This window comes from Vigna angularis, chromosome 1 (genome assembly GCF_016808095.1).
Source record: "Vigna angularis cultivar LongXiaoDou No.4 chromosome 1, ASM1680809v1, whole genome shotgun sequence".
Lineage (NCBI taxonomy): Eukaryota > Viridiplantae > Streptophyta > Magnoliopsida > Fabales > Fabaceae > Vigna > Vigna angularis.
Window position 1 is genome coordinate 37822796 of NC_068970.1, and position 72089 is coordinate 37894884.

General features: G+C 34.9%; 3 protein-coding genes across 7 annotated transcripts; 2 read left to right on the plus strand and 1 right to left on the minus strand.

Annotated features, from left to right (window-relative positions):
• Nucleotides 1-6031: 6031 nt before the first annotated feature.
• On the plus strand, nt 6032-6681 carry LOC108340488 (protein RALF-like 32). The gene has a single exon (XM_017577911.2). The coding sequence runs from the start codon at nt 6075-6077 to the stop codon at nt 6429-6431; it is 357 nt and encodes a 118-aa protein (XP_017433400.1). The 5' UTR covers nt 6032-6074; the 3' UTR covers nt 6432-6681.
• A 1372-nt stretch (nt 6682-8053) lies between these two features.
• On the minus strand, nt 8054-16291 carry LOC108322300 (uncharacterized). The gene is made up of 3 exons (XM_017554340.2): nt 16142-16291; nt 14629-15893; nt 8054-8393 (listed from the first exon to the last, which is right to left on the minus strand). The coding sequence occupies exons 2-3, from the start codon at nt 15822-15824 to the stop codon at nt 8279-8281; spliced, it is 1311 nt and encodes a 436-aa protein (XP_017409829.1). The 5' UTR covers nt 15825-15893; nt 16142-16291; the 3' UTR covers nt 8054-8278.
• Nucleotides 16292-19075: 2784 nt separating this feature from the next.
• On the plus strand, nt 19076-38800 carry LOC108347847 (uncharacterized). Of its 5 annotated transcripts, none has more exons than XM_052877670.1 (3): nt 19076-19391; nt 21834-21961; nt 35298-38170. In XM_052877670.1, the coding sequence occupies exon 3, from the start codon at nt 36583-36585 to the stop codon at nt 38155-38157; it is 1575 nt and encodes a 524-aa protein (XP_052733630.1). In that variant the 5' UTR covers nt 19076-19391; nt 21834-21961; nt 35298-36582; the 3' UTR covers nt 38158-38170. The 5 variants fall into 5 exon arrangements, with proteins under 5 accessions (XP_052733630.1, XP_052733638.1, XP_052733632.1 ...); XM_052877668.1 differs by lacking the exons at nt 19076-19391; nt 21834-21961 and adding exons at nt 28508-29945; nt 30041-31378; XM_052877678.1 differs by lacking the exons at nt 19076-19391; nt 21834-21961; nt 35298-38170 and adding exons at nt 28485-31378; nt 38191-38800.
• Nucleotides 38801-72089: the final 33289 nt, after the last annotated feature.

Here is a 72089-nt window from a genome sequence, read left to right on the forward strand (position 1 = left end):
TTGATTTTATTTGTATGGACACATATAGATATATCTAGACATGAAGAAATTCTCCCAATAGTAGTATAACCGTAGACATAGGAATATGATGGTTGGTTACCTTTAAGCTTCTATGCGAATGTAATGCATGAATAATTGCTAGGGAGACAAGACATTGTAAACTAGTTATTAGGAGTAGGCTTTCTTCACCAAGACATTGGGTTTAAGGTAATTTAGAAAGTGGCATTAACATTAATGAAGAAAGATGAATTCTTGAATATATGAGAGTGGATAGGATGAATTGGTAAACTCCAACAACATAATTATTCATATTATCCATAAATTGTTTTTGCATTGTTCAAGTCCATTGATCAAAACCTTGCATTCATGTTTATTTTTGCATAGTTCAACAATAATATTTTCGATTACAAGTCTAAGATAATCAACAAATCACATAACTGTTTAGGCCGTGAGTCCTTTGGAAAATGATACTTGGTCTTACCATTTATTATTACTTGATACGATTCGGTTACACTTGCCGAGGGTTAACAGTACTTACTTGGGTGGAGATGCTAGATGAGTGAAAAAGGCTCTAGAAATGTGAAGAAGTCAGCCCCCAACAACAATGCTCTCACCAAACCCCAAACTTGGAGTAAAACTTGGTGCAAAAGTGAGTGGAAGAGAGGTTTTGTGAAGGGGGAAGAAGGGAAAAGTGAGGAGAACTCTTTAGAGAGTGGTTGAGAGTGTGTGGGAAGAGGGGATATGAAAATAGAAGCAAAGCCACGCCCTAGGGTATAAAAATACCCAAATGGGCCTAATCCCGCTGAGCCCAATTGAACCAAACCAGTCCACCCAACTCTGCAGTGTTTGCGCTCAGCGGAAATTTCTGCTGAGCGACATTTGCGGCACCTACTCTCCTTCTTCCTAGCTTGCCCTAGGTGTCTTATAATCATGCCTTTCACTCACCTCATGCATTTATGTTCTCACATCACTCATACATTCCATCCCTATCATGCATCTAAAGCAGAATCAAAACAAACAAACACAAGTTAATCAACTGGGTTGCCTCCTAGGTAGCGCTTGTTTAACGTCATGAGCCTGACCCAAAATCCTCCAGCACCCTTCAGTAAGTGTAAATCTTTCTTACCAACACCCATCAGTAGGTGTAAACAAATCTAGTATCCTTCAGTAGATACTCAACCACCTAGCATCCATCAGTAGATGTTATACCATGAAATCTCAAACAACATAAATCAATGTCCCAAAGTTTATAAAAGTCAACCAGAATGCAGAAAAGTCAACAAGAGTGCAGAAAAGTCATGCCCGGGAGCCCTTTTAAGGGCGCTGAGCACCAGTTTTGATCCGTACCACGCTGGGTGCCCCACTTAGGGCGTTGAGCACCAGTTTCATGGGCTTGGACCTGTTTTCTATTATTTCTATGTTCTATTTAAGGACTTGGACGTCCTAGGGATTGTATCTTTTGATGGCTTGAGCACAGAAACACACTTTTCACCCCTTGAGGGTAGATTTTGGGGATGTGGCAGCTCTCCTTTTCCTTGAGGGTAGATTTGGGGATGTGACAACTCTCCTCTTCTCTTTCTAGGGTTTTTCTATCTCTTTCCTTCTTTCATTGTTCATCTAGTTTATCCATGATGATGGGGAACTAAACCTTTTTTGTTTTTGGGGAAAAGATGTAGCCTCTTGAACTCTCATGTATTTTGAATTGATTCTTAATTATATATGCTTCTTTCATTAATTGTTAGAGTAATTCTTCTTTGCATAATGCTTGCTCTATTTAACTCATTCGGTAGCATGATGTATTATTTGCATGATTACCGGAAGGTATCTTACAATTCATGACCTAGAGAATTATTCCGAGAAGCAGTATTACTCGGGAATGGTGGTATGAGTTCTGGTTGTCTTAAGGTTTTGTTCTTCAGAATTAATTATTAAGCTTTCTTCGCCGAGGAATCGGGTTTTAAGTATTTTAGAGAGTGACATTGACATTAATGAAGAAGTAGAATTCATATATACATGAGAGTAAACTTGGTGAAATCTAAACTCCAACAACATATTCATCTCATATTTTCAACTTCATCCATCCATTCAAGTGTTTAGCCTTAATTGATCAAATTGCATTCATGTTTATTTTTATTGCATTTGCATTCAAAACCCCCAAAAATTGTTCTTAAGTCTTAATTAGTTAAGCAATTACATAATTGTTTAGTGTCGTGAGTCGTTTGGGATACGATACTTGGTCTTACCATTTTATATTACTTGATACGATTCGGTATACTTGTCAGAGTCTTAATAGTAAGTTCATAAATAAGATCAGTAGTGATGTAGTGGAAAATGTGAGATGAAATCCACTCATAACCTCTACTTCACTCAATCTATTAATATATATTAATATCAATATTTTCAAAATACGAGTTTTCTATCAAAAACTACCAATATACTTGTTAAATCCCTGTGATACGATAACCCACATTCGATTGTACTATAAATGACTTGGTGCACTTGCCACAGTTGAATAAATCTTTTAAAACTTAATATTGTGTGATGTTGGGAATTTTGGGGCTTAAGCCTAATGAACATAAAAATCACAACCTAAGTCCAACCCCATCAGCCACTTGAGAGATAGCTCAAGGCTAGTGAAGTTCCACTTCTAAAGAGAGCTTCTCACACAAGGTGGTTGAAAAACAAGTCAAGTAGAGCTGATTAAATAGGTGAGCATGAGGGGTCTCTAAGCAAAGAAAATATAACCTAAGGGTGTCTCTATAAATAAATAAAAACTAGCTTCTAAAAACTAGGTTAACAAGAAGACAACTTTGTTGTAGAAAAATGGTGGCTCCGTGTTGATTTTATCCAAGCATATGGTGGGCGGCCAAAAGTACATGTACCATAGTGGTACAAAAGTATACTTTCTTCACTCCTCCACCTCATATGTGGCTCACCTTTGTTATGCCATGTAGATATACCTTAAACCACTCCAAATAAGTGTTCATCTTCTCCTAAATAAGCTTAACCTTGCTTGTCGCACTATAGAGTCGAGTTGTTGAGCTTCTATGCTTTCGGGCTGCTAGGTTGCCAATCTTTTATGTTGTGGGGCTGTCGAGTGGACCTGACGTTGTTGAATAATGTCAAGCTACTAGATTGTTAGACTACTAGGCTGTTGGGCTGCTGGGTTGACCTAAAGTCATTGAAGAAGTCCTACAAAACAAATAAAGAAGGATTAGAAATGGTAAACAAGTCAACCATAGTCAAGTCAACTTAGGAAAACTCAACATAATGAAATGGTAAGCAAAAAAATAGTAGAAGGATTAGAAACCTCCCTTCTTGTCACTCTTATAGGGAGGGCCTCTATATAATAGTTTATTTTGCAAATGATTTATAAACACTCCTTAGACAGGGAATACCTCACGAAGTGAAGGTTTTGTCTAGAAAAAGTCTTTCTATGTTCCCAAGTAGATGATCTATTGAACTTTCACTAGGAACCTTTACAAGCACTTTGCATTCGGAATAATAAATTCATCTAGAATGGCTTATATTCAACCATTATTTCTACATGGGAAAACTTCTATTTACATATTTTTTATAAAACGCCATTGAAACTTACATACAAATCTTTTATCCTTGAGTCAATTCTTCATCAAGGCATATCAAGGTATGGTTGTCCTTTGGATGAAATCCTTTTATGTAGCACTCGACTTGCAGTGCGTTGGATAGTTTTTTTTTTTTCCTATAAATCTCTTCATAGTAGTGATAGCACCAAATTGAGCATACAATCATAGAAAGGGTTAGTTCACTTTGTCAAATTTACCTGGGAATCCTTGGTTTAATAAGATTAATGAAGAGTAGATGGACTAATAATGTACATGTGTACATCATTTACTTGTTGACATCATCTAGTTACTTTGTGCTTCTTATGTTATCACTAATTCTTCGTTGTCTAGACTTCATATATCTTCTTTTCACACCATCTAGTCTTAGTCCTATGTTTAGTTTTTATCTCAAGTTTAGTCGTTTTGCACTTTTGGATATACTTATAATCTATGCTTGTCTTGTTTTTTTGTCATAAAGACTTGTTTTTCTTTATTCACACTTCAAAGAGACATAATCAAATAGATCAAAACTTAATTATTTGTTGTCACTAACATCATTGGTGAATTGATAAGGATTAAACTATTGTCTGTTCATGTTTCAAACAGTCTATACCTTAACAAACTTGATTAATAAAACTTTGTTGTTGCTGTTATTAAAGTTATGCTTTGCATTCTCGTCAAACGATTTTGCTAGTTTATGTCAACAAGGTCCTTAAACACAAGGAAAAATGAATGAGATGAACAACACTATTTTAAAAACATCTATTATAAAATCAACTTTCTAGTTTCAAGAGAGAAAATAAGTAGTTGAAGGTGAACCCATTCTTATGCCCTATTCTGTGTCCTCCTCCAATGGTTCCCATTTCTCATTTTATGTATTGGCACAAAAAGTAACAAGCTAACCCCACAAAATCAGTACGAGAAAAGGAAATGAATTGCGAGAACTGAGGAAAAATTGGGTCTCAAAAATCAAAAGAGCATGTTAAAGCAATCAAGTATATTACTATGGAAGATACCAAGCACATGGCACCTGGCAAAATCTTGCTGCCACCAGCATCAAACGCTTATAACGGAGGATCTTACATATGGAAATACAGAAAATGAAGTTGATATTATCCTGAAAATAAGAGTTACAATGATCCTTCCACATACCTTCGTAGAGAGAGAGAGAAGCCTTCTTATTCTTGAGTACTTTAGTTCATACTACGATGAAAATGGAAATATCTATACTGTTATAATTTGATGAGTTGATTAGTGTTTTTCTGTCATGTGTTCTTTTTGCAGGAACAAATAACAAACTCTATAATGACATGGGATTCAGTATTTTGCTTTGAAGCTAAGAAATTCTTACATCAAATAGCCACTTTTGTTGTCCCACAAATGTGTGCCATTAAATAATTTTTACATATATTCGAAGTATCTATTTTCAGATAGTATTTTGTTTATATTAGCCTCAACCGAGTCACACCAACACAGAGGTTAAGACGTTTCATATAATTGATGAGAAACACTTTCGAAGGTCCAAGAAATGCTATTCAAGATGTGAAGTTTCAAAGTGCCACCTTAACACTCTCAAATCATAGTTTTATTCTTGGCTTTGCTTGCCAATTCCACGAGTGAAATAATTTGAGGATGGTGTGAAAATAACTTAAGTTATGTCCATTTTGTTAGAGTGAAAGGAAATCCATATGGATCCCACCAACCAACTGTTGGTTTGAGGTGACAACATGAGGTTAGGAAAATTAGAGAAATATGAACCAAATATTTTAAATGTATGATTAAAGTCAACATTCACTCTCCTTTGTCTCTGTTCTGTCCTTTTGCTTTTGTCATGATAACTCCCTTCCTATAATCCTATTTACCTAACCCCACATTTGTTCATGTATGTATAAGGTCTTCAAGAAGAAACTTGGCTAAATAAGATAAGTAACATCATTTTCTGCTTCCTTTTGCACAATGTTTTTATAAACTTGAATTTTACAAACAATGGACAAAAATAAAATCCAACCTAACATCACAAAAACAATTGTAAGAAATTTTGTAAGGGATAAATTTAGTTTCAACAGTCATTAGTAAATCATATAAAGTAATCCTAAAATCTTAAAGTTGTAAATGTTTGTAAGTGTTTTTTTATACCACTCAACTTTTAATACTTGTATTCTTAACACCAATAAATTTTTTTGAATTAGTCTATATTTATAGTGCACTATTCACTTCAAACATTAGAATTTTCTCTTCAGACTTGATTTTGGAGAAAATAAATATTAGCAAAGGAAATCATAGTCTTCTGAGAAAAGAAAGCAAACCCATCTGTAGCACATGGAAAATAAGATAACTTATGTTGTCCAAAGAGTTTGGTGAAGTGCGCTCCATCAGCTTGTCACTAATGCAACTAGCATATTTTCAAAAAGGTGGTGCTGTCATATAATATATAATATTCTCTATATAGTGCTTCTTAGTGGAAGGTTGAAGGTGGAAGGAAAACAGAAAATGGCCTCAAAACCATCCACCATTGTTAGACTTTGTTTCATCTATTTGATATTCTTCAGCTTTATGCGTTTGAGCAGCTGCACTGTGCTCTCATTGACCAGTCATGTAAGCACATGCAATGGTTCCATAGCTGAATGCAATCAAGAAGATGAGCTGTTGATGGAGTCAGAAACAAGCCGAAGGTTTCTGGAGCAGAAGAAATACATTTCCAATGGAGCTTTACAGAGAGACAAACCAGTTTGTAATGGAGGTGGCTCTGGTGAAGCTTATAGTAACAGTGGAGGGTGTCTTCCTCCCCCCTCAAATCCTCATAATAGAGGCTGCTCTAAGTACTATCGTTGTAGGTCTGACTCTTGATTATGCAAAGAAACAATCTTTAAGGTTCATGAATCAACCCTTTTTACATAATCTTTATTTTGATAGGAACTTTCGAATTTGAAATTATAAAAAAATTCCAAATGGTTCTCTGGTAACTAATACTCTGAAGGAGGGTTCTTATCTACTGGCGGTAGGTATGAATACTGAATAACTGAGTATCACACTACTGCTTGCAGATTTAGTGTACTAAAACAAAGGTTAATTGCTATGGTTATACCAATTATCAGTATCTTTCTCTTCGTTCCATTATTCTAGCTCGAATTTAGTTTTTCTTTGTTTTTTAGTGGGATGGTTTTGTCAGCATATATATAAATGCAACCATAAGGTATAAATTGTAATTTGATAACAGACTTTGCAGTGTTATAAAGTAGGCATCAGTCATAATGGCAACATACACATCTTAAAACATGTGAAATACATAAATCTATGCTGTAAATGTCAAGAATTTAATAGGGAACAGAAAATTAAAGCATGTTACAGTATCCATTAAAATATGTTACAGCAACTCATCTTTTCAACCAAGTCTCGTGAACGAACTCGCAGCACACTATACTCTCTCTTCACAAAATGTTACGTACAAATGTATTTATATTTTTACCTTGACAATTACCAAATGTTTCTTACGCTCTTATTCTATTTTTCATTTATAAAAAGAACTAGCAAAAAAAAAAATTTTCTTTACTTTCGGTGCAGATATTTGAAAACAAATAAAAAAATCATGGCAGTTTTTAATTAAAAAACAAACAAAAATAATAAAAGCTGCATGTGAACCTTAATTTTCCCACATTCCACTCGGATACATTCTCGTTATCCTATCCTATACTTCCCTGAAACTTATTTCCGTTTAAATATGAAAGTACAAATGTTTAAGTTGATAGAAAAATATTTTTAAATACCTCCTGTTTTAAGAAGAATTGAATTCTTTTATCTAAACAATTTCTATTGGAAGTAGAGAGTCGCATTCATACGAGAATAAAGTAACTTTCTAAATCTGTTGTATCTTCCATTTTTTGATTATTTTAAAATTTAAAAAGTCTTTTATAGAACATAAAAAATTAACGTAACATATATTTTATCAAAGTTCTGCCCAGATAGGTTCGCTCCGAAAGAAAAAAAAAAACTTTTGAACAAAAGCCTGGAAACAAGTTACTTCCATTCATCCTCTATTTCTTTTATTTATTTATAATGGTATCGTCAAAATACGGCCTTCTCTATTGAAACTAATTATTGTAAAAACTTGCTTTGAATATAACTCGTTGTAAATGCCCAAAAAAGCTTTAGGATTTATTGATTAGGGAAATAACTCAAACAAACAAACAAGTACCAAGTTGGATACGAAATAACTTTCAATATACCCCTTTGTTTATCAAGACATGGAAGATTATGCTACATTTACTAGTGTTCTGGTACACCTATGGACACCGTCACGATAGTGCTATTTGTCGGAGTTCAAGTCAGTACGTTGTGCACATACAGTATGTTAACTTGAAAAACTGGCTCCTGAAGCATCAGCAAACTCAATAAAATCGTAATAGCCAGCCAGTAATAAAGTTAAAATTATGACAAAACAAAGAAAGGATGTCAAAGTCTTTAGTCTGGGCTGGCAGGATCTAAATCGGCTATGATTCATTAACTGAAGAAAATCAGCATAAACTAGTGTGAATTCCTGTCACATTCTGCATGAATGAACTACCTTCCATGATCTATGATAAACTAGTTTACGTTATGTTTAAGACAGCACAAGCTTACACGGGATAAGGACATCTTAAGTCTAGTAACGGAAACGACGAGATCTCCCACCAGCATAATTCTCTAAGTTCAAATTTTCATCGAGATTCCCAATCCTTCAATTTTCTGCTTCCTTTAGGTTTTGACATAGGCGCGTTCATTGCTGCCATTTTGTCATTATACTTTGCACGAAGAGGATCATTGTAAGTCCATCTGCATAACAAGTCAACAAGAATTTTAGAGAATAATATCTCAGAAGTGAATATTTGAGTATAAAATGCTGCTTGCAGTAGTAATAACTAACAAATAAACCTTTTTTTTTTCAGTGAAACAGAAAGTACGGAGGTTAGTATTCTCGGAAATGGAGATAGATCAGGCATAAGAAAAGTAAGACATCGGAAAGCTGATGCAGAAATTTCTTTGACAACCCAGAAATTTCTATGTAGGAAACCTATCTAAACTCTTCACTAACACACACCAAAAAACAAGAAAGATAGTAAAACAAAGTAATTCTATTATTAATTCCTTCAATCTATACAACCAAAACCTCCAAGGAAGCCAAGTTCCCCTACACAAGATAAATGTTTCCTGTCTATACAAAGAATCAAACTAAAACTGACTATTACAAAAATACACTAGCTCTTTATAAGAGCTCTTTTCCTGCCACTAACTGTTATTACAGTTATACCTCATTAACTCTCCTAACCTCATCATTCCCTCTTCTCTTTCTCACATAGACTCTCCATATCCTATCAGAATATATCTTTGTCTACACATTAATTTCAAAGCATAACTTTTAAATGTAATGCTATACTCTCTCAAAATCACAAAATTACAAAAAACCAAATGATAAAAGTGAAACTTAGGTACTATAAAAAACAAACACTTGTGTCAAGATCTTACTAAACAATATATGATAAGTAGGTATGTGTTAAAAAAATGAAGAAATGAAGTTTTGATGATGTCCAAATCAAATGTCAAGCAACTACTTGAAAGAAGAACAAATGAAGACTTGTATCATGTTAAAAAGCTTTTGTAATAAGTAATAAAAGTGTATCGGACTTAGGTTTTAAGTAGTTTTTAATTCCACGTAACTTTGATTTGTAAAAATGCATTTAGAGTAGAAAACGTAATGAAAGAATCGATTATTACAAAAGATAATCGATTAGTGATAATCTATTAGCACATGAAATAATCGATTATCACAGACTATTTTGGAAAACTCTTCGGTTCTTAAAATAATCGATTATCACTCCGAGCCATTGGAGCTTTTAGCTGTTTTTAACAGTTAGTGTTAGGTTCTTGAGTAGGAAACCTAATTAATCACGATCATAGTAGGCAGAAAAGATAATGATGAAAGAATGAATTTCTCTTATTAATAGTAATAGAATTTTGTAAACAAAGGATAGTTGGGAGCATAACCTCCCTCACAAGACTGTAGTCGCCTGTTAACAAACTCAATAATCAAAACATACCCCAAACAATAGACTCTAACCCTATTTCTTTTGAATATTTCCTGCCCATCTTCTACGGAATATTTTCCTAGAATATAGCCTTATTTACTATAATTATCTTATACTGAATATTTCCCTATAATATAGCTCTATTTACTATAATTATCTTATATTGAATATTTCTCTTAATATAGCTCTATTTACTATAATTATCTTATACTGAATATTTTCCCATGATATAACTCTGTTTACTATAATTATTTCCCGCCCAGCCTCACTGCTACAACAGTTAGGATTCTTCAATCGATCGGCTCCAGTTCTTCAGCCGTTTGGCTCGATTCTTCGTCGCCTTCCACCATTCGGTGCTCTTCTTCTTCTCCTCTACCGCCTTCCACCGTTCGGCTCAACCTCTCCCTGCTCTTCATCGTTCAGTGTCCTTCTTCTTCTCTCATATACTTTCTTCTTCTCTCGTATACCTTCCAACCCCTAACAGTTAGACTATCCGTTAAACTTGTCCTGTAGTTAATAATCAATTACCAAGTATGATAATCGATTATTACAGACAGAATGATTGAAATCGATTATTACACGCAATCATTCCATTACGCAGCCTCTGACAGAATGCACTTTGATCTCCCACACAGCTCCATTTCTTGGAACAGCACAAAGTAGTGGGTTCAATCATCCAAGTAGAACTTTCTCAATTTCTATTAACATTATCCTAAAAGTCCATTGAATCAACTCTAAGAACCAACATTACTATGATACTATGCATGACAATTTTCAGAAATTTTTTATAAACTAAAATGACTCTTGCCTACAAACTAAAATGACTCTTGCCTACAGATAAAGCAAAGAAATAGTAGGTTCCTTTCCAAGTGCACCCGCTTGAACATTTAGAACAAGGAACAGGCACAAAAATCTTCCTAGCCATTTCTTCATTCAGAAGCAAAAAGAGAGATCGACTTGAACATTCAAAGTAAGAGTGAACTAACCCAGTTACTGCCACTTTTGGCAGACACAATCTGCAATCATTGACCCTCTTTTAGCTACTCTGTTACTCCAGCAAGGTATACACTCAAAAGTTTGTAGGAAATCACTTAAAAGTGTGGGTGCAAGGACCAGAAGGAAAGTACTAACAACATACTCTAAAGGAAATATCATCGAGAGTCTATACATGATCTGAATTTTATTACATAATATTTAAATCCAAATGCATGTATGGTTCTGTTTTGCCATGTCTGTTTTTTTTGTGGACTTAGAATATTGCTAAATGCAGAACACAATTTTCTTCAGCAGAAAGGTGTTTGAAGGACAATATTATGTCATGGCCAACATGGCCAACAGAGGATACAAGGTCAAAGTCAACAAGTACAAGAGTATAGAGGAATTTTTCAACTTCACCAATGTGTCTAACTCTAAATTCCTAGTTTCAATGTGAAAATGGATGGCCAATCAAAATATAGGGAACTTCTAATAAATATATTAAATACTGAAAATTCAGTACATTATTATAGCATTTATCCAATTACAGCCTAGGAGTGTACGGGAGAAAGGAAAAAGAAAGTAGGTGTCTAGCTATAATAATAGATGCACATATCTTTCAAATAAAATGCACTATGAAGGGCTAAAGACATATAATAGCTATTATATCTTCAAATCAAATCCCCATTAATGTAAAATGTTCAGAACTATCATAGAAGAGAAATGGTGAGAATGATGTTACTAAACAATAGGGTAATCATCACCATCATCATCAATAACAACACTATTATCATAAATTAGGATATTCAGTTCATGGTATAAATCATAGATCTCACTGGGATAGAAACAATAGGTAACTGCAGTATATAAGTAGTAGCTATGTATGCTCCCAAATTACTGATTAAAAGGCTAGACCAAGGGACAAGTACAGCCCAAGACTTAAAATGCATTTTGACATTATTTTTACACCACTCATTGTTTGCAAAATTGGTCATCCAGGGTAGACCCAGCATAAGACCTGACATATTTGAAACAAACAAGCCTGACTCACTCCCAAAAACTAGCTCAAGGAGGAGGAATACTCAAGTCTTACACAGAGTATTACGGCTAAATTCTTAATTAATGTGAGACAAGGTTGTCAAAACCGGTCAAGTCACTAGACAAAGTAAAGTCAACCAAACCAATTTCAATAAAATACTATTATTTTAAAATTTTCAATATAATAATACAATATATTAACCAGTATTAATATAAAATAATACACACAAATTCATATGTAAGACCCTAAAAAATTTAATTAAGCAGAATAATGAAAATGATGAGTTAAGTTTAAGTTATACTTTTTGGGATGAGTAAAATAATCAAACGAGTTAAATAATTCATTTGTTTAGAGTACTTGGGTAACCTATCGAAGGTATTTGGTTCAACTCCTACCAACAATGTTTTTTTTGTTTAAGAAAATTTCTAAAATTTATTTTGGAATATTTGTGAAGTTCGGCTTGTTTCTTTGGTTTTGAGGAAAGTAATAAATGTGAAATAAGACCTAAAGTAGTGATTAGGGTTTTTTTAAGTAGAGGCTTTGGGATATTTTATATGTTTGGGACAATGTTGTTTGGGAGTTGGTAGGGTAAAAGGAAAACACAGAAGTATCAAGGGTTAGAAAACAATCCAAGTAATGGGAGCTAACTAGTTACGTGATTTGTTTTTCTTTCATAGTTATCTTGTACTCAATTGCAGTTCTGATTATTATGACTTGATATTATTATTATGAAAATCATTTTATGGGTATCTGGAAATATTTGGTACACTGTGTTTATGATATTATGTGGGATGAAAAATTATTATTTTGTGTGGATTAAAATTGGTGTGCAGTAGTGGCAAGATATAAAATATATAAATGTGATTTAAGATTTTGGGGGATTTTGGCATTTACCATGAATTGTTTGGAAGTAGGCAGCTGCGGAATTTTATTTATTTGACTAATATATTGGCACATTTGCTGTTTTTATTTTGTATAAAAGTACTCTTGGTTTTGGTATTAATTTAATTCATAAGGCATATAAAAATTAAAGTTTGATTGGTTTTGTTCATGCGTTTTATTATGTATTTTTGTATGTAGAGTGATGAGCTTTTTATATATTGGGAGCAGAATATATATACAGGTTTTTGTTGCATACTATTAAGAAGTGAACTTTAAGTAAAACTCAACCTCACAAAATCGGCTTATAAGATGAAGTTTGCACTCACATATATATTCTAAATTAGTCTTATCTCTAGTCAATGTGAGACTTTCAACACACACCTTACACGCCGAGGTATATATATCTCGTGTGTAGAACTAAACATTAATGATGGTCCAATAGCGGATAGAATGATATGTCTAAAAACACAAATTTCGTTAGGATAGACTCTACTCCATGGCTTTGATACCAGAAGCAAAACTAATACATCATGTTTAAGGTTGATAATAACAAATCAAATCTGTTTGCAACCACTGTCTTAGAAAACCAACCTTTCTACCAGCCAGTTTTATCCCAATTTGAATCAAATCCAACTTTCATGAAATTTTGGACTGGATATTCATCGGTTCCTGGTTAAACAAGTCAATCCGGTCCAATTCTAACAAATCTGATGCCAGACATCTTACCAATATTAAGGAAAAAAATAATAGAGTATAAATTAGGCCTTGTTCGACTAAATACAGATGTGAACATATTGTAGTGTAAAGCATGCAATGTAACAGAACATTGGTGATGTATTGAGTTAAACATTTTAGATAAAATGAAGCATGAGCTGCTAATGAACAACTCATTTAAGTTGTGGCATCCAATATGATCCCTTAATGTCTAGCTAAATTCACAAAAAGTATTAATCATGAAGTGGCAAACAGATAGAGAATACATGGGTGTCATTGGAAAGTTTCAAAAGGTACATTCTACAAAATGAATTCCAAAATAATAAAATAGGATTTGTAAGATGGCATAATTACGCTTAGTCTAACTGAAATATTCCAGTTAACTATTTTCCTTCCAATCAGCTCTCATTCATCAATCTCACTCTCATGCACAATCAAATTGCTTGATAAGCAAAACGATAGGTAGCAGCAAGTAAGAATGACTAAAATGTCATAATTAAGCGTAAAAATATTTGTATTTCAGGATCAGGTCTTAATCAAGGGAGCTCCGATCGTGGTATGTTCTGTGTATAATGGGAAAATAATGCAAGAGATTACCATGCAGTTTCGAAAGGGTATAGTCACTCCCAGCCCAAGCCTAATTTCAGTATATCTTCTACACAACCTTCTTGGGTATATATTTTCTCTCCAACAAACCAACAAGCACTCCTCCCAGGCTCTACTGTGAGGTTGAAAGTTAGTTATCTCTTCTAAAACTGCATTCGTACACCACACTTTTTGCCTATCCGTAAACAGCCATTACTAAGTGATCTTCGGCTTTGAGGCCACATCACAAAACCATTCTTTTTAAAATAATAATTCAACTCTTCTGATGAGTGATGACTTGTGAAGTTATAAGCAGTAAATATTACTAAATCATGAGAAAAAAATTATAAATTAACAATAGATGAACATTTCACTTTTGACCTAACCCTCTCAATATCATTCCAAGAATGCGAAAGTTATGTGAGAGAACATTTTGAAGTAAGGTGAAGTTCAGAAGTTCAGAAGATAAATACGAAGAGATATGCTATATATATATATACACACACACACACACGCACACAGGCACACAAACGTGAGCGCACGCGCGCGCGCACACACACACACACACACACACATATATATATATATATATATATATATATATATATATATATATATATATATATATATATATATATATATATATATATATATATATATATATATATATATATATATATAGCTTTCTTGGGATAAAACAACAAAAATATTATCAAGGAACAGAACAGGCAATTTTATCTACAATGTTTAACTCTTCTTGAAAGAAGAGAAGATTGGAAATTGAACTTACGGGTTGTTCCAATCAGTTGTATCCTCATTGACAAGATGGGTCCATTTAGTTCTTCCACTACGACCAAAGTGCTTGACTTGCATAACCTTGGGTAATATTGTCTTGTCCATTTTATCCTCCCCAGTTGGAGCAGAGAAATCACGTGTGAAAATACCATCAGATCCAACAGTGGAAGCCCTATCGTCAGATTCAGACTGGAAGAAAGCTCCTTTGTGATAGTATTTCTGCATAAATCTCCACTTCTGCTTTGGTGGTGGAGCAGGTTTCGGATTCTTCCTTTCCCACTCCCTCCTCTCTTCCTCTGTCATGTTTCTCACCCGCTCAATCTCTTCTTTTTCCTTCAACATTGCCTCCCGATCCTCCCTATCCCTCTTGATCCTACCAATCTCCCTAACTTTCCAAGCCTCATACTCCTCAGCCTCATTGACTTCATCATCAGTATCCACATCAGCAATGTTGGCCTCCATTTCCAAGTTTTTCTGGATTTCTTCATCCTTTCGGATCTCCTCAACAACAATCTGCTTTGTCTCAATCCTTCTTTCCTCCAACCTCCTCTTCCTTGCATCTTCAAGTGCCTGTTCCTCAGCCTCAAGCCGCTCGCGCTCAGCAATGGTATCTCTCTCAGACTTGGGAACAAAAACAGGCTTCACCATAGCCACTCCAGTATATTCCTCATCAGAGTCAGTCTCATACTCAGATTCCTCCTCCTCCTCCTCCTCTTCCTCCTCCTCCTCCTCTTCCTGAGGTAGCGCCTCTTCCTGCTCTCTATGAAGCAACTTCTCTTTGATCAGCCTCCTTCTTTCTGCCAAAGCATTTTCATCTTCTTCTTCCAATTCCAACCCTTCCTGCCTCCTGGCCTCCTCTTCAATGGTGGAAACAATCTCAGCTTGCCGAATGCGGCGATGATCAGCCCTCACCTCCTCCCGGTTATCTATCCGACTCTCAGCCAATCGCCGGAGCCGGCGATCATCTTTTCTAACTATAGCAGTATCTTCCTCGTGACGAGGAAATACTTTCTCCAAGGCAGCTTCCCTGGAGGGTCTAATATCGGCAGGGGCAATGTCTTCATTCTCATCATCAGCCCATTCAGGAACTTTACCAGGCCAATAACGCTGAACTTTTGTTTGCCCAATTTTACCTCTCAGCTTATCCCTAATGGCTATTACAGTATCACTAACACCCGCTGTCACCGACATATTTCTTCCTCAATTGAACGCCACTACAAATACCAACAATCTAGTTTCGATTCACTTCTCCACCAAACCCTATTTTGCACGTAAAATGGGTAAAACATGTATACAGCAACAGAATTTTCCAGATAAAGTACAATTCCAAGAAAGTGAATAAATGAATGAAGGAACGCAGAAAAAAAGGATATGGTGAATGATAAATTTTGATTTGCGAAGAATTTGAAAGCGTAACCCAGAGAGTTCGATTCAAAATACTAACATGAATTGATAGATAACAGAAGAAGATACAGAAAATAGGGGCGATAAAAGTTTCAAATACTTACAGTCACAGAAGCGGAAACCCTCTTCCTCGTTTGAAGCAGCCCCCAATTTGTTCTGTGAAACTCTTATGAAATTGATTTGAAAAATCTGTAAATATTATTATTGTTCGGAAATTCATCTCAAAGTAAATAAACATTAAATTCAATACCCGAATTCTCAAACTAAAAATTCTATCTCCATCTTTATTTTTATACTCTAAAATATAAGATTTCATGCATATCTCAAAATAATAAATATTTAAATAATATTATAATGATATAAATTTTAAATTAGAATATCAAATAACAATTTAATAAAACTGAAAAAATACTAAATAATAATGGAATAAAATTCAAAGAGTCCTTTATCAATTTTACAAACATTAAATAAAATCGATAAAATTAAAAGGTATCTTTTTTTTAAAAAAAAATGAATAACTAAATAAATATTCAAGTCACTAGAAGACAATTTACAAGAACTTTGAGTACTGCATTTTAATCAGTTTATTTTATTGGTATACCCTAATCTCGTAACTGTATTGTATTTATTGAATGTGGAAATTTCTGTCAAAACAAGTTCAAACAATTGCACATGGACGACTTCATGTATTATCTCCAAATTACAGGATTGACAAATTTGGTGAAATTAAAAGTAAATTAAAGTTATTATAGTAATTATGTATATACTGTATAAATTTAATATTTTGACAAAATACAGTCAAGTAAACTTCGTGTTTTTGTTTCATGGACTGATATTATGTAAGAGTGTTATTTTTTTTAGTGAAATTAATATTTTATCTTTTTGCATATTATTAATTCGTATTTTAATTTGTATTTGTACTATATAAAATATACCGATCGGAGTTTATGGTTATTTATCAACGGTTAACAGGTATTTATAGGTCAGATTGTCGTACACTTCCCAAATATCGTATTAATAATTGATTATTGAGTTTGACTGCCTAAACATGTATTGTGTTAATGGTTAATCAATGTGATTGGCTGTCACAAGCCCTATAAATATACGATTTAGGTTCAGGTAAAATAACATTGATTTATCCTAATAAAATAAATACATTTTGAAAAAATATATCTGACTTGAGTGTGGGAGTGTCTTCTACAAGTCAACAACACATTGGAGTGCATTACGTTCTCAGAGAGGATTGGACGATCGAAAGAGAGCAAAGCAAGGAAGGACGACCGGCCCTCGAACCAATTTAACTGAAACATTTGGCGTCCACCGTGGGACCAAGCGGCATCCCCATGAAACCATAAGAAACTAGATGAGCGCTTGGTCTCGACATTACTACTTTGGATCAATACTAGGTTAACTAGATGAGCGCTTGGTCTCGACATTACTACTTTGGATCAATACTAGGTTTTGCACAAGAGCAAAAAATTCCATAATAATTTCTAAAAACATGTCTTTTGTTTTGAGAACTTTCAGACGAGGCAAAAAATTAAATGCCTCTGCAAAATAGAAGATTATAAAATATTAAATATTTTGTTTTACCCATGTATATTTTTGTTTTTGTGAGTAAAAATATCCTGGAGAGGAAGGTTCAATCCTTTACCACTTGGTCAGTTGGACCACCAAAGTTCAACCTTGTCAGGTTCTAATGGTTTCTCATTATAAAAATAAAATATTCAATATTTTATTTAATGCATATTTTTGTGAGTAAAAATATCCTCCACAGGAAGGTTAAATCTCTTACAGCTTAGTCACTTGGACCACCAACTTTCAACCTTATCACGTTCTAATCGCTTCTCATAATAAAAATAAAATATTGAATATTTTGTTTAACACATATTTTTGTGAGTGAAATATCTTGCACAGAAAAAAGTTCCAAACTAAAAAAAGTTCTAAATCGAACTCCTAGCATCTACAACTCAACCTAGGAAAAAGTTCCAAAGAGAACTTGTAGTATGTACTATATGGAATATATCGATCAGAGCTAATGGTCATTTATGGGCTTTTAGCCGGTATTATTGGGTCAAATTGCCTTACGCTTTACAAATATACGGTAATAATAATTGATTATTAGGTTTGATTGCCTAGAAATATACTGCGTTAATGGTTAATCAATGTGTTTCGTTGCCACAAGCCCTATAAATTTACAATTGATGTGCAAGTAAAATAATTTTGATATATCATAATAAAAAAATGACCTCTTTGAAAAAAATATCTGACTTGAGCGTCGGAGTGTCTTCTGTCGTTCAAAAGTCCATAAGAGTGGATTGCGTTCTAGGAGAAGATTAGATGATCAAAAGAGAGCAGACAAGAAAGGACGACCGACCTTCGAACAAATTCAACCGAAACATTTTGACCATTAACTCTGATCGATATATTTTATATATTACAATATTGTTATATAATATTAATTTATCTTTAAATAGTTTATTTTTTATTTTAAATAAATATACTTTTATTTTAGCTTTACAAAGTGAAACCTTTTATTCGATATGGTATTATTAAGATACGAATAAAAATTTAAAATATCCAAACTACTCGGTTAAACAACATAAAGCTATAATAAATAATTTAAATAATAATATAAGATTAACTTTAATTATTGATTGTATTCTTAAAAATATATTGAGAAAGAGATAAAATCATTTAAATAATTATAGTAAACCATTTTGTCTCTTATCATAATAAAATAAATCTTTTTAAATTAAAAAAAATAAACTACTTTGAATACATATTTTTTTAATTATAATAAGTTTTCAAAGTTTTACGTTATCTCCACAAATAAATATTTTCGTCTTTGACAATGAAATTTCTAGTTTTTTCTCCTAAAACCTCGTTAAATTCTAAAAAACCAAAACTTTCCAAAATAAAATTTATCTATAATGCATAAAACTTTATCTGTACACCAAACTCTAACACTCACTTTTTAGAAGGGATTATTTTCTGGCGGTTTTGAAATCTCCGAAAAATTTCCGGCGGTTTATAAGAGAAACCACCCCTAAATTGTTTTTTTTAAATAATTTTCCAAAAAGATCACGTGTTCCCTTCCCCTAATACTTCACGACACTTACTATCTAACACTGAATAGGACTTCATTTCTACTCCTAATTTTCCCTAAACCCTAATTCTCTTTCTCAATTCATTTCTGCCTTCATACATTTTCCTCCAAAAAGTTCACCATAATCATTTTCCTCCAAGCCCCGCACCATCTTCTTGTTGGTCTTCCCCTGCGTTGTGTTCGTCGTCAAGGCATTGTCGCTGCGTAGGTCGTGTTTGCTCTCTGAATTCCTCGCATCTGCGTAGGTCACTTCATTTTCATTCCATTCGTTGATTCGTTTTTCTTTCCGTTCATTTTCACTCTATGCGTTTGAACTTATGATTACTCTCGGAATTGAAACGGTAGAAAAGCACGTTTTAGGTTTCTGATTAGTCTTGTGTTTTCTAAGAATATTAATGTATGAGAAGGGTGTGAAGTATGAGGAGGTGAGAGGCGAGGCAAGGCAAGGGGTGAGAATGATGAATCTCTTGAGCTCTGTTCCAACACAGACAAAGAGGAAGCCTTTTGGAACCATGTCTGCACTGTTGGAAGTAGAGGAAGATTTTCCTCACGGATCTTGTTACACTTCAAAAATTTTAAGAAAACCCAATTAATTTGTTTTGGTTCTAAGGGACTTTGTCATTTTGCTTAGTTTTGTTTTGTTTTTTGTTTTTCTTTATACCACCACAAAATTTACTGTAGTTTGAGGAAGTGAGGTGATATGATTGCCTACTTGAAAACGAGGAGCTAAAAACTCACTTATTCAAGCACTATCTCTGTTTTATCCAGTAAGGAGCTGCTGGTTTTGATTGATTCCAAGCTAGTGTTAATATGGGATGATAAAATATATTATCAACAAACCGAGCTTAGTTAGTTAGGCTTAAATCTGAGACATTGTTAAGATAGTATGCAATTGACTATGAAACGTATTCCTTGTTAACTTAATGCTCTCATAACTTGATCTGCTTTCGTGTGACAATGTTGAGGTTATACTGTATGGTTCAAAATTGTGTGTATTTTAATTTCTATCTTTTTTTATGTGTACTGGAGTTGTATCATTGTTGTTGGTATCTGTTTGAGATCAGATTCATGTTTTAATTATGAATGATTGTGAATTTGGCTTTAATCTTGTATTTAGCTAGAAGAATACTGGCTAATTTGCTTGAATTGTATGCTCCTTTAAACATGTATCTTGCTTCACTTAGTGCAGATACTAACTATGCTTTGTGTGGCTTGGATCTGCACAACCATGATTTGGAAGTCATCATTTCCAAATTTTAGTCATAGATTTTCTTGGTAGCATTATTATTTATATTTATTGCAGTACTGATTATCAAACTCATATTTGCATAAATGTTTTGCAGGAAAAATGATTTTTTTGTTTCTTATTGCAATTTTTAACATGATGCTCTGTCTTGATGTGCGAGTTGGTTTCCTAATTGATTTTCTCTAAGGAACAATATGAAAAGAAATATATTTCTTTTTCTTCTATAATGAAGCAAGTTCTTCCCGTTTGTTGTTTTCATGTACCTCGTTCTAGTGAATTGGTCTTGTAAATTAGAGAATCTATAACTTTGATAAGGTGAGTCATGCATTGTTCGCATTAAATTATTAATCTTCATATATTGCCTCTTGGCCTGAATTGTGTGGTCAATGTAAATTCCACTTAGTTCTGAAAATTAGTTTAATTATACATACTGAGATTTGCAAGGATATATTGGTCACTTCATCCTAGCCAGATTCTTTGATATCAAGTAAGAATCAACTGTCCAATTCAACCAAGTGCTTAACCTGTTGGATTGACGCCCAATTTTGGATTATATCTCTAACAATGGTATTTATTGAAACAAAGTAGCAATATGCAATCATGGATCTCTAACAAAGCTACAGTAGAGTAGAAAGTATATTGTTTGAAGTTACCATTGATTTAATCTTGTTTGAAGTTTTTCATGTTGTAAGTTGCCAAGTTTTCAGACACACACAAGAATAATGAAGGATTTTAAATTATATTAATTTGTTTTTAATCCTTGTGAATATGTCAATTTTTTCTTTTTAAATCCATGATGACATGACACTTTAAAAAACGTGATATTTCTTTTTAAATAATGACTTTGAACAAATGAACCTGTGAAATTTTTCATTTAAATTTAGGTTTTGGTAGGAATACAGTTACCATTAATATTGACTCTTTATTGGCTATGTTGTGGAATGAAAACGAGATGAAAAGAGCAAGAAGAACCTTGTAAGTTATTTCGATATTGACTACTATACATAAGGAAATGAATCACTGTGGTCAAATACCCTTAAAAGGATCAAACTCTGTCTTTGCAGTTGTTCAAATTAATGAGTTTTGTTTTTAATTTTTAATTCTTATAAATGTCTAAGCATCCAAGACTCTCCAATAATATGTAAATTTTGAGATTAATTATTTATATAATAAGCTTACAATTAGGTTTAAACTTATTTATTATTTGCCTGAAGAAAACAATTTAATTAATTATTTCATAAATTGAGTTCATAAGCTCGTTTACACTGTGAATAATTTTTTGTTTTGCATGTTTGAAAAGTGCTACAAAATAAATAAATTGAAAGGGAGCAACTGGACCAATTAAAAAAAATTGCTAAGTATGTTTTTCTTAAACAAAATACTAGGTTCTAGAATACCTGTTGCTATATATAATTAATGGATGATATATTATTGCTTGCAGGTATATGCTCAACCACACTGATATTCTACTTTTAGTGGACTCTCATCCCTCAAGTCTTTACATTTACTAAACAGTAAATTGAGTTGGAGATCAATTACAAGTTTCTTGATTTAAGCTAGACATAAAAGGTCAGTATTTTATAAATTTATTTTTATGACATTCAAAAAGTTTCTTGATTTAGTCCTCAAATGAATTTTTTTTTCAAGTTAATGTAAGTGTTTTGTTTCCTTAAATAACTAACCTATTTGTTTGTTTATGTTCTTCCAAAACCTTAGAAATTGGTCATAGTACATGAGATTATAATAGAAGAGGTCCTAAGATAATAAGAGGTCCTAAGATATCACATTATTTTTGGTTAAAGAGAGAAAGGAGTTAATAAGAGGTCCTAAGATATCAATAACAATTGATAAGATTTTGATTGAACAACATTAATATTGAGGGACCACTGGTATTTAAGTACTGGAGTCACATTTAACTATTTAACTTACATACAATTTTTCATTTTCTTTGTTGTGTTTTTGCTCCTCTTAACAAAGGAATCTCACTGATTTGTGTTTGACCTTGTTGTTTTGGAATTGTGCATTTGTTTTCTCTAATTTAGACAATTTCACTATTTTATTAAATGTTGAATGTAGGAAAAAAATTGAAGCATATGAATCCACAAGATCATCTCAATCATATAAAAACCTCCAAATTTTAGTGGAGGTTTATTTTTCATTTTGCGGAGGATTTTAATCTCAGCAAATTAATTTCTAGGGATTTTTCAAACACCCGCAATTAGAGTTAGAGCTATTAATTTGCAGAGGTTTTTAATGGCCCTTTGTATCCGATTTATATGGCAGAGGTCTTTTTATGGAGAATTTTAACCTCTTCTATTGCTGACTTATTTTGTAGAGTTTTGAAACCTCCTTTATTTATAATTACACACATAAATTTATAATTTCTTAATTTAATAAAATCTATTTTTTATAATAAGAATAAATAAAATATATAAAATTATAAAGTACACAAGAGATTAATAAAAATTAATTTTATTGATGATTTAAGATAAAATATATCATTTACAATTACAATATAAATATAAAAAAAATACATAATGTAAATATGAAAAAATACATAAGGTTGATGAACTAAGCAAAATTCTTAACAAAGATAAAAATTTAACATTAGTAACTTTGCCATTTGAAAGTTAAACTTCAATGAAACCTCCATATATACTTTAAACACTTGGATGTCTTTGTTAATCTTCTTTGAAGTGTTCTTTTCTCAATGATACCAACACTTGAAAACTTTTATTTTAGGCTTCCACATATCAAAGTGTGCTAGACTTGGAAATGGCAAACAAAGTAGAATGATGGTTTTCTTAATAATACAAATTCTAGGAACCATTGTCGTGATGCCTCACGTGGAAGACAAGTATTTGTCATCTTCTAGTAACGACAGTTTGCATATGCAAAGCAGAAAACAAAATGATATCAGTTGAAATTGTTAATGCATCAGGCATATTATGACTATTTAACCAAACTAAATTACTTAAAGCAATCCATGTCATGGAGTTCAATAAATAATATTTATTTTGTTAATTATTATTATTAAATCAATGACCAATGTCCGACAAAGTGAGGATGACAGTCGTGAAAATAAATTGCTCATTTTGAAAGCAACAATAGAGTTGGCCAATCAAAACTCAGCAAAACAAGGGCCTCATGCTCTATCTAAGCTTGCGATTCAAGCTCCAAGATCAGAGTATGATCAATTGTATCAGATCTTGGGCTAGAGAATAGAATTGGACCTACAAGGAAAATCATCATCATCATCATGAGCATTTAAACTGATCACGTTGCAGCGAGAATCAATCACTCTAGTTCAACATAGAAATTGATTTAAAATGACAACACTTTTCTAGTCACATAAACAGTGAAGCAAGCAGAAAAAATAGGTGAAACAATAGTCATATATAACATGACTGTTATGTCAAGCACATCACAGAATTCCAATAACCTCTCCTTATTACACTTGTCAAGTTTTTCTTTTACTTTAATCATTTGTTTTTCCTACAGTAACAACTTTTGGACTTCAGAACCTTTTACAGACTTGGATATTTTTATATAGTGATCATAGTCCAAAAATTCAAAGCTTTAAGTGTTGAATCAAGTTCTATTGATATTTAAGTCATCCAGCGTCACAAACAAGCTTAATATCAAACAGAAATTTAAAATTTCACATGATTTTTCCAAGAATTGGTAATTGACTTAATAAATAACATCCACATGATTACAAATTATTCAGACCCCACTTGAAAAAGAAAGATTAGTAATTGGACCTAAAATTGCACTTAAATCAGGTAAACTTCTATTATGCATTAATGGAAAAATAGAAATAGATCAAAATACAATTAAATACAACAATAGATGATGAAGATGAGAAAGGACCTCAAAGCACCAATGCAATTGATCCAACTTTCCTCGGACTATTCCTTGATGAGAGCAACAAAATTAGAAATCTTGTCTATCATTCATCAAATATCGTTTCAAGAAACCAATTTATTAACATAATTATATCAAACATTGTAGAAAAAGACAAGATAAAAAATAAAATAGTGGTAATAATGATTGTGTGAATAGCAGGAAAACGTTACATACTCTTTGGTAGGGAATGATGCCTACCGCATACATGCATTCAGTAATTAAAAAATCTTCAAGTTCACGAACATTTGTCACATCTAACTCCTGCATAAATTGGTCATAGGGTAATACCTGAAAAACAATTAATTTCGTAAGAGATGATTCCACAAGGACATTAGAAACAGAAAAAATGGAGAAAGAAACTTTTGGTGTTAATCAAGCACTTAGTTATATGAAAGTATAATCTATATTTAAATTGATAAATTAGATGACACTATCCTCTACATAAAATCCGAGGAGTTAAACCTTCAAACAACAGTGGGCAAAACACCATATAGAAACTACAAACAACATAATCACGCAATATATCTAGGGCAAAGTGGGCACCATAAACATGCAAGAGTTGCTAACTGTATCAAAGTAAATGAACAATGCTAACACAATTGATTAAGAAAGGGCTGGTTAGTAGTGAAACAAATAAAATATATGTGATGGATTCCAAAGCAAATTTATCACTGAGTAAAAAACACAAGATGTTGGTAAATAACATATACAATACATAAATTAAAATAAGATGGTGCCACAAGCAAATCTATGAAAAATTCAGGACACCTTTGATGGGGAAAGGGCAAAAAAATATAACAACTTAGCAAAGAGTAATAACGCAACAGAAGTTCAATCCTTCTTCTTGCGAGAATATGCGAGGAACACCAAACAAATAGAACAAAAAATAGAATCCAAAGCACAAAGAGACACCAACAATTTTTAACGTCGAAAACCCCTCAATGCAACGGTAAAAACCACGAGTCGTTCAGACCAAAGAAAAATCCACTATGATCAATAATAGGGTACAAAAGAGTCTCCAATAATAACACCAAATGGTGTTTTCAATAAGCCAATTTAAATAAGCACAAATGCTTACAAATGAGAATAAAGAAGATGAAAATTCTCCAAAACAAGGCTACTAGTGTGTGACTGATTGCTCCCAAGCTAGACTTCCTATTGGCGATCCAAACAGTTAGAATGAAGAACCATATGTTTGGAACCCATTTTCCAAAAGAATCAGCCTGATCCAACGGTGAACGACTTCACAATGACGAAAACACCAATGTAGGTTTAGGGTTATGTAGGAAAGGCTTTCTCTCTTCCTTTTTCTCTCACTTAGCTTTTGCCTCTCTTCCAATGACTCTAATGTGCCTTAATCTGACCCATCTTTATTTAACCTAGTGAGACATAATGGTCCAATTATTTGGGTCTATTCTACACAAAGGAACGAAGCCCAATAACCCAACAAATCTCCCCCTCATGACTCTGTGGAGATATCCGCCAAACTAGCGATCTCACAACAAACTTCAAACTTTCCTCTTGGCAATGCCTTGGTCATCATATCGACACCATTATCATCTATATGAACTTTAGCTAATTCCAATAGCTTAGCATCCAAAACAACACGTATCCAATGGTACCTCACATCAATGTGTTTGGATTTAGAATGAAAAGTTGGATTCTTACTAAGATGAATAACACTTTGACTGTCACAATACAACAAGTATTTACCTTTGATAACGGTTGAAATAATATTATTTTTATACTTAATTTTGATATTTAAAGCACCCTTTATGACTTAGAAACTAGCTTGAAATCATGCTTTTGCTTAAGTTGTGAGAATAAGAGAGTTGAAGGTGGTATTATTGGTTTTATGCTTGGTTTTTCTTATTTTGATAGGAGTTAAGATGAATTGGATGAAGAAGTTGAAGTAACAAGGAGTTAGAGTCAGGAAAGGAGGGAAAAGTAGCACATAGAAGAATCGCAAATAGCGCTGAGTGTCACTTTGGGGGCGTTGAGTGCCAATTTAGAGGTGTAATCACTGCTTCACGCTTGGGCGCCACCGTTGAGTGCCAATTTAGAGGTGTAATCATTGCTTCACGCTTGAGCGCCACCGCTGAGTGTCACTTGAGTTCTGCAACCAATCTTTCACACCTGAGCGCCATCGTTGAGCGTTAGTTGAGTGTTGCAGCTACCGCTGAGCGCCATAAGTAGGGCGCTGAACGCCAGTCTCGTGGGCTTGGACTTTTTCTGCACTCTATTTAAGGTTTTGGACGACTTAGGGTTCATATTTTTGGACAGAAGGAGGTGCATAAACACTCTTTTCACCCCTTGGAGGCAAATTTTGGAAGCGAAAGCTCCAATCTTCAACTTTTAGGGTTTTATCTTTCATTCTTTTCCATATTTTCATTTATTTTCACCATGTCTATGGTGAACTAAACCTCCATTGTTGTTGGGGAAATGATGTAATCCTTTGAAACTATCATGTATTGAATTGATTTATATTATAAAAGCTTTACTTCATTATTTGTTAGGGTTTTTCCTCTACTCTCCATGCATGATTTGTTTAATTCATTCAATTGCATGATTATTGACTTTGTCGATATGGACACATATGGGAAAATCTAGAACTAGAGAAATTCTCGAAAAACAATATTACCTAGACATATGGATAGGAGGGTTGGTTTCCTTTAAGCTTTTGTGCAAATGTAATGCATACTTAATTGCTGGGGATACAAGACATTGTGAACTAGTAATTAAGAGTAAGCTTTCTTCACCGAGACATCGGGTTTAAGGTAAATTAGAAAGTGACATTAGCATTAATGAAGAAGATGAATTCATAAATACATGAGAGTGGATAGGATAAGTCAGAAACTGCAACAACATAATCATTCCATATTTTATATTAATCACCTGTGCATTCTTCAAGTCAATTGATCAACACTTGCATTTATATTTATTTTCTACATTATAAACACCATGATTTTGTTTATAAGTCTTAATTAGTCAAGAAACCACATGAATGTCTAGGATGTGAGTGTCTAGGGAAACGATACTTGGTCTTACCATTTATTATTACTTGATACGATTCGGTATACTTGCCGAGGTCTTAACAAGTTTTTGGCGCCGTTGCCAAGGACTCGTGGTTTAACTATTCTATTCGTGTGATTATTGATTAGCTTTGATTTGATTTTTTTTTATGTTTTTTTATTTTAAAAGTGCTTTTTAGGGTTTTGTTTTCTTGTGTATGTAGGGTATAATTTGGACTAGAAGCAAGAAAACATCAGAACCTCTTCTTGAAGGATTGGACGAGAGTAGACGAAGAAGGAGAATCCGAACATCTAGAGAATTATTTCCTTCTCCGGAAACACTTTTACAACCCTCACCACAAAGATCTGACCAGAGTATTGAAGAGATGGCTGGAGAAAATAATGGCAGATGAACTCTAGTGGATTACACCAGTGTTGTTGGCCCTCATCACTTTAACAACATTACTAGGTCGATGGTCAATGCTACGAATATGGAGGTGAAATCGGTGTTGATACAATTGGTGAAGAGCAATCAATTTAATGGACTGTCACATGAAAGTCCATATGAGCATCTGACTACATTCAACGAGATTTGCAACAGTGTAAAGATCAATGGTGTGCCGGATGACGTTATAAAGCTTAGTTTGTTTCCCTTCTCATTGGGAGACAATGCTAACCTATGGTTGAATTCTTTTCCGGAGGATAGCTTTACTGAATGGGAAGTTGTGGTTTCAAAGTTTCTGAACAAGTACTTCCCACAGTCAAAAATCAACAAGGGGAAGCAAGAAATTTCTTCTTTCAGGCAAGGTACGGAGGAGACGTTGGGTCAAGCGTGTGATAGATACAAAAGCTTGTTCAGAAAGATGCCCATGCATGGCTTTAATGAAGCAACAAGAGTCATTCTCTTCCTTGGAGGTCTTGGTTGACAAACCAAATTGATGCTAGATGCCTCAACTGGAGGTAATATTAAGTGTAAGACTCCAGAGGAAGCGTTTGAATTGATTGACAACATGACTACTAATGATAATGAGATGCATAGTTAAAGAAGAGCTCCACCTCAACAGAAGGGAGTTCTACAATTACAATCTTAAGATGCCTTGCTTGCACAAAGTAAAATTATCACTCAACAGTTGAAAGAGGTGACAAAGAAACTTTCTCTATTACCACAAGAGATGCATAATGTTTCACTGGTTCAATGGCACTATGAACGATGGCAGCAACAACCTACTCCATTTGAGAAGACCACGAAGCTTGAGGAAACCTTCCATCAATTCATGAAAATGAGCTTATCTTATTGTACGAATGTGGAGGCTGCATTTAAAAGCATGAAGATGCACATTGGGCAATTGGTCAACAAGATGGAGGGTGGTGAGCGGAATGTAAAAAGTAATCTTAGGGAAGAGTGTAAGACCATTGTTACTAGAAGTGGCAAAGTGTTAGATGAGAGAAAAATAGAGAGAAAAGAGAAAGAAAATGTGAGTGAGAAAGAAGTAATTGAGCGAAAAGAGAGAATTGAGGGAGAAAAAAAGAAAGAAGAGGTAGATGAGAGAAAAAAAGAAAAAGATGTTGAAAAACCACTTCCTTCTCCAAAGACTTATTCAAGGAAGGAGAAAGAAAAACAGCTTAAGCAGTTCATGGAGATTTTTAAGAAACTGGAGATTACCATACCTTTCTTTGAAGCATTGCAACAAATGCCTTCGTATGCAAAGTTTTTGAAGGAGCTCCTCAGGAAGAAAAGAAAATACATTGAAAAGAAGACCATTGAAGTGCAAGGTAATTGCACTGCAATCATACAAAAATTATTACCTCCTAAGTTTAAAGATCAAGGAAGCTTCACCATTCCGTGTACCATAGGAGAATTGGAAGTTGGAAGAGCATTGATTGATTTGGGAGCTAGCATTAATTTAATGTCGCTCGCTATGTTCAAAAGAATTGAAGGTTTGGAACTCAAACCTACTAGAATGACCCTCCAATTGGCGGACAAGTTTCTTAAATACCCGTACGGGGTGGTTGAAGATGTGCTGGTGAAGGTAGACAAATTTGTATTTCCAGTGGATTTTGTCATAATGGAGATGGAACAGAATGGAGATGTGCTTCTCATTCTGGGGAGACCATTTATGAAGATTGCTAGAGTTTAATTGATGTGGAGAATGACAAGGTTAAAGTAAGAGTGCAAGATGAAGAAGTGAATTTTGATGTATTGAAAGCCATGACACACCCTAAGGATGATAAAGCATGTTTCCAATTTGATATGCTTGATGAAGTTTGTATGGTGCAAGAGAAGATGATACGTTGTTCTTCTACGTTAGAAAAAACTCTCATTGATGCATGCGAAGATTTGAATGAAGAGGAAGAGAAATTAATTGATGAGTGTATGATGAATTTGGAGACGTTAAAGGAAGTCCTAGTGGACGAGGCTAATTTTGAGACGATTGATACCAAAGAAGAAGTCAAAGAAAAGAAATTGGAATTAAAGATGTTACCATCACATTTGAAGTATGTTTTCTTAGAAGAAGATGGAACGAAACCAGTCATCATTAGTAATTCTTTGCTCCCTGAAGAATAAGAAAAGTTGGTAGAAATATTGAAAGCCAACAAAGAAGCTATTGGATGGTCAATCTCAGATCTCAAAGGTATAAGCCCAACTTATTGCATGCATAAAATTTTTATGGAGGATGATTATAGACCAAGTGCTCAACCACAAATAAGGTTAAATCCTATGATGCAGGAGTATTGAAGCTTCTAGAAGCTGGCATTATATATCCAATCTCTGACAGTGAATAAGTAAGTCCAGTACAGGTAGTGCCAAAGAAAGAAGGGATGATAGTAACTTAAAATGAGAAGAATGAGCTTATTCCTACTAGGACAGTCATTGGGTGGCAGATGTGCATTGATTATAGGAAGTTAAATAAGGCAACTAGGAAGGATCATTTTCCCCTTCCTTTTATGCATCAGATGCTGGAAAGATTGGCAGGTCAGGCTTTTTACTGCTTTCTAGATTGATATTCTGGATACAATTAAATTGTGGTAGATCCAAAGGACCAAGAGAAGACGACATTCACATGTCCATTTGGTGTATTCGCCTACAAGAAAGATGTCATTTGGGTTATGTAATGCTCCAGCTACGTTTCAAAGGTGTATGTAGTCAATTTTTGCGGACCTCATAGAAAAGTGTATTGAAGTCTTCATGGATAATTTTTCGGTGTTTAGAGATTCTTTCGAAAGGTGTTTGGCAAATCTGGATATTGTTCTTAAGAGATGTGTGAAAACAAATCTTGTGCTTAATTGGGAGAAATGCAATTTTATGGTAACAGAATGAATTGTGTTGGGTCACGAGATTTCTCTTAGGGGGATTGAAGTGGATAAAGCCAAAGTGGAGGTCATTGAGAAACTTCCACCGCCATTAAATGTAAAGGGCATTAGAAGTTTTGTAGGCCATGCTGGGTTTTATAGAAGATTTATTAAAAACTTATCAAAGATTGCTAAACCATTGAGTAATTTGCTTATTAAAGATGTAGCTTTTGTGATGAATGAAGAATGTTTAAAAGCCTTTGTCATCTTGAAAAGCAAATTGGTTTCAGCCCCAGTGATTGTAGCTCCAGATTGGAATTGAAATTTTGAATTAATGTGTGATGCCAGTGATTATGCAATAGGTGTTGTGTTGGGTCAGAGAAAAGAAAAAGTATTTCACACCATTTATTATGCAAGCAATGATTTGAATGAAGCTTAGTTGAATTATGCCACCACAGAAAAAGAATTTCTTGCTATTGTGTATGCTTTGAGAAATTTAGACCTTATTTCATTGGGTCTAAAGTAATCATCTACACAAATCATGCAACTATAAAGTATTTGCTAACCAAGCCGAATTCTAAGCCACGATTGATTAGATGGGTGCTGTTACTACAAGAGTTGGATGTGGAAATCCGTGACAAGAAGGGAAGTGAAAATGTAATTGCTGATCACTTATCTAGGTTGGTTAACAATGAAGTTACAAGCAAGGAAGCAGAAATCTGGGAATCTTTCTTAGATGAAACACTCTTTATTTGTCTGAAGCTTTTTACCACAGGTGAGAAAATCTGATTGAAGTCAACACCCTTTATTTGTCTAAAGCTTTTCACCACTAATATGACTTTATATCTAGTAGATGTTGAATTGCTCTCTTGCTTCCCCCTGAAAATCCACCTATTCTCTAAGGCTCTCTTACCCTTAGGCAACTTCACCAAGTCATAAGTGTGATTATCATGCAGAGATTTCATCTAATCCTACATTACATCCAACCACTTTTTTTTTCTTCGCTTTCAATGGCCTCCTCATAACATTTCGGTTCTCCCTCATGAGTCAACATCACATACTCATTGGTAGAGTACTTCTTAGAAGGTTGTTTTAGCTTGTCAGATCTTCTAGGTTGAGCTTCAGGTAGCTCAGGTACATCACCAAGACTCTCATCTTGTGACACATCATGTTCTTCTTCATCAACATTATCAATAAGAACATCCAAGCCATCTCCAATCTGCTGATTATCAATATCACCATGTTGTTCATCATCATGAACATCAATATCCAAATCATTAATAGACAACTGAATTGGATAAAAATCAGCCACATTACCATCTTCCTTAGGTGTAGACTTCTCCACCTTATCAATATCTTTAATGGTTTGATCTTCCATGAATTACACACCACGACTTCTAACAACTTTCTTTTGAAAGGGGTCATACAACTTGTAGCCAAATTCATCCTAACCAAAACCAATGAAGATGCATTGCCTTGTCTTCACATCCAACTTAGATCTTTCATCCTTTGGAACATGAACAAATGCTTTACAGCAGAAGACACACAAATGATCATAAATAACATTCTTGCCACACCAAATCTTGTTTGGCACCTCAAAGTTCAAAGCAACTGCAGGACTTAGATTAATAACATGCATTGCTATAAGCAATGCCTCACCCCAGAAATGCTTAGGCAATTTTGCTTCAGAAAGCATACACCTAACTCTTTCAATCAATTTCCTTTTCATCCTCTCCGCTAAACCATTCAGCTAAGGAGTTTTGGGAGGAGTCTTCTCATGTGCAATACCATATTGTCTACAATAAGCATCAAATGGTCCACAATATTCACCATCATTTTCAGTACGAATGTGCTTCAGCTTCGTGCCTGACTGCCTCTCAACCAAAGCATGGAATTCTTTATACTCTTCCAACACTTGGTCCTTTCTCTATAGTGCATAAACACAAAACTTCCTAGAACAATCATCAATAAAAGTAACAAAGTAAAATGTATCACAAAAAGAATTTACGTTTGTTAAGACTCCAACAAGTGTACCGAATCGTATCAAGTAATAAACATGGTAAGACCAAGTATCGTTTCCCTAGAGACTCACGGCCTAAACAGTTATGCAATTTCTTGATTAAATAAGACTTGAAAACAAAATCTTTTGGTTTAAAATGCAAATACTGAAAAGTAAATATGCATGCAACTTGATCAATTGGACAAAAGTGTAGAGATGAACGGATGAATTTGATATGATGAATATGATTTTGGGGTTAGATTTCACCTAGTTTGCTCTGATGTATTGTTAACCCTCGACAAGTGTACCAAATCGTATCAAGTAATAATAAAATGGTAACACCAAGTATCGTTTCCCAAAGGACTCACGGCCTAAACAGTCATGTGATTTGTTGATTATCTTAGACTTGTAACCGAAAATATTGGTGTTGAACTATGAAAAATAAACATGAATGCAAGGTTTGGATCAATGGACTTGAAAGATCCAAAAACGGCTGATGTATAATATGAATGATTATGTTGTTGGGGTTTTCGATTCATCCTATCCACTCTCATGTATTCAAGAATTCATCTTTCTTCATTAATGTTAATTCCACTTTCTAATTTACCTTAAACCCGATGTCTCGGTGAAGAAAGCCTACTCCTAATCACTAATTTACAATGTCTTGTCTCCCTAGCAATTATTCATGCATTACATTCGCATAGAAGCTTAAAGGCAACCAATCTTCCTATCCCTATGTCTAGGCAATATTACTCTTGGGAGAATTTCTTCAGTTGTAGATTTACATATATGTGTCCATACAAATAACATCAATGATCATGCAATTGAATGAGTTAAACAAAGCATGCATAGAGTATAGAAGAAAAACCCTAACATTTAATGAAAGAAAGCATATAGATTAAAGAACCAATTCAATGCATGAGAGTTTCAAAGGATTACATCGGTTCTCCAACAACAATGAAGGTTTAGTTCACCATAATCATAGTGAAGCTAGATGAAAAACAATGAAAGATAGAACCCTAGAAGGTGAAGAATAGAGCTTGAGCATCCAAAATCCTCCTCCAAGGGGTGAAGAAAGTGCGATTTTGCTTTGTTCTGTCCAAAGATATTAACCCTAATTCGGCCAAAACCTTATATAGCTTCCTAAAAATTACGGAAAATTGGCCTAAGGCCTAATAAAATGGCGCTCAGCGGTAATTACCGCTCAGCGGTAAGTGCGATTCTTCTATTTTGACGCTCAGCTGCAGTTTTGCCTCTCAGCGTTGACTGCAGGACTTCAGAGTGCCGCTCAGTGGTAAAAGTGGTGCTGAGCGGTACTTGTGGCTCTTCTTTTGTGCACTTTTTCTTCCTTTTCTAAGTCCAACTTCTGGCTACCTTACTTCTTTTATTCCATTCATCTTAAAACCTACAAAAACAAGGAAAACCATGCATAAAACCCATCCAACTCTCTTATTTCCAAAACATAAGCAAAAACATGATTCCAAGCTAGTTTCTAAGTCATAAAGGTTGTTTTTGATGTCAAAACTAAGTATAAAAACAACAGTTTTTCAACTGTTATCATGTATATACAAATTCTACTTCTTCATTAATGTCAATGTCACTATCTAAAGTACTTAAAACCCGATTCCTCGGCGAAGAAAGTCTATCCTTAATTACTAGGTCACAATTCCTTGCATCCCTAACAATTAATTCTGCATTACATATGCGCAGAAGATTAAGGCAACCAGAACTCATACCCCAATTCCTGAGCAATACTGCTTCTGGGAATAATTCTCCAGAACTTGAATTGCAAGATACCTTCCGGTACTCATGCAAATCATACATCATGCTAATGAATGAGTTAAAAAAAACAAGCAATGAGCGAAGAAGAATTATCCTAACAATTAATGAAAGAAACATAGACTATTAAGAAATCAATTCAATACATGAGAGTTTACAAAGGTTTACATCATTCCCCAACAAGAAATAGAGTTTAGTTCAGCATTGGCATGGTGAAAGTAGATGAATAATGGAAAAAGAATGAAAGATAAAACCCTAGAAGTTGAACATAAGAGCTTGCGAATCCAAATCCGCCTCCGAGACGTCAAAAGGTGTGTTTTGTGCCTCTTTCGTCCAAAGATACAATCCCTAGGATGTCCAAGTCCTTAAATAGAACATAAAAATAACAGAAAACTTGTCCAAGCCCACGAAATTGGCGCTCAACGCCCCACTTAGAGCGCCCTGGCGGCGTGCCGAATTATTTGACGCTCAAGGTCAGCTTAGAAGGCAAGCAGGCATGATGCAACTCGAGGAAGTGGCGCTCAGCGCCCCAAAAAGGGCGCCCAAGCGCGAGAAAGAGACTTCCTACGCTAAGGGCTTCAGAAAAAAGGCAGTCAAGCGTTAGACAGTGTAATCCAGCGCTGAGAGCCCCTAAAATGGCGCTCCGTGTTGCTGCGTTCCTTCTTTCTAATGCTTTTCCAACTCTTCCTGAGTTCCAACTCCTTACTACTTCAACTCTTCTTCAAATCATCTTAATTCCTGTTGAAAACAAAGAAATCTAGCTGATAAGAGTTGAAAAACTGTTATTTTTATACTTAAAATTGACTTCAATTACAACCTTTATGACTTAGAAATTAGCTTGAACTCATGATTTTGTTGAATTGTTGGAAATAACAGAGTTGGACAAGTTTTATGCTTGATTTCCTTGTTTTTGCAGGTTTTGAGATGAAATTGATGAAAGAAGTGAAAAGGGATAGAGATGGAATCAAAAAAGGACACAAAATGTGCAAAAGAAGAGAATCAGCAAGTACCGCTCAGCGCTAATTACTGTTGAGCGGCACTTGCAAAGAACCGTTGGCACCGCTAAGGGGAGAAAAGCCGTTGAGGAGAAGAATTGACACGCGCTACTACCGCTGAGCGACACTTTTCTGGGCTTGGGCCTACTTTTCTGTAATTTTTAGAATAGTATATAAGCTTTAGGATGTTATAAGGTTTGTATCTTTGGTTGGAACGAAGCAGAAACACACTTTTCACCCCTTGGGGGTAGAATTGGAGATGGTGACGACTCTCTTCTTTTCTTTCTTGGGTTTTTCTATCTCTTCCATTCTTTCATTCCATTGTTCATCTAGTTCTTTCATGACAATGGAGAACTAAACTTATTTTGTTGCTGGGAAATCAATGTAAATCCTTAGAAACTCTCTTGTATGGAATTTGTTCTTTAAGATCATTTTTATGATACATGCTTTCTTTCATTAATAGTTAGGGTTTTTACTCTTTGCTCAAAGCATGCATTGTTTAACTCATTTGATGTCATGATTATTGGTTTTGTCGATATGGACACATACGGGAAAATCTAGATCTGGGGAATCTCTCCCATCAGTATATTACAAACCTAGACATAGGAGTATGATAGTTGGTTGCCTTTAAGTTTCTGTTCACTATAATGCATGATTAATTGCTAGGGAGACAAGACATTGTAAACTAGTGATTATGATTAGGCTTTCTTTGACGAGACATCAGGTTTAAAGTAATTTAGAAAGTGACATTAACATTAATGAAAAGAATGATGAGTTCCTAAATACAAGAGAGTGGATAGGATGAAATTGATAAATCCCAACAACATATTCATCCATGTATTTCAATTCACGTGTTTTGTTTCTTCTTGCCCATTGATCATCATATGCATACATATTTACTTTTCAGTGTTTTGCATTTGAAACGTACAACAATTTGTTCACAAGTCTTAATTAATCAATAAATCACATAACTGTCTAGGCCGTGAGTCCTTTGGGAGAACGATACTTGGTCTTACCAGGTTTATTATTTGATATGATTCGGTTACACTTGTCGATGGTTAACAAGTTTTTGACTCCGTTTTTGGGGTTCGAAGATTTGTTCATTAGTGAACCTTGGCTGCTATTTGCGCCACTTTTGTTGCTGTTTTAATATTGTTCTAACTTGTTTTGTTTTGAAAGTGTTGCTGCTGTTTGCATTAGAACACCATGTTTGCAGGTTCAAGCAATTCCTCTTCCAATAGAGCTAGCCATCATGGAAGTGATTCTAGCAAGTTTGATTTGATGAAGGCATTTCAACAAATGCAACATCAACTTGATTTCATTAGCAAACGGTTGGACAAAGACGCGAAAGCAAAAGGGGAGCAACCTCATGGTCATGATCATGGTTCCTACAAGAAGAAGCAAGAAGCTAGAACTGTAAATGTATACCTTCCCTCACCAAAGAAGCATCAAGAAGATAAAGCTATTTACCAAGGCCTTACACTACCAAAGTTGAACTTGCCTACTTTCAAAGGGGAAGCCGAGCCATCTATTTTTCTAGATTGGATAGCTAAAGTAGACCAAATTTTTTATTTGTATAGTGTAAATGGACCTTTGTGTGTAAAGTTAGCTTGTTTAGCTTTAGAGGGATACGCTAAACAATGGCTAAATAGGAGATACTTAACCATGGCCTCAACTGTGAGTACATGGGAACATTGCAGCGACATTTTGTACCAACATTTTGTGCCTTCATACTACCATAGGGACCTCTTGATTAAGCTCCAACGTCTTACTCAAGGTAGACGAAGTGTGGAGGAGTATGCTCACGAGCTCGAAGTGCTCCTACATCGTACTAACCTTAAAGAAACTAATCATGCAAAAATAGTTAGATTTATTAGTGGACTTAATAGCAACATCCAAGATATAATTGAAATCCATAATGATGAGACTTTAGATGTAGTGGTTCATAGAGCCATGAAAGTAGAGAAGAAACTCTTGAAAAAAGAAGCTTGTCACAACAAATTTTCCAAATCTTCAACAAATGTTTTGTATAAATCCTCATCATCAAAGGATAAAACCAAGGATGTTTCTAAGGAGCCCACTAACAAATCTTGTCCTCATTCTTCTTCTAACCATTCCTCTTCCCTACCTAAATCTCCTTCTAGACCAAGTCACATTAAATGTTTTAAATGCTTAGGACATGGTCATATAGCCTCTGCCTGCCCCACCAAAAAGGCAACATGCATTGAGGGTGAAGTAATTATGACTAATGAGTCTACCTCTTCCTTACCTTCACCAACCTATAACTCTTCTTCCTCATCAAGTGATGCCAAAGAGAAGGTCATGCTTACTTGTTTAAATGAAGAAAGAAAAGAAAGAGAGGAGAGAGAAAAGAAAGAAAAAGAAGAACTTGTGAGAGAAATGGAGAAGGACAAAGTCTTAGTAAAAAAGGAAGTGTTACTGAAGGCACCATCCACTCCCATCATTCAAATAGATCCAAGCCATGACAGGGGAGCTTTTCAATCCTTCTACTTTTCCCCTTTTACTAAGTTTTCTTTATTTGTTCCAAAAGTATTTTTCACAACTCTTTCACCTTCCTCTTTCCTTCTTTCCAACTATTCTATAAACATTTTTGAAACACATCATGAGTTAGTGTTACCCCTTTGGTTACATTCAACTCAAGACAAAAATAATTTTTTCTCTAAAAATGGTCTCCTAGTTTTCACCACTAAATACAATAAAAATATAAGGAGACTTTCTTTTACTAATACCTTTTTTATATACATTGATTGGTCAACATAAATTCATTCACAAAATATTTGATGATTTTTGCAGGTTGACATTTGATCCAGGAGGAGTTGCTTTGGTTTATACACAAAATAAGTCACTAATCTCTCTTTGTTGCAGGTTTTTCAAGATTCGAGGTCGAATTCTCTCCAACCTGGGGGGATGATATGATCATAAATGGGGCAAAAATGAAGAGTTTTCAAAGTGACAACAAGCATAAAAAAGAGTATAATAGTTTTCATTGGCTTGTATTTGCCTCTTTTGTTCTTTCGTTATTTCTAGTTGTAGAGAAGCTTATAAACTCTTCTTTTCTTTATAGTACAAGCAATGTGGGACTTCACATAGCTTGGACTTAAAGAAAAACAAGAATAAATAGGCTTTCTCCTTTTGTTGTTTGTAGTGCAAGTAAACATGCATTGTTTGTAGTTTTTAGTTTCTAGACTTGCTAGGAAGCTTATAAACCCTTTAAGAATGGAAGAATTAAGAGATGTGGGACTAAGAGCACTTGAAAACGTGGTTGTTCAGACTTGGAAGCATTCCAAGTCCCACATCCCTTAAAAATCTCCAATTACTTCATCCTAAAGGTTATATAAGAAGCCTAGGGGTCTCCTTTTGTACACACCTTTGATTGAATAAATATAAGAGTGATTTGCATTCATTTGCTTATCTTCTTTGAGATAGAATTCTGTCTCTAAGTCATCTTTTGGGTCTTATCTTGTGAGAAGCAAGTGGCGATCCAACCTTGGCACTTATCTTGGATCATTTCAAGTGGCGTGTCCTCAAGTTCATAAGTTCTCTCTTCCTTATCTCTTCCATTTTAAATCTTTTTAATTGCCATTTCTTAATTGTCTTTAGAACATTTCTCTCTAAGCATGCACTTCCATATCAATTACCCATCTTCAATACTTCAAAATCACCAGGTGTATAAGATGTGAAGAACTCCTTCTTGGATGTAACATGTAATGTAGCACCACTATCAATTATTCACATGCTCTCATCATATACAAGATTAATAGTGTCATAATCACGAAGACAAACAAGGTTACCACATGTAGTAGTAGTAACACGATCACCATCATCAATATCTTTTTCTATTTGCTTACCCTTTTTGTCTTTACTATCTTTCTTCCACGAAAAATAGTTCTTCTTTATCTGTCTTGTTTACTAACAATAGTGACACTCCACATTCTTGTACCCAGACCTGAACTTGCTCCTGCTTTTATCTCTACAACTATTGTGTTCTTTCTATTGGATTCTCCCCATATTCTCTGTAATAAGCACTTCCGAATGAGATGAAGTACGCTGTGTCTTCCTTCTCATCTCCTCATTAAGTGCACCACTCTTTGCCATTTGCAAAGAAATATCACTATTAGGGATAGCATTTATCATGGAAACCCGAAATGTCTCCCACGAATCCGGTAAAGAGTTTAATAGGAATAAACCCAATATATTATCATCAAATTTTATACCCATTATTGCTAATTGATCATAGCGTCCTTGAAATTCACTCAAGTGATTTGAAACAGGAGTTCCTTCCTTGTACTTCAACTCCACAAAATTTTTCACTAAGTACAATTTATTAGTCCCTGACTTAGAAGCATACAAGGACTCAAGCTTATCGCATAGGTTTCTCGTATGTGTCTCATTAGCAAAAAAATTATAAACGTTATCATCAACAAACTGCCTGGTAAATCCAGATACTTGTTGATGTTCAGAATCCCATTCTGCATCTTACTTGGATTCCGGCTTATTGGAAGCAAAAACATAAAGATGCAAAATTTTCACAAATAGCAAGTCCTTCATGTTGCCTTTCACTAGGTGATAATTTTGTCCATTCAAATGAATCAATTTGGTATGTGCCTCTATCATTCACACAAACTAAACAGTCCCTTAACCAACGAGCTCTGATGCCACTCTGATGGGAAAAAGGCCAAAAAATATAACAACTTACAAAGAGAAATAACATAGCGGTAATTCAATCCCTCTTCTTACGAGAATCGGTGAGGAGCACCAAACAAATAGAACAAAAAATAGAATCAAAAGCACAAAGAGACACCAACAATTTTTAACGTGGAAAACCCCTCAATGCAAGGGTAAAAACCATGAGTCGTCCAGACTAAAGAAAACTCCACTACAGTCAATAATAGGATATAAGAGAGTCTCCAATAATAACATCAAATGGTGTTTTCAATAAGCCAATTTAAATAAGCACAAATGCTTACAAATGAGAACAAAAAGATGAAAATTCTCCAAAACAAGGCTGTTGGTGCGGGACTGATTGCTCCCAAGCTAGACCTTTGATTGATGATCCGAACGATTATAATGAAGAACCGTATGTCTGGAACCGTATGTCCTAATTAACACCTCGGCAAGTGTACCGAATCGTATCAAGTAATAATAATTGGTAAGACCAAGTATCGTTTCCGTAGAGACTCACGGCCTAAACATTCATATGGTTTCTTGATTAATTAGGACTTGTAAACGAAATCAATGTGTTTACATTGTGGAAAATAAATATGAATGCAAGTGTTGATCAATTAAATTGAAAGATGCAAATGTGATTGATATAAAATATGGAATGATTATGTTGTTTGGGTTTCCGACTGATCCTATCCACTCTCATGTATTTATGAATTCATCTTCTTCATTAATGTTAATGCCACTTTCTAATTTACCTTAAACCCGATGTCTCGGTGAAGAAAGCCTACTCCTAATTACTAGTTCACAATGTCATGTATCCCTAGCAATTAATCATGCATTACATTCGCACACAAGCTTAAAGGCAACTGATAACGGTTCAAAAAATGTTATTTTTATACTTAATTTTGACATAAAAAACACCCTTTATGACTTAGAAACTAGCTTTAAATCGTGCTTTTGCTTAAGTTATGAAAATAAGAGAGTTGGATTGGTTTTATGCTTGGTTTTCCTTGTTTTGGCAAGAATTTAGAGGAATTGGATGAAAGAAGTTTAAGTAGCAAGGAGTTGGACTTAGGAAAGGAAGGAAAAGTGCACAAAAGAAGAATCGCAGCCATCGTTCAGCGCCATTTCACCGTTGAGGGCTAATTCAAGTATCGCAGTCACCGCTGAGCGTCATTTCACCGCTGAGCGCCGGAGTCTGCTGTTGAGTACACTGTCTCACGCCTGGGTGCCATCGCTAAGCGTCGTTCTAAAGTGTCGTACTTACCGCTGAACGCAATTCCTACCGCTGAGCGCTGTTAACTTGGGCTTGGTCCAATTTTCTGTATTTTTTATAAACTATATAAGGGTTTAGTCGACCTAGAGTTGATATCTTTGGACAGAAAGAGGGGAAATTACACTCCTTTCACCTGATAAACAAGTTTTTAATCCCCGAAAATGGAGTTAAAAACTTGTTAAGACCTCGAAAAGTGTACCGAATCGTATAAAGTAATAATAAATGGTAAGACCAAGTATCATTTCCCAATAGACTCACGACACTAAACAGTTATGTGATTACTCAACTAATTAAGACTCTAAAGAACAAATTTTGGGGTTTTTGAATGCAAATGCAATAAAATAAACATGAATCCAATTTGATCAATTGAGACTAAACACAAGAATGAATGGATGAAGTTGATGATATTGTTGTTGGACTTAGATTTCACCTAATTTACTCTCATGCATATATGAATTAATCTTTTTCATTAATGTCAATGGCACTTTCTAATTTACCCTAAACATGTCTCGGTGAAGAAAACCTATTCCTAATTACTAGTTCACAATGTCTTGTCTCCCTAACAATTAATCATGCATTACATTCACACGGAAGCTTAAAGGCAACCGATCCTCCTATTCCTATGTGTAGGTAATATTTCTTCCGGGAGAATTTTCCCAGTTCTAGATTTCCATGTATGTGTCCATATCGACAAAATCAAAGATCATGCAATTGAATGAGGTAAACAAAGCATGCAAAGAGTAAAGAGGAAAAACTCTAACAATTAATGAAGTAAAACATATATAATCAAGAATAAATTCAATACATGAGAGTTTAAGAGGATACATCTTTCCCAACAACAAATAAGGTTTAGTTCTCCAACGTCATGGAAGAACTAGATGAACAATGGAATAAAAGAATGAAAGAGATAGAAAAACCTGCGAAAGAGAAGAGGAGAGCCGTCACCATCCCCAAATATACCCCCAAGGGGTGAAAAGTGTGGTTTTGTGCTTAAGCCTTCAAAAGATACAAACCCTAAGACATCTGGGTCTTTAAATAGGACATAAAAATAACAGAAAACAGGTCTAGGCCCAAAACATATCATAAAATAGCAAAAAACTGGCCCAAAACTCGCTCTGGTTGACTTTTTCAGCATTCTGGTTGACTGTTGACTTTTCTGGTCGAGTGGTTGACTTTTGTGCATTCTGGTTGACTTTTCTGCACTGCAACTCCTTGATACTTCAGCCCTTCTTTCAAATTATTCCAAAAACCTATAAAATTAAGGGAATTTAGTGATAAAATCATAAAACATATCCTCAACTCTTTTATTCACAAAACTAAAGCAAAATCGTGAGTCCAAGCAAGCTTCTAAGTCAAAATGGGTGCATTAAGTATCAAAATTAAGTATAAAAATAACGGTTTTTGAACCATTATCAAACTGCAGCCAAATTGAAATGCACCAAATGAACTTAAACACTCTAAACACAACAATAGAAGTATTAGTAAAAGCAAACCGAAATTGAAACAACACTTGAAAACAAGATGAACAGTAAAACGCAATAGATAATAAAAATAAAAACGCTTGGTTAAAAATGAAATGCAAATTGCGTGAACCACTTGGAAAACAATTTATAATTAAGAAAATGTATCCTGTTGCTGGAATAGAAATTCAAGGCAACGAGTAAGCTAAACATCAAAATCAATTTATCACAAAAATGGCAAAAAAAAAAACGTGTTAATAGTAAACTAACTTTAAAACATTAGATGCATTTAAAGCTAATTGTATTCCACATGTAAAATATAAAAATCAATGTTCCATGAATAAAGTGAAAATAAAGTAAGGAAATCTTGTAGCAAACCGTGTAGACCTGCTCGATGTAACTCACTGCACCTCCATCAATTAAACAATACCTAAAAGAAAAATAAATGCTTGAATAGTAGAATAAAAATGCAATAAGTTAGCGCTTTTCTAAAAGCCAAAATTCAATCCTTCTCCTACTAAAGTTGGACGTGACAGCTATATTCACTTCCGTGTATGCTTTAAAAATGAAATGAGCTATCCTATTGGACGTCACCGTCCATCGCTCCTGAAGTGTCCGTGTGCCCTTCCTCCCCAATGAAAAATAAAAATGTGATAAGGGATCTCCTCCTCCTGGCGGTTGTTCTCCTTATTCCATCAAACACCCTCTCTTTTCAAACCTGCTGGACCTGCTTGTTGGACCAAGGCCGTGACACCTTTCTTCATGCTGGACGTGAATCAGCCCACATTGTGTGCATCCAAGCCCGTTGCTGTTGTCCGTCATTGAAGAACGAATGAACTGCTTCATGTGCTGGACGGTCCCTCCAAGCTTGCTGGACTCTACTTCACGTTCTGCTGGCTGCTCCCATTTAATTGCTCATGGACCGTGCTGGACTCTCCATGGACGTGTGCTACTCTTCAAAGTTGCTGGATGCTCTTTACTCCAAGCACCTCCTTCACGTGGACCAGGCCGTGTGGTGTTAACAGCACCCTTTCCTCAAGCTGCTGGACTTTGTGGACGTGGCAGCAACACTCCTTCATGTGCTGGATGCCCCTACTCAAGACCGTGACAGCCTCTTCAGCCCAAGTGAATTAAGCAAACTTGGAGCTCTCCTCCTTGTTGGACCAGGCCGTGACCACTAAAAATGAATCACCGCATGTGCTTTTTCTCCTATGTGCCTTGCTGCTCCAGATTAATTCCCATGGGCCGTGACCTGCTGCTTTCTTTTCTTTTCCTCTCGGTGGCTGCTCCTTTATTCTCTGCTGGACCAGCTATTGCCTAAAGCCCAACATTAGCCCTATCCTCCACGTGTGCACCCCCAAAATTCAATTAAAAGTTCAGCACGTCATAGTTGTTGTCCGTGTGAAGGCTTACTGGATCCGTGTGCTTCTTTCTAGCCATAAAGAAATGTGCTTTTCAAAAGGAAATTGAATGAACAATGCTCCCAGGCCGTGATCATTTCCCCGTGAATCAGTCCTTTCTTCCTTTCTTAAATCCAAGATTGAATTCACCGTGTGAGCTTTTTTTCCAGCTGGCCCATTCCAGCTCCCTCTCCGTGTGCACCCCAAAAATGAAATTCGCACCTCCTCTCATTTTAGCTTAAAATATAATTGATGTGACATTTTTCTTTTAAGTTCCAAAATATTATTCAACAATTTCCCTACAATCAATAATGTAAATAATTAGCCTCAGATAATTCAAATTAATTAAAATAAGAATTTCTAGTCAAATTAAACACAATTAGCAAAAATTGGGAAATATTGGACATTTAAGCACAATTCCCTGATGAAATCTAGTACAATAAGCTAAGTGAAGTCAAGAAAATATTGACTCATCAAAACACATAATTAAACGGTTGGTCACTAATTCAATTACAATACTTCCAATCACATATAAACGACAAGTACACACTACTCTGATCCAAATCCAACACGAATCACCCAACTAAGCGAAGGCTAATCTAGTCTTCAAAATTACAAACTAAGCGAATGCAATGCACAAGTCCAACCAGTCATGCACCATACAACCTAATCCACTAAGCGAAGATTAGAAACTGATTAGGCAACTAAGCGTATACCCAATCGCAGGCACAAAACACATTGAATATTGAGCCAAATCAGAACAGCGACACGACAATTAAAGTGCAAGAGTCTCATGAGTAAACTACTCTAACCTGTAATCCAACATGAATGAATCAACTAAGCGAAGACCAATCATGCTATCATAAATTGTTAGGGTTTTTCCTCTTTGCTTTATGCATGCTTTGTTTAACTCATTCAATTGCATGATCATTGATTTTGTCGATATGAATACATATGGGGAAATCTAGATCTCGGGAAATTCTAGAACTGAAGACATCGACATACGAATGTAATCCATGATTAATTTCTAGGGAGACAAGACATTGTGAACTAGTGATTAGGATTAGGATTAGGCTTTCTTCACCGAGACATCGGGTTTAAGGTAAATTAGAAAGTGACATTAACATTAATGAAGAAAGACGAATTCATATATGCATGAGAGTAAATTAGGTGGAATCTAAACCCAACAACAATATCATTAACTTCATCTATTCATTCTTGTGTTTAGCTTCAATTGATCAAATTGCATTCATGTTTATTTTATTGCATTTGCATTCAAAAACCCCAAAATTTGCTCTTTAGAGTCTTAATTAGTTGAGTAATCACATAACTGTTTAGTGTCGTGACTCTCTTGGGAAACGATACTTGGTCTTACCATTTATTATTACTTGATACGATTCGGTACACCTGTCGAGGTCTTAACAAGTTTTTGACTCTGTTTTCGGGGATTAAAAATTTGTTTATCAAGTTTTTGGCGCCGTTGTTGGGGACTCGTGGTATAACTATTCTATTTATGTAATTCTTAAACGATTAGACTTTATCTTTATTTTTTATCTTTTTATTTCTTTATATCTTTCTATCTTTTCATCTTTCTATCTTTATATCTTTCTATCTTTTCATCTTTCTATCTTTTCATCTTTCTATCTTTTCATATTTCTATCTTCTTATCTTTTTATTTTTATCTTTAATTTTTTATCCTTTTATCTTTTTATCTTTTTATATTTCTATCTTTTCATCCTTTTATTTATTTTTATCTTTTTATCTTTTTCTCTTTTTATTTTTTCATCCTATTTCTTTTTATCTTTTTCTCTTTTATTTTTTTCTCCCTTTCTCTTTTTCTCTTTTTATCTTTTTAGTTTTTTTTTATCTTTTTCATTTTATCTATTTATCTTTTTATATTTTTTTTATTTTTCCATCTTTTTATCTTTTTATCTTTTGACCTTTTTATTTTTTTCTTTCTATCTTTCTATCTTTTTATGTTTTTATTTTTCTATCTCTTCATTTTTTTTTTCTTTTTAATTCTTTATCTGTTTGTGCTAATTGGGTGCTCTAGTGCAGTGTTCTTTAGTGTTCGCAAGATAAAATTAAAAAATATGTACTAGGAGCACAAGATCATCAAGAGAAGAAGCACAACATCTACTGATGGATGCTAGGTGATTGAGTATCTACTGAAGAATACTATGCTATCAGATACTTACTGATGAGTGTTGATGAAAAGGATTTGCATCTACTGATGGATGTTAGATGATTGAGTATCTACTGAAGGATACTATGTTATCACACACTTACTGATGATTATTGATGAAAAGGATTTGCATCTACTGATGGATGTTAGTGGAAGAGTATCTACTGAAGGATACTATGTTTCTATACACCTACTGATGGGTGTTGCTGATAAAGATATGCATCTACTGAAGGATGCTGAAGGATTTTGGGTTAGGCTCGTGACTTTAAACAAGCGCTACCTAGGAGGCACCCCAGTATTCTAAACTTGTCTTTTTATTTTTGTGAACTTTAATTTGCTTTTGTGTCTAGAATAGGTTATGATTTACTTGGCTTACAATTTAATCTGTGATGCAATGGTTTGATGATGATGTTATGTTTGTGATGAGTGTTTCTTTATGATGCTAATTATACTGATTGATGTTGAGATGATCCATGATGATGCTATGTTTGTATACACCTACTGATGGGTGTTGGTGATAAAGATATGCATCTACTGAAGGATGCTGAAGGATTTTGGGTCAGACTCGTGACGTTAAACAAGCGCTACTTGGGAGACACCCTAGTTTTCTAAACTTGTCTTTTTATTTGTGTGAACTTTAATTTGCTTCTGCTTCTAGAATAGGTTATGATGTACTTGGCTTAAAATTTAATCTGTGATGCAATGGTTTGATGATGATGTTATGTTTGTGATGAGTGTTTCTTTATGATGCTAATTATATTGATTGAGGTTAAGATGATGCATGATGCTAATAACACAGGTGGTTGCTCATAATATTGTGAAACAAATGCATGATGAATTGTGATTCTGATTATGATACTGAGCAGGATGTTTATCTAAATGTTGGAACTTGAGTTAACTTGTGAGAGATTGGGCTCCAGAATTTTTGATTGATTGAATAATATTGCTTTGGAAGCATGATTGATTTTGCCTAAATTTCTATGATTGAACCACTTGCTTGCTTGTTTCAAATGATCAAGGCCATGTTTTTCTTCTCCCTTAGAGCCAATGTTTATAGGTGAACCCAATAAGGATCAATGTTTTCTCTAACCTTTGCACCTTGAGCCTCAATTTGAAAAGTGGAAAAACCCTTTTTGAAATCCTTACCTTGAGTTAAGTAAAGTATGTTTTGTGGTAATGGAGAATGGTTCAAGTTTGGGGTGGTGAGAAACCGGAAAGCACTTTGTGAAATTCATTAAAAAGCATTGGGCAAAAGCAAAAAGCGAAAGCAGAAAGCAATGGAGAAGAAAAGAAAGAAAAGAAAAGGTTAAGCTCAATACAATTAAAGTTTAGGAATGAGTTGAATATTGGTTTCTCACATAAAAGAAGAAAGAGAGTTGAGATTTAATGAGAATAAATTAATTGTGCACTCTCTTAACTCAAGGATTTTGTTGTCTAGAAAAACCAATTTTCTTTTTAGCCCAGCTCAAATACAAGCCTTGAAAAGTCCTTGTGATGATAACTTGCTTGTGAGTGTGTTTGATATGTGGTTAAATGAAAGGAAAAGTTGATTCATGTGACATTAAATGAAAGGCAAAGTTGATTCATGTGACACAATGAAAGGCAAAGTTGATAACTTAGACGTAGTATTTGAAGCCAATAATTTCTACCTTTTTATTTTTTTTTAATTTTTTGTTTTAAACACAAGAGCATTAATAGAATGTCGAGTTCTGTTGGAAGTCGACGTTTTGTTCTTCCGCCAAAAAGTACCATACTTTTGGATCTTTTTTCTTTTCTGTCCTCCCATAGAATGTCGTAGGTTGCCGGGCTAGGACGTGAAGGGAATTAAAGTACTTGGGAGCATTAATTGTGTGCTTAATAGAACGTCATATTCGATGGGGCTTCGACGTTTTTTTCTTCCGCCAATAGCAAAATGTGGCACTCTTATGATTCTTTTTTCTTTAAAATCAGACATAAATTTTTTCTTTTTACTTCTTCCTTAATCGATTCAAGTTAGCAGTGTACTGAAATTTGCACTTTTAAACTAGTGATAAGTTTTTTTATCAATATTAGAACTGCAAAATCTTTTCTTCTCAACTAGATTAAGGGTTAGTCCACATACAATGCAATCAACATTCAAAATTCACATATCGTTTACTAAAATAAATCTTCATTTCATTTCAAAATAAAACCGAAGAAGTACATAAAACCAAAGGTGACTTAATGCTATGATTACAAAATATAAAAAACAATCCACATAGAAAAGTAGTCCCTATTCTTACGAAGAAGATTCCATTCAATCTTCTTCAGTTGATTCATCATCAGAATCTTCAGTTTCAAAGCCAATGCCATTCTTGTTTCCCTTCTTCTCCCATTTGAATAGAGTATCTTTAACTCTCTCATCCCTTTCATACTTTTTCGTAAATTGATCAATGATGAGTCAATATTTTCTTGATTTCACTTAGCTTATTGTGCTAAATTTAATCAGGGAATTGTGCTTGAATGTCCATTATTTTTCCATTTTTGTTAATTGTGCTTAATTTGATAAAAAAAATTCTTATTTTAATTAATTTGAATTATTTGAGACTAATTATTTGCATTATTAATTGTAGGTAAATTGTTGGATAATATTTTGGGACTTAAAGAAAAATGCCACATCAAATATATTTTAAGCTAAAATGAGAGAGGAGGTGTGGATATCATGTTTGGGGGTGCACACGGAATGGGCTGGAATGGATAACTCCATGTTTTTAATTAACGCTTGAAAAATGATGTGCTGATTTAGTTTTGAGAAGGAAGGCAGCGAGGTCCATGAGCATAAGGCTATTACGGTGCTTCATGGTAGCAAGGGGCGCTCATTCATTATTATGCTGGAGAGGTGCTGATCCACTTGGGCTCACGCGCACTACAGCTTGGGCAGCAGCAGCGTCCACGCAGGATTCAAAAGAAGAGAGGGCCCATGAGAAGGAACTTTAGACAGCAAGGCTACGAAAGGGTGTGACGGGCAGCAGCATGTGGTGGCAAAAGAAGAGGAGTCCAGCAAGCACAACAGAAGAAGCTTCAAGCGGACAACAGCTTGGAGTGGGAGCCCACGTATGAGGGGAGTGACGTCCAACACCTTAGTCTAGCATCCAGGAGGTGTCACGGTCTGGGCTTGGACCAACAACAGCTGGTCCAGCAGAGGTGACGTCCAGCAATATGGTGAGCACACGAAAAAGTCCAGGGTTTTTGAAAAGGAGACGGACATGAGGAAGAAGGAAGCTTTGATTTTTTTGGTTTTAGGGGCTCCAGCCGCCACCTATGAAGCATTTTTTTTGCTTTAAAAAAGATGTAGTGCATGGGAGAGGGAGCTGCACGGTGTCACGGCTGATTCCAGGAGCTGGGAGTGCACACGGTGATTTACTTTAGAGGCAGCAACGGTGATTAAATTGGAAGGAGAGCACTTAAGTTTGGCTTAGGGAATGTAGCGCACGGAGATTGAGAAGGATGTGGTGCCATGGCTGGAAGCAGCTCTGGGAAAACGGAGAATGGACGGAGCACACAACTCACGTTGGTCCGGAAGCAAGCAGCTGAAAGGTGACGGAGAGGTGTGGATGGAGAAGTGAGCACAATGCTGTTACAGGAGAGGAAAGCACACAGCTGATTCAGTTTTTCTTTGGAGAGCTCCAAGCACGTTTGATTTCATTTCAGGAAGAGAGGTGTACGGGAATGAGTGTTTCTTTCCTTTAGAAAGTGCACGGTGGATTTATTTATTTAGAAGTAGAGGACGGTGCACGCAAGCAGTGATGGAATTTACTTTGAAAGAAAAAAAATGTTGATTTATTTTAGGAGAAGTAATGTGCATAGTCATGTCCGGAAAGAGGGCTCCAAGGTTTTTTTTTTTTTTTTTTTTTTTATCATCATCATCATCTTTAAGCTTGCACCCGAGAATTTTAATGCATTAATGGAAGCACATTGCTCATTTATCTTGTTTTACTATGAGCGTTTTCTTTTTAAGTGTTGATTCCGTGATGAATAACATTTCATTTCTTTAGTCTAAGTGTCATGTTTGAATAACATGTTAAGTGTTTCTTTATTATCTGCTGCATTTGAATTAGTTCACACATCTTGTTTTAGGACTGTTTAGTTTACTTTTTTAGTTCACTATGTTGTCTATTATGTTTGGTTTATTGTTTCCGTTCATTATGTTGTTTATTCTGTTTCGCTTCTTTATCTTCCTGCATTTCTAATTTACTCATTTGCTTTAGAGACCGTTTGGTTTCAATATAGAACCGTCGGTCATCTGTAGGATCGTTCGGTCTTCATGCTTTGTCCATTTATTTCAATGTTTTCAATTATGTTTGGTTGTATTTAATTTTCAATTTTAATTTAGTTCATTTGGAATCACAAAAACACTTTCAAACCCCCCCCCACTACGTGTTTAACCTAAGCCTAGAACCACATTTGGTCCTTAAGAGACAACCTACGAGTCACTTCTTAGCACTATACTGCATTCTTTAATGCACATCAAATTTGTATGGGCCGCGGCAGCCTCATCAATCAACAACATATTTCTCAAAATCAGTTTGTGGAATGAAGGTAGTATGATCTGCAGTAGGAGTAGGTGTACTTCCAATAGTTAGCTCATCTACGAAGAACCATCCATTCACAGTCCTTTCCAGCCCAATAGAAAACAGACTTAGTATACCAATTTCTTGTGACTTGTTGCACACAAGTTTGACTTCTTGAGATACATTTACTCCTTGGAGTATCAGCACCTAGCTGATAAATACTCCATATGGAAATTTGTGTGCATATTTATCTCCTGCAGCGATCATGTGGTCTTTTAGTACCGCAACCCAGTTGGTTGGGATTCTAGTCTTGATAGCATTCAACAGAAATACATCTTTTGTTGACATTTTGTCCTCGACAAATCTTTCAAGCAGCAGTAGCCAAGTCAGAACATAAGCAATCAGTTTCTCCTCCTTGTTTAAGCCATCATGTAGGTACCGCTTATCCACCGTGTACCTTCATGGATATCTTAAGCAGTTTATATATATAACTCTCTTTGTTAGCCATCTATTTGACTCAGAATCACGGATATGAGAATCCAAACCTTCAGCTTTCAGTCCAGCAATATCTAACCAAACATTATCGTCAATAGTAATGTTAACACTTTTGACCCTTAAGTGAATGACCCCATTTACAACCCTCAGGTTTGTATAGAAAACCTCTACCAAATCTGGGTAACAATCTCCTTTCATCTGGAAAAAATTAGTAAGCCCTTGATATGCAATCCATTCTTGAAAAATGAACTCTTCTTTCTTGAACAATTGCAGGTCCAAATACTTGTGAGGAAATACATATTTTATAACTCTCCAAAATAAAAACTTTCCTCAGATCTCTTCATCACTTATCCATCCTGATGGGTTTGCGTTTCTTGTAACCCGGACAACCTTCTCTTTTCTTCTAGATGATGATGATGAAGAAGCCATGTCTGGATATAATTCTTGGAACGTCGTTCACAATCTAGTAATTTTTAACTTCTCCACTTCCAAGCTTAAAATATTGATAACAGTTGAAAAACTTTTATTTTTATACTTAAATTTGACATCAAAAACAACCTTTATGACTTAGAAACTAGCTTGGAATCATGTTTTGGCTTATGTTTTTGAAATAAGAGAGTTAGATGAGTTTTATGGTTGGTTTCCCTTGTTTTTGTAGGTTTTAAGATGAATTGAATGGAAGAAGTGAAGTAGCCATAAGTTGGAGTCAGAAAAGGAAGAAGAAGTACATAAAAGAAGAGCCGCAAGTACCGCTCAGTGGAAATTACCGCTGAGCGGCACTCTAAAGACTCGCAGTCACCGCTGAGCGACATTTTAATGGGCCTTGGGCCACTTTTCTGTAATCTTTAAGAGTCTATATAAGGTTTTATTCGACCTAGGGTTAGTATCTTTTTGCAGAACGAAGCAAAATCACACTTTCTTCACCCCTTAGAGGAGGATTTTGGATGCTCAAGCTCCACTCTTCAAATTCTAGGGTTCTATCTTTCATTCTTTCATTGTTTTTCATCTAGTTTCACCATGATTATGGTGAACTAAACCTTCATTGTTGTTGGGGAATCAATGTAATCCTTTGAAACTCTCATGTATTGAATTGGTTCTTTAATTCATTAATTGTTAGGGATTTTCTTCTATACTCTATGCATGTTTTGTTTAACTCATTCAATTGCATGATCATTGATTTTATTTATATGGACACATATAGGTAAATCTAGACATGAAGAAATTCTTCCAATAGTAATATTGCCTAGACATAGGGATAGGAGGATTGATTGCTTTTAAGCTTCTATGCGAATGTAATGCATGAATAATTGCTAGGGAGACAAGACATTGTAAACTAGTGATTAGGAGTAGGCTTTCTTCACCAAGACATTGGGTTTAAGGTAAATTAGAAAGTGGCATTAACATTAATGAAGAAGATGAATCTTGAATACATGAGAGTGGATAAGATGAATTGGAAACCCCCAACAACAACATCATCATATATTTCAATCATGTTTTTCTTCTTTTGATCTAATTGATCAATACATGCATTCATATTTACTTTTTGGCATTTGCATTCAAACTACAAGAATTTGTTTTACAAGTCTTATTTAATCAACAAATCACATAACTGTTTAGGCCGTGAGTCCTTTGGGAAACGATACTTGGTCTTACCATTTATTATTACTTGATACGATTCGGTTACACTTGTCGAGGGTTAACAAATATACAATGGTTACGTCGAATTTTACTAGGCTTTGACGTACTAATTGTCAACCAGAAGACAAAGAGTTTGACAAAAGACAAAGGATACGTCGTATTCTGCGGTTATACGACGTTTTCTTCTTCATCATCGCGCCTCTTTTTTCCTTTTTAAAACTTGTCATAACCCCCCAGTACCATTATATTTTAATATAAATTTACATTTTAAGATAACCTCCCATTAGAAATGCAACGTTACGGATATTCGAGGTTTTCTACTTCAACCTCCCACCCTTTTCTGTGCTTTTTTCCTTTATAAACCTCCCATAACCCATCATTACCTTTATATTTTAAGATAAGATTTACAATTTTTTTTTATTTTTATATTATATAAATTTGTTTAAATTTATCTTGTAATATTTACATATTATAAAATATAAGAACGATTTGTTGGTGAAATTTAAAGAGAATAAAATTTTGTTTCTTTAAAATATTAATTTTATTTCATATGGAAAATAATAATAATAATATTTTATGAGAATTATGTTTTAGTTATAGATCACAATAATTAAAATCATAATAAATATTTTTATATGATTAAAAGTAATTTGAAATGAAGGTTTTAGGCTAAAGAAAGATATGATTATACTAAAAGACTTTGATTGATTTTTAAATTATAATACTTTAAGTTTGAGAAAAAATTAAGTTGACTGATAAACTAAAGGTTAAGATAGAATATCGTGGACAAAAATTGAGATAGCTCAGTTAGAAAAAAATATTTAGACAAGTTAACAACAGAGATGCATCACTGATAACAGTTGAAAAACTGTTATTTTCATGCTTAAATTTGATACTAAAAGCAACCTTTAACACTTAGAAACTAGCTTGAAATCATGCTTTTGTTCATATTTTTGGAAATAAGAGAGCTGGACAGGTTTATACTTGATTTTAGTGTTTTATGCAGGTTTTAAGGTGAATTTGGTGAAAGAAGTGAAGAAGGATAGAGATGGAATCAGAAAAGACATCAAAAAGTGCAAAAGGAGAAGCCGCAACTACCGCTCAGCGGCAGTTTACCGCTGAGCGGAACTCAGGAACCCACGTTGGCTCCGCTGAGGGGAGGAAAACAACTCACGCACTTACCACTGAGCGGCACTATTTTGGGCTTGGGCCTACTTTTCTGTATTATGACGAATAATATATAAGCTTTAGGTGTTCCTAGGGTTTGTATCTTTAGCTGAGACGAAAACACTCACTTTTCCACCCCTTGAAGGAAGATCTTGGATGCTCAGGCTACCTCTTCATCTTTCTAGGGTTTTATCTTTCATTCTTTCATTATTGTTCATCTAGATTCACCATGAATATGGTGAACTAAACCTCGTATTGTTGTTGGAGAATCAATGTAGTCTTGTGAAACTCTCATATATGGAATTTGTGTTTTAACATCTTACTTTAAGATACATGCTTTCTTTCATCATTAGTTAGGGTTTTTCCTCTTTGCTTAATGCTTGATTTGTTTAACTCATTCATTGCTATGATTATTGATTTTGTCGATATGGGAACGTACGGGGAGATCTAGATCCAGGGAATTTCTCCCAATAGCATATTGGTTGCCTTTAAGCTCCTGCACTTCAGAATTGATTATTAGGGATGCAGGAATTGTATGAACTCGTAATTAATGATAGGCCTTCTTGACAAGGTAATTTAGAGAGTGGCATTAACATTGATGAAAAGATTGATGAATTCCTAAAATATATGAGAGTGGACAAGATGAAATTGATAACCCCAACAACATACTCATCCATATAATTCATTACGTGTTTGTTTTACTCCTTTTGCCATTGATCAACCTCATGCATACATGTTTAATTATTGTCTTTTGGATTACAAACCTACAATTAATTGTTCACAAGTCTTAAATAATCAACAAATCAGATAACTAACTAGGCCGTGAGTCCTTTGGGAAAACGATACTTGGTCTTACCTAGTTTTATTACTTGATACGATTCAGTCACACTTGCCGAGTGTTAAACAAGTTTTTGGCGTCGTTTTTCGATGTTCATAAATTTGTCATCAATCACACCAAGTCAAAGATCAAGAAGAGACATCGTGTATGGAGAATAGTCAGACAGATCTAGACTAAAAATTAAGAGAGAATGGGTTGGGTCGAAGATTAAGGTAGGTTAAGTTTGACGGTGGAGACTGGTTGACCCAAAATGAATGTTCGAAGATTAAGACTAAAGGTCCTGACAAACTAGCATAAGTGTAAGGTCAGGATGGGCTGACCCAAGCAAAAGGTAGGATAGAGGACTATCTCTTGATTAATAATTAGTATAGGAAATAAAATAAATTTTATTTTTCTTATCAAAGATTAACATCTTTGTGACGAATCTTTCTTTTAGGGTTTCTTAGGTGCCTTAAACATTTATACCTATACATAGGGACACCAAATACATATGTAGAAACTTTGGAAGTCATAAATTTGCATTTGCAATGTTGAGAGAGGATTCTTTTAGTTCTTGGTTCTCTGATTCTTATCAAAGATTAACATCTTTGTGTCAAATATTTCTTTTAGGGTTTCTTAGGTGCCTTAAACATTTATACATATATTGTGGCGTTTCCATCTTTGTCTTATGAACCATAAGTAAAATTTAAAAAAGTCGAGACGAATGGGCAAGGTCATGAAAGAGATTTGTCAGAATTCTAGGAACAACAAAATTTTTCTTAGGGACCGATATGTTTTAACAACTTTTATTGGCCATATTGAGATAAATTATTTTGAATAATTTGATAATTATAATTAATTATTAGTATAAATGATTATGATAATTTGACGACGATCAAAGATCAAACGAACTCTTAGAACAACTTTTATTGGCCACATTGAGATAAATTATTTTGAATAATTTAATAATTATAATTAGTTATTAGTATAAATGATTATGATATAAAAAAATACTATGAATAACATTATTAGGAAAATACTATGAATAACATTATTTGCATTTCTTAATTTATAATGCTTTGAATCGATTCTTTATTACTTAGAATCGATTATATTAACTTAGCAAAATTGAGAGTGGAATTATATGAATATAGAGGGGCACATCAAACCTTTTAACTTCAAGCCCTCCAAATCTCACCTTCTTCGCGGGTGATTGAATCTGTTAACCCTCGACAAGAGTAACTGAATTGTATCAAGTAGTAATAAATGGTAAGACAAGGTATCGTTTCCCAAAGGACTCACGGCCTAAACAGTTATGTGATTTGTTGATTAAATTAGACTTGTGAACGAAGTCTTGTATTTTTAAATTCAAACACTAAAAAGTAAATATGAATGCATGTATTGATCAATTGAACAAAAGAAGCAAAACGTGATTGAAATATATGGAATGATAATGTTGTTGGGGATTTTCAGTTCATCGTATCCACTCTCATGTCTTCAAGAATTCATCTTCTTCATTAATGTTAATGCCACTTTCTAATTTACCTTAACCCCAATGTCTTGGTGAAGAAAGCCTACTCCTAATCACTAGTTTACAATGTCTTGTCTCCCTAGTAATTTTTCATGAATTACATTTGCACAGAAGCTTAAAGGCAACCAATCCTTCTATCCCTATGTCTAGGCAATATTACTATTGGGAGAATTTCCTCATGTCTAGATTTATCTATATGTGTCCATACAAATAACATCAATGATCATGCAATTGAATGAATTAAACAAAGCATGCATAGAGTATAGAAGAAAAACCCTAACATTTAATGAAAGAAAGCATATGGATTAAAGAACCAATTCAATACATGAGAGTTTCAAAGGATTACATCGGTTCCCCAACAACAATGAAGGTTTAGTTCACCATAATCATGGTGAAACTAGATGAAAAATAATGAAAGAATGAAAGATAGAACCCTAGAATTTGAAGAGTAGAGCTTGAGCATCTAAAATCCTCCTCCAAGGGGATGAAGAAAGTGTGATTACAGAAAAGTGGCCCAAGGCCCATTAAAATGGCGCTCAGCGGTAATTACCGCTCAGCGGTAAGTGTGGTTCTTCTATTTGACGCTCAGTTGTAGTTTTGCTCCTCAACGGTGAATGCGGGACTTCAGAGTGCCGCTCAGCGGTAATTTCCGCTGAGCGGTACTTGCGACTCTTCTTTTATGCACTTTTTCTTCCTTTTCTAACTCCAACTTATGGCTACTTCATTTCTTCCATTGAATTCATCTTAAAACCTGCAAAAACAAGGAAAACCAAGTATAAAACCCATCTAACTCTCTTATTTCCAAAACATAAGCAAAAGCATGATTACAAACTAGTTTCTAAGTCATAAAGGTTGTCTTTAAGGTCAAAATTAAGTCTAAAAATAACAGTTTTTCAACTGTTATCACAACCCCAAACTTAGAACTTTGCTTGTCCTCAAGCAAACAAAATGTAACTTAATCTTCCACCAATCCACACAATGGTTCACCACATTCAAAACTCCTTTTTTCAAGACAAGTAATTTATCAAATCAGCTCAACACAAAGAATTCAGTCAAGATCCACACATACTTTAGTGTTCACATAATCACATAATATCCAACAAATGTTATTCTCATGAATGATCAATCAACTAAGCATAGATGTACTTATGTATTCATGGAATCTTTCCTTCCCAGATAAAGTGTTTCACTCAAACACACAAGTGTAGAAAAGGTCACTCCTTCACTTTACTATCACAATGTCACATGAATTAACTTTGCCTTTCATTTAACCACAATCAAAAACATTCACAAGCAAGTATCATCACAAGGACTTTTCTATGGCTTATAATGTGGCTGGGCTAACAAGAAAATTGGTTTTTCTAGATCACAAAATCCTTGAGTTAAGTGAATCATCTAAACACAACCATACTTCCTTCTTCCCAACTTTCTTTTGCATTGAGCCTTTCTTTTTCTTTCTTCTCTTTTCCTTTTTCTTTTACTTTTCACATGCTTAGCTCAATGCTTTTCATATTCCCCTTTTGAAACCACCCAACAACCCCAAACTTGAACATTTATCAATACCACAAGATATCTTCAACTCAACTCAAGGTAAAGCTTTTCAAAAAGGGTTTTCTATCATGTTCAAAGCTAAGTGTTCAGAGGATATAACACATTGTGCTATCTTTTATTGGGCTAAAATCATGCATTTGGCTAATAAAGGGTAAACGATGGCCTTGATCATATGATACATACAAGCAAGTGATTCACTCATAGAAACCTGGGCAAAGTCATTCATGCTTTCAAAGTAATAACATTCATTCACAAAAACTCTGGAGTTCAAAACCTCACATATAGGCTCATTCAACATTCCACATATACATCCTACTTAGCATCATAATCACAATCACAACATCATGCATTTGTTCACATAGCTCGTGAACCACCACCTGTATATCAGCATATAATGTGCATAATCTCAACATCAATTAATGTCCAAGCATCATCAAGCAATACTCATCATGCATAAATCACAAGAAAACCATCATAGCAGATAAAGTTTCAAACTGAGTACATCACACCCTATTCTAATAACAAAAGCAAATAAGTTCAATAGTACAAAACAAAATTTAGAACATTAGGATGCCTCCCAGTAAGCGCTTGTTTAACGTCACGAGCTTGACCCAAAATCCTCCAGCACCCATCAGTAAGTGTAAATCTTTTCTTACCAATACCCATCAGTAGGTGTAAACGAACATAGTATCCTTCAGTAGATGTAAACCCTATAACAAGTTTATAACTAAAAAAAACAAAAGTTCATAATTACATCACCAAATCAAAAATAAAAGTTCTTAAATCACTAGTTTGCCCCCCAACAAGCGCTCTTTAAACGTCACTAGCTTGACCCAATAAAGTTACAGGATCAACCAACTTCATCACTGTGGACAACCGCTCTACTTCTCCTTCCAGATAATGCTTGAGACGTTGACCATTCACCACCCAGCTTCTCTGTTGATCACTAGCAGATGGGTCAACCAATTCAATTGCTCCATGTGGACGCACACTTTTCACTCTGAATGGTCCTAACCATTTTGACTTCAACTTTCTAGGAAAAAGCTTCAATCTTGAATTGAACAATAACACTTGCTGCCCTGAATTAAAGACTTTTTTTTTTTATCAATTTCCTGTTATGATAGAATTTTACCTTTTCTTTATAACTCTTAGATGAATCATATGCATGCAACCGCATCTCTTCAAGCTCCAGCATCTTCCTTCTGCGCTTGTTTTGAGTTTCAGCAGAATCAAAATTCAAAAATTAAAGAGCCCACAAAGCTTTATGCTCCATCTCCACTGGCAAATGATATGCGTTCCCATAGACTAGCTGATAAGGTGATAAACCCATAAATGTCTTCATTGTAGTCCTGTATGCCCAGAGAGCATCATCCAGTTTCTGTGACGAGTCCTTTCTTGATGCAACAACCATTTTCTCTAAGATTCTCTTGATCTCTCTGTTAGACACCTCAGCTTGCCCATTGGTCTGTGGATGATAAGGTGCAGCTACCTTATGTCTCACACCATAATGTTTGAGTACTTTTGCTAGCTGAAAATTACAAAAATGAGAACCTCCATCACTAATAATACTCTTGGAGTTCCAAAGCGTGAGAAGATCTGCCTCTTTAGAAATTTAATCACAATGCTGGCATCATTTTTGGGACACGTCAATGCTTCCACCCATTTACTCACATAGTCCACTGCCACCAATACGTATTCATTGTTGAAAGATGGTGGAAAAGGTTCCACAAAATCAATACCCCAACAATCAAAGACTTCAACCTCTAAAATGCCCTTGTAAAGGCATCTCATGACGTCTTGAAATAGTCCCAGTTCTTTGACACTTGTCACAATTCCTGGCATGATTATGAGCATCTTTAAATAAAGTAGGCCAATAAAAACCTGACCGGACAACTTTTGCTATTGTTCTTTCCCCATTGAAATGTCCTCCATAGGGTGAGTCATGACAGTGCCAAAGAATTCCATCTGCTTCTTCATTGGTCAAACACCGCCTCAAAAGATTATCTGCTCCAATTTTGAACAAATAAGGATCATCCCATATAAACTGCTTGGCATCATGCAAGAATTTCTTTCTTTATTGCCAATTAAGGTCTTCTGGAATTACTCCTGCAGCTTTAAAATTGGCCATATCAGCAAACCACGACCTCTTTTGAATGTACATGAGTGTTTCATCTGAAAAATATTCCCAGATTTCCGCTTCTTTGCTAGTAACCTCAATGATAACCAACCGAGATAAATGATCAACAATTAAATTCTCACTCCCCTTTTTATCACGGATTTCAACATCAAATTCTTGCAATAGGAGTACCCATCTGATCAGACGTGGCTTAGAATTTGGCTTTGTCAGCAAATATTTTATAGCTGCATGATCTGTGTAGATAATCACCTTAGACCCAATGAGATAAGGTCTAAATTTCTCCAAAGCATACACTATAGCTAGGAACTCCTTTTCAGTAGTAGCATAATTCAACTGAGCATCATTCAATACTTTGTTGGCGTAATAAATTATGTGAAACACCTTCTCTTTTCTCTGATTAAGTAAGGCTCCTATTGCATAATCACTAGCATCACACATTAATTCAAATTTCTGATTCCAATCTGGAGCTACAATCACTGGAGTCGACACCAATTTACTTTTCAAGATGTCAAAGACGTTCAAACATTCTTCATCCATCACAAAAGGTGCATCTTTAACCAGCAGATTACTCAATGGTTTGGCAAATTTTGAGAAATCTTTAATAAATCTTCTATAGAATCCAACATGGCCTAAGAAGCTTCTGATCCCTTTCACATTTGTTGGTGGAGGAAGTTTCTCAATGACCTCTACTTTGGCTTTATCCACTTTAATCCCCTTAGCAGAAATCTTATGCCCCAACACAATTCCTTTTGTTACCATGAAATGACATTTCTCCCAGTTAAGCACAAGATTCGTTTGAACACATCTTTTGAGGACAATATCCAGATTTGCCAAACACCTTTGGAAAGAATCTCCAAAAACTGAAAAATCATCCATGAAGATTTCAATGCACTTTTCTATGAGATATGAAAAAATTGCCTACATACACCTTTGAAATGTAGCTGGGGCATTACATAACCCAAATGGCATCTTTCTGTAAGCAAAGACACCAAAAGGACATGTGAATGTCATCTTCTCTTGGTCTTTTGGATCTACCACAATTTGGTTGTATCCAAAGTATCCATCCAAAAAATAATAAAAGACTGACCTGCCAATCTCTCCAGCATCTGGTCCATGAAAGGAAGAGGAAAATGATCCTTCCTAGTGGCTTTATTTAACTTCCTGTAATCAATGCATATTCGCCATCCAGTAATAGTCCGAGTAGGAATAAGCTCATTCTTCTCATTATAAAATACTATCATCCCACCTTTCTTTGGAACTACTTGTACTGGACTTACCCATTCACTGTCAGAGATTGGATATATAATGCCAACTTCCAAGAGCTTCAATACTTCTTTTCTAACCACCTCCTTCATGACAAGATTTACCTTTCTCTGTGGTTGAGCACTCGGCCTATAGCCATCTTCCATAAAGATCCTATGCATGCAATAGGTTGGACTTATACCTTTGAGATCTGAGATTGACCACCCAATAGCTTCTTTGTTGGCTTTCAATATTTCTACCAACTTTTCTTCTTCTTCAGGAAGCAAAGAATTATTAATGATGAATGGCTTTGTTCCATCTTCTTCTAAAAAAATATACTTCAAATGTGAAGGTAACATCTTTAATTCTAACTTCTTTGCTTTGACTTCTTCTTTGGTATCAATTGTCTCAAACTTAGCATCCTCCATTGGAATCTCCTTCAATATCTCCAAATCCGTCATACATTCATCAATTAATTTCTCTTCTTCTTCATTCACGTCTTCACAAGCATCAATACAAGTTTTCTCTAAGGGAGAAGAATAACGAACCATCCTTTCTTGCACCATACAAACTTCATCAAGTATATAAAGTTAAAAACATGCTTTATCATCTTTAGGATGTGTCATGGCTTTGAATACATCAAAATTCACTTCTTCATCTTGAAATCTCACTTTAAGCTTATCATACTCCACATCAATTAAAAGTCTTGCAGTCTTCATAAATGGTCCTGCCAGGATAAGAGGCACATCTCCATTCTCCTCCATCTCCATTATAACAAAATCCACTGGAAATACAAATATGTCAACCTTTACAAGTGATAACAATTGAAAAACTATTATTTTTATACTTAAAATTGACTTCAATTACAACCTTTATGACTTAGAAATTAGCTTGAACTCATGATTTTGTTGAATTATTGGAAATAATAGAGTTGGACAGGTTTTATGCTTGATTTCCTTGTTTTTTTGTAGGTTTTTGAGATGAATTTGATGAAAGAAGTGAAGTGGGACAGAGATGGAATCAGAAAAGGACACAAAAAGTGCAAAAGAAGAGAAGCCGCAAGTACCGAGCGACACTTTCAAGGACCCGTTGGCACTACTGAGGGGTAAAAATGCAGTTGAGGGGCAAAATACAAGAAACGCACTTACCGCTGAGCGGTAATTACCACTGAGCGCCACTATATTGGGCTTTGGGCCAATTTTCTGTTTTTGGAATGATTTGAAAGAACGGTTGAAGTATCAAGGAATTGTAATGTAGAAAAGTCAACCAGTCAACCATAAAAGTCAATCAGTCAATCAGAATGCTGAAAAAGTCAACCAGAGCGAGTTTTGGGCCAGTTTTATGCGATTTTATGATCTGTTTTGGGCCTGGACCCGTTTTCTGTTTTTTTTATGTCCTATTTAAAGACCCAGATGTTTTATGGTTTGTATGTTATGCTAGGACGAAGCAGAAACACATTTTTCACCCCTTGGGGGTAGAATTGGAGATGGTGACGACTCTCCTCTTCTCTTTCTCGGGTTTTTCTATCTCTTCCATTCCTTCACTTTTCCATTGTATTTCATCTAATTTCACCATGAATATGGTGATTTAAACTTATTTTGTTATTGGGGAATCAATGTAAATCCTTAGAAACTCTCTTGTATGGAATTTGTTCTTCAAGATCATTTTTATGATACATGCTTTCTTTCATTAATAGTTAGGGTTTTTCCTCTTTGCTCAAAGGATGCATTGTTTAACTCATTCGATTTCATAATTATTCGTTTTGGTCGATATGGACACATATAGGGAAATCTAGATCTCGGGAATCTCTCCCATCAGTATATTACAAACCTAGACATAGGAGTATGATAGTTGGTTGCCTTTAAGCTTCTGTTCACTATAATGCATGATTAATTGCTGGGGAGACAAGACATTGTAAACTAGTGATTATGATAAGGCTTTCTTCGCCAAGACATCGGGTTTAAAGTAATTTAGAAAGTGGCATTAATATTAATGAAAAGAATGATGAATTCCTAAATACAAGAGAGTGGATAGGATAAAATTGATAAACCCCAACAACATATTCATCCATATATTTCAATTCACGTGTTTTGTTTCTTCTTTCCCGTTGATCATCACATGGATACATATTTACTTTTCAGTCTTTTGCATTTAAACCTATAAGAATTTGTTCACAAGTTTTAGATAATCAACGAATCACATAATTGTCTAGGCTGTGAGTCCTTTGGGAGAACGATACTTGGTCTTACCAGGTTTATTACTTGATACGATTCGGTTACACTTGCCGAGGGTTAACAAGTCTTTGACTCCGCTTTTGGGGATCGAAGATTTGTTCATCAACCAGCACATCTTGAACCACCCCATACGAATATTTAAGAGACTTGTCTGCCAATTGAAGAGTCATTCTATTGGGTTTGAGTTCCAAGCCCTCAATTCTTTTGAACATAGAAAGAGACATTAAATTAATGCTAGCTCCCAAATCAATCAACGCCCTTCCAACTTCCAACTCTCCTATGGTGCATGGAATAATGAAGCTCCCTGGATCTTTAAACTTAGGAGGCAATTGTTGTATGATTGCACTGCAGTTACCTTGCACTTCAATGGTATCCTTCTCAATATATTTTCTTTTCTTTGTAAGGAGTTCCTCCAAAAATTTTGCATAGGATGACATCTGTTGCAATGGTTCAGAGAAAGGAATGGTAATCTCCAGTTTTTTAAATATCTCCATGAATCGCTTCAGCTGTTTTTCTTTCTCCTTCCTTGAATAAATCTTTGGATAAGGAAGTTTATTTTCTAACTCTCTTTCTTTTTTTTCTCTCGTCTACCTCTTCTTTTTCTTTTTCTTTTTTTCCCTCATCTTCCTCTTCTCTCTTTTTTTTCTTTCTCAACCCTATCTTTCCACTCAAGTGTTTCTTTCCGTCTCTCATTTTCTCTCTGTTTTCTCTCTATTTTTCTTTCCTCTAACACTTTACCACTTCTTGTAACAATGGTTTTACACTCTTCCCTCAAATTACTCTTTGCATCCTTCTCACAAGCTTCTATCTTGTTGACCATTTGCCCAATGTGCATCTTCATACTGTTAAATGCAGTCTCTACATTCTTACAATAAGAGACACTCATTTTCATGAATTGCTGGAAAGTATCCTCCAATTTTGTTGTTTTCTCCTATGGAGTAGGTTGTGGCTACCACGGTTTCTACTGCCTTTGAACCATTGAAATATTATATATCTCTTGAGGCAATAGAGAAAGCTTCTTTATCACTTCTTCCAACTGCTGAGTGATGATCTTATTTTGTGCAAGCAAGACGTCTTGAGATTGCAATTGTAGAACTCCTTCTTGTTGAATTGGAGCTCCTCTATCATTATGCATTTTATTATCATTTGTAGCCATGTTGTCAATTAATTCAGTGGCTTCCTTCGGAGTCTTGCATTTCATATTACCTCCAGCTGAGGCATCTAGCATCAACTTGGTTTGTGAACCAAGACCTCCAAGGAAAAGAATGACTACAGTTGCTTCATCAAAGTCATGAATGGGCGTCTTTCTCAACAAGCTCTTGTATCTATCCCAGGCTTGACCTAGCGTCTCCTTCATGCCTTGTCTAAAAGAAGAAATCTCTTGCTTCCCTTTGTTGATTTTAGAATGTGGGAAGTACTTGTTTAAGAACTCTGAAACCACGGCTTCCCATTCAGTAAAGCTTTCCTCTGGAAAAGAATTCAACCATAACTTAGCATTGCCTCCCAATGAGAAAGGAAACAAACTAAGCTTTATTGCTTCATCTGACACACCATTGATCTTTACAGTGTTGCAAATCTCGTTGAATGTGGTGAGATGCTCATATGGACTTTCATGTGATAGCCCATTAAATTGGTTGCTCTTAACCAATTGTATCAACGCCGGTTTCACCTCTATGTTTGTAGCATTGACCCTCAGCCTAACAATGCTATTAAAGTGATGAGGGCCAACAACAGTGGTGTAATCCGCTAGAGTACGTCTACCATTGTTCTCTACAGCCATCTCTTCAGTACTTTGGTTAGATCTTTGTGGTGAGGGTTATAGAAGTGTTTCCGAAGAAGGAAATAGTTCTCTGGAAGTTCGGATCCTCCTTCTCCTTCTACTTTCGTCCAATCCTTCAAGAAGAGGTTCCAAAGTTTTCTTGCTCCTAGTCCTAATTGTATCCTGCATACACAAGAACACAAAACCCTAGAAACAATTGTTAGCACAAAAAGATAGAAAAGATAAACTAAAAAGATAGAAAGATAAAAAATAAAAACAAAAAGATAAGAAGATAAAACAAAAAGATAAAAAAGATAAAAAATAAAAAAAATAAACAAAAAGATAAAAAAAATCAAGTCCAAGTTAATCAATAATCACACAAATAGAATAGTTAAACCACGAGTCCCCGACAGCGGCACCAAAAACTTGTTAACCCTCAGCAAGTGTAACCGAATTGTATCAAGTAATAATAAATGGTAAGACCAAGTATCTTTTCCCAAAGGACTCACGGCCTAAACAGTTATGTGATTTGTTGATTAAATTTGACACCTTTCACCCCGAGAGCATATAACACCATCGACAACCTTCAGATTGTGGTAGAAGACCTATACCAGGTCAGGATAGCAATCACCGATCATTTCTACAAATTTTAGAAGACCAACATCTCCAAGCCATTCTTAAAAGATAAACCCCTCCCTTCTGAATAATTCCACATCCAAGAACTTTTGAGGGACCACCTTGAAGAGTTTTCTATAACATCCAAATTTGTATTGTTCTTCGTCATCACTGATCCACCCATTTGGACTAGCATTTCTTACAAGGTGTACAACCTTCTTTCCACGCCACGAAGATGAAGAAGCCATTTGAGAACATGATTTAGACATTTACAGGAAGGGTTTAAGAATTTTGTTTCTGACAATGATACATGATAGATTTAATCAAACTATATGACGGCTTTTATATGAACAAGAAACTACATAAAAAAAACACATGAATTAAATAAAAAAAAACAGAAAAACAATGGAGAATGTTTTTGAAATTCATAAGTGTTAACATTTGCCTCAGGATTTCCACTGTGCCTTCATCGTTAACAAAGAAATGTCTTTGTTTAGTAGAGGAACTAATGGAAACCCTAAGGAAAAAGTTAACATGAATTTGGTTACGGAAAAAGTTAACATGAACTTGAAGAAAATGTTGGGAGCCATTAATGCGCCCAACTACTCCAGTGCCCATCAATAATAAAACGTCGAACCCTTTAGAAATTCGTCGCCAATCAAGTCAATCCTTATATTGTCAGAGTTCAACTCTAACTGCATAATTAAACGTTGAATGCTTTAGAAATTCGTCGTTGCTGAAATGATTTTATTGGGATATATAAGATTGAAAATTTTAGTTGGGCCTGAAACTGATAAGATTTTATGCACAACTTTATAAATACTAGATTTGAAAATGCACTCAGTGTTTTCTAAACTGAAGAGTTACAAACCCTAGAAATGTGAAAGATGTTCCAGAATTTGATCAGAAATGGCTTCTTCATCATCATCAAGAAGAAAATGGAAGGTTCCTGGATTGCAAGGAATGGTAATCCTACAGGTTGGATTAGTGATGAAGACATTCGATGCAAGCTTTTTAGTCTAAGGAAGATTAAAACTGTGGTTTCTGACAAATATCTGAAACTGGTGAGGGTGTTCTACTCCAACTTAAAGATGAGTGATGAAACATTTTGTTCCACAGTCAAGCGGGTTGATATAAAGGTTTGGATTAGTCATTAGCAAGTCTATCCCATCTTTGAATCTTGGAGTGTAAACAAAACAGATTTGACAAAAACTGAAGGAGATGAGTGGGATAAATGGTATGCAGTGAAAATAGATTGTATGTTAGAATCGCTAAAAAGATTCTTGGGCTCAAGTAAATTGAAAGCTGACTGCAACAGAAGAATATGAATTTTCGTTGTTTGATTTTAATTTTTTAATCAGTGGCTTCTTAAGCCATCTTTTGTTTTGCTGGTTGTAATCATCATTTGTATGTCAGAATCGCTAAAAAGATTCTTGGGGCTCAAGGAAATTGAAAGTTGACACAATCATTGACAAAAGACTCTAAGGATTTAAAAATCACCGACAAAATGGAAAGGAAGGTGATGTGAACAACCAGAAAGGGATCAACAATGATTCTGCAACACAAGAATATGGATTTTCGTTGTTTGATTTTAATTTTGTAATCAGTGGCTTCTTAAGCCATCTTTTGTTTTGCTGGTTGTAATCATCTTTTGAATATTAATAAAATTCTCTTTTGGCAATAACATTAGTGAATGGTGATTGAATTGTTTAAATTGATTAAATCACTTGTATGATTGTAATTGAAATTTTTAATGTTAGATAATTACATTTAATATACCATTGCACTCTTTTTGTTTTTTTTTTCTTTTAGAACACCAATAGTATGTCGAATAGTAAAGGTACTCGATGTAATATTAATAGAAAAGTTGAAACGAAGAGGTTAACGTCATTCTTCAGACTTCAACGTATTATTGTTGAAAACCCCAATAACATCATCATTCCATATATTTCAATCAAGTTTTGCTTCTTTTGTCCAATTGATCAATACATGCATTCATATTTACTTTTTAGTATTTGCATTTAAATCTATAAGAATTCGTTCACAAGTCCAAGATAATCAACAAATCACATAACTGTTTAGGCCATGAGTCCTTTGGGAAATGATACTTGATCTTACCATTTTATTATTACTTGATACGATTTGGTACACTTGCCGAGGGTTAACATTAGTTCATACGATTCAGAGTATTCCTAATAAGTAATTCTGAAGAACATAAGCTTAAGACAACCAGAACTCATACCGCCATTCTTGAGCAATACTGCTTCTGGGAATAATTCTCCGGATCATGAATTGTAAGATACCTTCAGGTCCTCATGCAAATCATACATCATGCTAAAGAATTAGTTAAACGAAGCAAGCATTACGGAAAGAAGAATTACTCTAACAATTAATGAAGAAGCATACATAATCAAGAATCAATTCAATACATGAGAGTTTACAAAGGTTACATCATCCCCAATAACAAATAGAGTTTAGTTCACCATTGACATGGTGAAACTAAATGAACAATGGAAAAAGAATGAAAGATAAAACCCTAGAAATTGAAGATAAGAGCTTCCGCATCCAAATCCGCCTTCAAGGGAGCAAGGAATGTGTTTCTGAGCCTATTTCGTCCAAAGATGTGAACCCTAGGACGTCCAAGTCCTTAAATAGAACATAAAAATAACAAAAAACAGGTCCAAGCCCACGAGACTGGCGCCTAGCACCCTACTTATGGCGCTCAGTAGTGTGCGGGTCAAAAGTTGCGCCTAGGGTCAACTCAGAGGGCAAGTAAGCGTGGTGCGTCTCGGCGAAGTTGCGCTCAGTACCCCTAAAAAGGGCGCCCGGGCGCGAGCCAGAAGCATCTTGCGCTGAGGGCTCCAGAAAAGAGCAGCCAAGCGTGAGACAGTGTACTTTGGCGCTGAGGGCCCCTAAAGTGGCGCTTAGCCCTACCGCAATTTCCTTTCTTAATGCTTTTCCATGCCTTCCAGAATTCCAACTCCTTACTACTTCAACTCTTCTTCCAAATCATCTTAATTTCCGTTGAAATACACTGAAATCTAGCACAAAGCCATTAAATTCACCTTCAACTCTCTTATTCATAAAAACTCTTCTTCCAAGCTAGTTTTTAAGTCAAAAAGGGTGTTTTCAGTATCAAATAACGGTAAATTCAACCGTTATCACAACCCCAAACTTAGAACTTTGCTTGTCCTCAAGCAAACAAAATGTAACCTGGCTTTCAAACAATCAGTACAATGGTTTCAACACCTTTCAAAACATTTTCTTTCAAGACAAGTAATTGCTCATATCAACTTATTCTAAAGAATATCAGTCAAGATGAATAGAAGCCTTGATTCAATTAAGCTCATTATGGTGCTCACGTACTCAAAAAATATTCAACAGATGCTAAACTCATGAATGATCAACCAAGCAAAGATGTAATCATGCATACATGGAACTACTCCTCACCAAGAAAAAGTGTTTCTCTCAAACACACAAATGTATATAGAGGTGACTCATTCACTCTACTATCACAATGTCACATAAATCAACTTTGCCTTTCATTTAACCACAATCAATCAAAGTCACAAGCAAGTATCATCACAAGGGCTTTTCTATGGCTTGTAATGTGGCTGGGCTAAGAAGAAAATTGGTTTTTCCAGATCACAAAATCCTTGAGTTAAGAGAGTCATTCATAATTTCATCATTTAAACACACTCTCTCACTTCAAGAAACCATTCTCACTTCTTCTAAACTTTCCCTTGCATTGAGCTTTTCTTTTCTTTCTTTTCTTTTCTTTTGCTTTTGCTTTTTTTTTTCATTTGCTCAACACTTAGCTCAATGCTTACTTTCTTCCAAATTCCCAACAACCCCAAACTTGAACGTTTATCAATACCACACAAAATATTCTCAACTTAACTCAAGGTAAAGATTTTCAAAAAGGATTTTCATATTATGTTTAAAGCTAAAGGTTCAAAGGATAGAAATCATTGTGTTATCTTGTATTGGGCTAAAATCATGCATTGGCTACAAAAAGATAACAACAAACGACCTTGATCATATGACACATGCAAGAAAGTTATTCAATCATAGAAACCTAGGCAAAGTCATTGATGCTTTCAAAGTAATAGCAATCATTCACAAACACTCTAGAGTCCAATCCTCACACAGGCTAATTCAAGTTCCAATCATTCAGATAAACATCCTGCTCAGTAACATCAATCACAAATCATCATGCATCTGTTTTACAATATTATGAGCAACCACCTGTATATTAACAGCATGCATCATCTCAACATCAATCAATATAATCAGCATCATAAACCAACACTCATCACAAACATCATATCATCATCAAACCATTGCATCACAGATTAAGTTTGAAGCCAAGTACATCAAATCCTATACTAATAACAGAAGCAAAATTGCATAAACAAAAGAAGTAAGTTTAGAAAGCTGGGTTGCCTCCCAGTAAACGCTTGTTTAACGTTATGAGCTTGACCCAATAACTCTTCCAGCACCCATCTGTAAGTGCAAACCTTCTTATCAATACCCATCAGTTAGTGTCTGGTAGCATAGTATCCTTTAGTAGATACTCAATCACCTATCATCCATCAGTAGATGTTGTGCCATAGCAGGCTCAAAACCAAAACAAAACAAAATAACAAAAGTTTTACATTACATCACCAAATAACAAAAATTAAAGTTTTCAAATCACTAGGCTGCCTCCCAGCAAGTGCTCTTTTATTGTCACTAGCTTGACACATTAAAGCTCATGTCACATCTTTCATGTTGAACATGTGACACGCACACACAATATCGCACACACAAAACAGAACATCACATCACAACATAAGACAAACACAACACACACTAACACAATAAAAGACCTAAGACCGAACCGTTGGTCCCCGGCAACGACGCCAAAATTTGATGCGGGCTGTCGCGGCCCATCAAATTTGATGTGCATTAAAGAATGCAGTATAGTGCTAGGAAGTGACTCCTAGGTCGTCTCTCAAGGACCAAATGTGGTTCAAGGCTTAGGTCAAACAGTAAGGTCAAACGGTAAAAGATAGTAAAATCAGAGAATGCAGAATTCATCAAGATTTGAAAATAAAACTCTGGAAAAGTAAACGTGCAGAAAACGTAATAGCAACCTAATTGAAATGCACCAAATTAACTTAAAGTCTAAACGCAACAATAAAAGTATCAGTAAAAGCAAACCGAGATTGAACAGTAAAATGCAACAGAAAATAAAGAAACGCTTCTAATGCTATTTAAATGTATCATTAAGCTAAAACATTAAATGCGCAATGTAGCTTGGAAGTAAAATTAAATGCTCAAGTTGCATGACAAATTAAAATACAAGAAGTAAGCATGTGGAGCTCCAAAGTGAATAATTCCAAAGTGAATAAAAGGTACTGTGTTCTCCGAGCAATTAACCTAATGTATCCCCTATCCCAAGACGTAATAAAATGAAATGTGCTCTTCATTGCAAATTGTGACGTGACTACTCCCTGTCACCGTACTACTATTCTTTCTAGCAAAACTAATGAGCTATTCCTACCTAAAAGCAATTTAAAAATCAGCATGCTACTCTCCCAAAATCAAGCACCGCATGTGCTCTTCTCCCAATGAATCAACATTTCACTCTCCTCCTCGGTGGCAGCTCTCCAATAATGAAGCACTTCTTCCAGCAAAATAAAGAAAAGAAATTAAACCATTCCATTATCACATTACCTTGCACGTACACCTACATATTCCACTTCTTTTTATTCCATTCTAATCTACCGTGGCACCACTTCTACTCATGCTTTCTCCTCCAAAGTCAATCACGCTCTCTTCCTCAACCGTAACCCTCCATCTCTCAATCTCCCGGCTGACTGTGCACTTGCTTCTCTCTAAACTAATAAAATGAACTTCCCCTACTCTAGGTTGCGGTTGGAGCTTCTCTACGCTCTTCGCTTCTCAAAATAAGGGTAAATGACCCGTGATGCTCCTACGTGCAAT

What these genes read in the sequence shown, in the direction of transcription:
- LOC108340488 (XM_017577911.2), top strand. Translation starts at nt 6,075, where the DNA reads ATGGCCTCAAAACCATCCACCATTGTTAGACTTTGTTTCATCTATTTG.
- LOC108322300 (XM_017554340.2), bottom strand. Translation starts at nt 15,824, where the DNA reads ATGTCGGTGACAGCGGGTGTTAGTGATACTGTAATAGCCATTAGGGAT. An exon ending in ACAACTGATTGGAACAACCC is followed by an intron (nt 8,394 to 14,628) that starts GTAAGTTCAATT and finishes CTTGTTATGCAG; the next exon opens with ATGGACTTACAATGATCCTC.
- LOC108347847 (XM_052877670.1), top strand. Translation starts at nt 36,583, where the DNA reads ATGTTTGCAGGTTCAAGCAATTCCTCTTCCAATAGAGCTAGCCATCAT.